Raw genomic sequence first — 72,089 nt, forward strand, 5'->3', positions numbered from 1 at the left:
TTGTATGTGTATAGGTTAAATCATTTATTTAACGTCTTTAATACTTATTAGAAGTAGTCTGGCTTTTCTCATTATTTTGTGTGTGCCTTAAGTTATATTTTTCTAGGAATCCATCCATACCAAATAATTATTCAAATTGACTAGCATAGTGCTATTCAACTAGAGCTTTATTGATGTCATCTTTTTCAATCCCGGTAGTATGAAATTTTTTATTCTTTTTTAAAAATCAGTCTCTATAGGGTTTATATATTTTATGGATCTTTTTTTTATGGATCTTTTTTATAAACAACTTTTTACTTTCTTGACCAGATTTACTAAATATTTGCTTTTATTTCACCAATTTCTGCTTTGACACTTATTATTTCCTTCTAAGTTTTGCATTTAAACACTTAGGACTGTACTAGGCATATGGTAACCACTCAATATATGTTAGTATTATTAATGTAAAGAATAGTACTAGAGACTCAGCTCAGGGTGTGTGTTATTAGAGTTTATTAGAAACTAGAACTTGGGCAGCCCCGGTGGCTCAGCAGTTTACCGCTGCCTTCAGCCCAGGGTGTGGGTCCTGGGGTCCCGGGATTGAGTCCTACATTGGGCTCCCTGCATGGGGCCTGCTTCTCCCTCTTCCTGTGTCTCTGCCTCTCTCTCTCTTTCTGTGTCTCTCATGAATAAGTAAATAAAAATCTTTTAAAAAAGAAAGAAAGAAACTAGAACTTTAGGGCACCTGGGTGGCTCAGTCAGTTTAGCATCTGCCTTCAGCTCAGGTCCTATCTCAGGGTTCTGGGATCAAGCCCCGCTTTGGATTCCCTTGCTTAGTGGGTTGTCAGATTTTCCTTCTCCCTCTCCTTCTGCTCCTCTCCTCTGCTTGTGCTCTCACTCTCTCTCAAATAAATAAAATCTTTTAAAAAAGGAAAGAAAAGAAACTAGAATTTTTACCATGTTCTACATAAAGAGACCTCAGAAAAATTTCAATCTATTTGGCTACATCAAGGCTTTTATTCTAATACATATTATGCAGATGCATTCTTTCCATGGTTCTTCATTTCTTCTGGAATCTTTGTGTTTCTACCTGGAGTCATTTTCTTTCTGTTGAAAAATCTCCTTAAGTATCCATTTACTGTGGATCTTCTAGTAATAAATACTTCCATTTATCTATAACTAAACTGTTATTTTCATCTTCATATCTGAAGCATTAGAAGTGGTTTTCTCTTAATATTTCAAAGTTTCCAATCTAGTGTCTTCTAGTTTCTATTGTTTCTGTTGAAACATTGATTAGCTGATAGTGTCATTTTTGTTCCTTCCCTCTGGAGGAAAAATTCCCTTTTCTCTTCCTGCTTATAAATATGTTTTCCTTTAGTGGCATTTGGGTGGCTCAGTTGGTTAAGCTTACTATTATCTCAGTGTCATGAGATTAAGCCCTCTATTAGGCTCCACACTCAGCTTGGGGTCTGCTTGAGATTCTTTCTTTCCCTCTGCCTTTCCCCCACTCATTCATTCATTCTCTTTCAAAATAAATAAATATTTATTTTTAAAATAATATTTTCCTTTAGGTTTTAGCAATTCAGGTTTGATGTAGCTATGTGTCTTCTTTTAATTCTTGAAGTTCTTTATACATCTTAAAACTATATATAAAGGGCTTTAGTTATTTCATAAAATTTTCCAATGATTATTTCGTTATATAATATTTATTTCCCCATTCTGTCTTTTTGTACACATACAGGTACACATATACACATACATGCATGCTGTACACATATACATATATATGTATGCATATACCCTCACCATTTCCCATGGATTTTCTAAGATAGTTTCTATATTTATATCCTTTAATCTGTTTAAGTCAAGATATATCATTAATCCCTTCTCCAATTATGCTTAATCTGCTATGAAACTAATTTCAGTTTGAATTTCTTGATTCCATTTATTGTCTTTACCTTTATAATTTCTGTCTCTTTTATCAATTCTACTTCTCAGGTAAAAATCTGCACCTTGTTATCTAATTTTTAAAATATATTCATTATATTTATTTTAAACTCCGCGTCTGACACACACCAGCATCTTTTCATCCAATGGGTCTATTTTCCACGTTGGTGGGCTTTTTGTTTACTTCTTTTTCAGTCACATGATCTTTTCTCCTAGTATGTCCGGCCAGCATTCATTGACTACCAAATGTGTGTATGAAAAATTGTAAAGATCATTCAAATTTTGGCTTATATTATCTTACTCGAGTGAAAGTATATCTGCTTCTGACAGATAATTAAGATAAAGAGAAATAACCTTAATTTAGTCAGAAAGTAGGATCATTTCAAACAGGACTTCAGACATTTTGAGGATCTTTTATTTCTGCTTCATCTTAACTCTGAGCACATAACCCTCTGTGGGTCCCAATGTAAATTATGGGCTGTTTGGTGGCCTTTTGTCCTTAGTAAGCTTTAAACTCCCATTTTGTTTCCCTATCTCCATTAGACTTCCAGAAGCTCTACTTGTCTTCTAAGCTTCTTATTTTCCACACTTCCACTTACTTTTACGGGCATTCAGTAACCATTTAGGGGATGGAAGATGTGGGGATAAAATAAGTACTAAATGTTGTCTCTGAATCTCTGTTTGTTTCTAAGATCTTGTTCCCTCAATTCTTTCCTTATTTTGAGCTCTTTAATACTTTCAATTTTCCTCCCTACATTTGACAAGCTTTTCTAGTCATCTTTGATAGAATGTCCTGCTGATACTTATTTATTGTTACCAGAAGCAAAAATTTTATTTTTTAGTCTAGATCATGAAAAATCATAGGGATTTTGGTATTCTGGAGATAATGTGATTAAAAAGAGGTATATCAAAAAAAAAAAAAAAAAAGAGGTATATCATGGGCACCTGGGTAGCTTGGTTGAGCATCCTACTGTTGGTTTTGGCTCAAGTCATGATGTCAAGATTATGATATCAAGTCTTGCATCAGGCTCGCTGCTGAGTGGGGAGCCTGCTTATGATTCTCTCTCCCTGGGATACCTGGGTGGCTCAGTGGCTGAGCACGTCCCTTCGGCCCAGGGTGTGGTCCTTGCATGGAGCCTCCTTCTCCCTCTGCCTGTGTCTCTGCCTCTCTCTCTCTCTCTGTGTGTCTCTCATGAATAAGTAAATAAAATCTTAAAAAAAAAAAAAAAGATGATTTCTCCCTCTCCCTCTGCTCCTCCTCCTACTTTCTCCTTCTGTCTTTTGAGTAAATGAATAAAATCTCTTAAAAAAGAGTTACATCAGAATTTTAATCTGATGGCCATTTTATAGAAATCTGCAAAAGTAAATTATAGTAGGGGATGATCATAAATATAATAAACAGAAGTTTTTATTAAATATTCTGGATATACTAAGTGCTTAGTGTGTTTTCCTTCTTGCCTTCAGTATTTCAGTATTTTCTATAAAATTAATTCAAATAGATTCAAAGGTTATTTTGGTCTTCAATTAAATGTAAAATAGGGAATATTGACTAAAAAAAAGGAATACTAACTGAGAAGTAGTTAAAAACTAACATTCCTGAACTATTTTTATGAACAAAAAAAGAAATAATGAAGTTATATGGGAAAGTACATAGTTTTTGTGTTTCTGCTCAGTGTCAGTGTCATACTGAAGAGTTTGAAAAAAAATCAACCCTTTAAGTAGAATGAACATTTAAATACAGATAGACAGATAGATAGATTGATTGATAGATAACAGAGAAAGGCAGTTACAGATGTAGATATATAGAGACACATATAGAAACACACATGCACACACACAAACCTGGGGATAGTAGGGGAGATTGGGGAAATCATCTGAGAGAACACAAAAGGAAGGAGCTGAGTTTTGGAGGATGAATAGGAGTTAGACGTATGAAGGATGAGAAAAAAGCTTTGCAGTTTACTGAAAAACCTGTCAAGCTCTGTTGGCAGATCCAAGTTTTCCAAATTTTAAATTTTCACTTAAAAGCTCATATTTCTCAACAATAGAGTTGCTTTCTTTGAAGTTTCATTAATTTTTAGAAAATAGGGATGCCTGGGTGGCTGAGCTGCTGAGCATCTGCCTTTGGCTCAGGGAGTGATCCCAGAGTCTCAGGATCGAGTCCCACATTGGGCTCCCTGCATGGAGCCTGCTTCTCCCTCTGCCTATGTTTCTGCCTTTCTCTGTGTCTCTCATGAATAAATAAATAGTCTTTTTTAAAAAATGAATAAATAAACCTCACTGTAGTAAAAAAAAAAAAAAAATTAGAAAATATCCCATCCCATGAAAAAAAATGGCTTGGCCAGCTTGCAAATCAAATAATTGTGCATGTGGTTTCCCTCAATATAACCATTGTGCTTCAGCATACATCAGAAATGCCTAAGATATATTCCCTATTTCACCTTACAGAACATGAAAAAGATACTCAAGGAATGAAATTTAATAGCAATTATCATTTTTACTGCCTCATCAAGGACATTTTAGAGGATAACTGGCTTGTTCTATCTTTTTGGTTCTGTTTTGTTGTAATTGTGCCTGTGTGGCACTGATGGTACCATGCGTAACTGTGGGACCAGCATCTTGATCCAGAGCACAGCTCCACGGGGTGTCCCCATCTTTGATTTTGTCCCCTCAGTGCAAATGTCAGAGTAGCTGTATTATGAAGACTTGAGAACTGCTGAAGTTAGGTCTTAGAATGTGGAAAGAATCCTCTCTCTCCTCTTCCTCCTTTTCCTGTTTTCCTCCTCCTTCATCAGTCTGCTCTCTCTGAGTCTTACAGACACCTTTCTTATGAGTAGGAAGCGATGGATGCTAACCCAGCTCTAGATTGGGGAAGATTCTTGGCTCACAACTGGTTCTGGCTCCTTCTGCCAGTTGTCTGCTCTGCATTGACTCATCCAACCCTCACACTGTCAAAACAAACAAAATAAGAGAATGTCAGTGCTAAAATTTTTCCAGGGATTAATATTTCTTGTGCAGAGATGAAAAACTTAAGAATCTTTTCAAAAACTTCCTTGTACAGTTTTCACTTCGTATCACAGCAACTTTGAGAAGCAAGTAAATACATACATTTATTATCATCTTACTAATAAAGAAATGTAGGCTCAGAAAGGCTAAAGGTCATGGCAAAAATCTAACTGCAGTTACCCCTTAGTTACCCCAGTTTTCCCCCTATGAACATCCCAGTTCTCAGGGCAGATAAACAATGTCTCTTCCTGTGGTCCCGAACTGCCATATTCAGATCCCTGTGCACTCAACAAAAGAACGTCCTTAGCCACTGTAACACTTCTGAGAGCTTGGTTTGGGCCTGAACAGCAGCCCAAGTGTGGTGAGTGTGAAAAGAGAAGACACAGGCAGGACTTTGGTATGCAATGTCCATCCCCCCTGCATTCCTCTCTCCGACTCTTTCTCCTCTCCCTCTCCCACCCCTCAAGCTGTCAGAGCCAGATCAAGTCCTTGGCGTGATCTGCTCCCAGAGTTCTCTGAGGATGGCAACTAAGTAGGCTAGAGACCAGGAACCCCTGTACTATGTCAGTCACCTCTCCAGTGGAGACAGCAGAGAGGCCTGAATACCAATGAATCCTCCTAACGAGATGCTCCTCGATGTGGAGACACTTTAATGAGCCTGCCCAGATTTGTGGCCTGTCACCAGGGCAGAGGGAGAGAGAATAATTAGATGCCCTTGTCACTGGGCCAGGGAGAAATAATGCACATGGTCCGAGGGCAGCTGGCTCAACAAGACCATAAACCTTTCATTGGAAATCAATTTCTACTTTGTGATCACCTGGTCCCCGGGAGTCAGGGTGATTGGCAGGTGCTGGGGGTGGAGATCAGATGGAAAAGAGGAAGAGAGGTCTGTGTGCAGCTGCAGAGATGGGCAACAGCTGCTGCATCTCCCGGAGCAGAACCTCCAGCTTGCCTCAGTGGCTCTCCCTTCAGATACCAGATACGAAATGGCTCTCAGGCTTTGGTGAATGGATCCCTTTGCCTTCAATACCTGGATTCTCCTGGCAGGGGCGGGAGTCAAATTAGGTTTTCCAGTTTCAATAAAAATTCTAAGCAAAAATATTCTCTCTGACTCTGTGAAAATGGGTCCCAACGACTCCAGAACAGCCTAAATCCTTGTCAGGGTTTCAGTGACTCTCTCAGCTAATGCAGACTGTATTCAGAGAAGGTGGAAGAAAATGTCCCAATCCCTGAGATCGGTTATTAACCTTTATTCAGAGGAAACTAATTTTTCAGTATATGCAACAGCAACAAAGCAGGAGTTCACAAAATCAGCATCTCCCTTCCTATGTAACAAGTCTGGTTTTCATACTCTAGAAGTACAGCTTGTTTCAGAAAAAATCGAATTGAAGGCACATCAGGGAGCCTGACGAGGATAACAAGGACCACGGTTGGAGCCAGAGGCAATCCCGTGACTTCTCTGGACTTGTTTCCTTGATGTTGAAATGAGGGGACAGAGTTTCTGACCTCCGGGGGTGTTTCTAATTTTAGTCCATCAGTCATTGAAGCTCCCTGTTTTTCTTCCTCTAACATCCCTGAACTGCTCTGATCGCCACTTTGATCAGTAGCAGTTTAGAAGGTGGATAGGGCCGGACAAGAGGGGACATTTAATTCCTCTCTTGGCTCCTGGAATGACTGTGACCTCAGGCTCAGTGAGAAAGGGGATTTGTAGATTATGATAAGGTTTGGGATTTTCAGTCAATGCCCATTATTCTATGTCCTTTATTTTAAATATAATCTTTGTTTCTTTTAGGCTTTGGGAGGTTGTGGAAACCTCTGTGAACAAAGAAATAATAATTCCTTTCACGGGACAGATACGGTGAAATGAAATAGTTCTTTCTTATCTGTCTTATTTCTATGCCCCAATTTTTAGAGGGAACCTGTGTGCCCACAGAGAGCTTTTTCCCTGAAAAACACTTTTTAATCTTGTGTTTCTGAACTACAGATGGATTTGTGCTGTTCTTAGCACCCTCCTCCTCGATTATCTTTGTAACAAAATGAAAGAGCTAGATGAGAATGGGAGACCCATTTTTGGAGCTATTGACTAAATAGGGGCTTTCCTAAATTATTTTTAGTTGAGAACTTAATAATATTCACTGAATGTGGAAGAAAGCAGTGTGAGGCTTCTTTCCCTTCTGACAAGAGGATAGTAAAGTTTGGTCTGTTTCTGGTGGAATATAAGGATGCAGGAGTCAACTGGGCCCTGGAGGGTTGAGTGAACCCCAAATTAGGGGTGTTAGGTGGGGTGGCAGTCATCCTGGCAGGCAGGCAGTAAATTAAGCATGCGCTGGATCAACAGATCAAGGGAAAATGTCAAGTGAGAAATCAGGTAGATGTGCAGGTGTAGCAGTGATAGCTGGAACAAGCAGGGGTCAGAAAATGCAGCCTATAGGATAAGTCTCTTCTAATTACCTACAGGTAATTCAGCCAAGAAAACCATGAAGAGTTATACGTATCAGAGCACCAGTATCCTGAAGTTACATTTTACCCCAGTTCAGTTGCTTTAGCTTAGCAGAAAGCTGTTCTTGATGGCTTCTTGATCATTCTATCTCCCGATGCCTACCTGGTACAAAACAAAAATAAGATTCTTAATTAAAAAAAAAAAAAGATTCTTAATTTAAAAAACTGATAAGTGAAAAAGGAGTATTAATGCTTGTTAACATTATTAGTGTTGATGCTTCATATTCCAGGTTCTGATTCTCTCCATTTCCCTGTTCTGTTCTTTGCCTGAGACTGTATGTTGAGGCTGACATGATGATGCTGTCCCCTCCGGGGACTACATTCTTGTTCTTCCGCTTATAACTAAACCTGGTTCTGGCTAAATCTCCATCCTGTTGTCTGATCTGTTTGAAGGTGGGAATAATTTCTCTGCCTTTTTTTTTTTCTCCCTGAACTTTTCTTCCCCCCCCACCCCCGAACTTTTCTAAGAGGAAGAGATGCTGATCTGATTGGTCAAAGACCAGGGAACGTTTACTGGAGTATGCAGGGTCACTGGGCATGTACGAAAGGGATGTTCTCTTTTCTTCTCTAATGAATTTTCTCACGTTCTTTGTTCTTTCCTCTCTCATTTTTTTACCTTATTTTGTTCTACAGAGATTTATTGAGATATTTATTTGTTCCACAGGTATTTGTCTATGTGCCAAGCACCATGCTAAGACATGCGAGATATGTAATTGAAAATTAAACAAAACAAACAAAAAACAAACACAAAACAGATCTGATCCTGCCTGCTGTGGTCTGAATGTTCGTGTCTCCTCAAAATCTGTATGTTAAATCCTAATCCCAACAAATGATATGAAGAGATGGGGTCTCTAGAAGGTGATTAAGTCATGAAGGTGAAGCCTCTCATGAATGAGATTAATGTCCTTACAAAAGAAGCCTCAGAGCTCCCTTGCCCCTTCTACCATGTGAGGATGTAATGAGAAGTCTGTGACCCTCACCACCATGCTGGAACTCTGATCTAAGATTTCTAGTCTTCAGAATTGTGAAAAATAAATGTTTGTTGTTTGTAAGCAACCCGGACTAAGACACTGTCCTCATAGGGATGTTAGTCCAGTGGGGGAAATATACATCAAGTTATTAAAAGTAAATTTATAATTTCTTTTAAACTAAAAATTGCTCATGGAAATGATCCATGAAAAAGAGAAGGAGGAAAGGCACAGGAGAAGGGATAATCATTCAAGAAACAAAATTTTTAAGACAAATAAAAAGATTGATAAGGCTAGCGATACAGCATAGTGATTAAGAAAATGAACTCTGGAATAAGATATCTTGGTTTTAAATTACAACTCTAGTGCTTATCAACTTTATAGTCTTGGATAATTATTTAACCTCCCTGTGACAAATTCATAAAAAAAAATAGAAATTTACTATAGTATCTTAACAAAGTTGTGAATATTTAGGGCTTAGAATGGTGATAAGGCCATAGCAAAAACTCAAGAAGTTTGCTATTTTTAAAATAAAAAATTTTTAGAATAGTTTTTCATTTGTAAAAAAGATATGAAGATAATACAGAGTTCTTATATAACCCTCCCCGTTTCCTTTATTATTAATATCTTAAATCAGTATCAAAGGTTACAATTAATAGACCAATATTGGTTCATTATTATTATTAATAATAATTAATTAAGAATAATTTCTCTGCCCTTTTTTTTTAAATTACTTTTTTTTTTTTTAATTTTTATTTATGATAGGCACACAGTGAGAGAGAGAGAGGCAGAGACACAGGCAGAGGGAGAAGCAGGCTCCATGCACCGGGAGCCCGATGTGGGACTCGATCCCGGGTCCCCAGGATCGCGCCCTGGGCCAAAGGCAGGCGCCCAACCGCTGCGCCACCCAGGGATCCCCTGCCCTTTTTTTTCCATGCTTTAATCCATGCTTTATTCTGATATCTTTAGTTTTTGCCTAATGCCCTTTTTCTGCACCACATCACATTTAGCTGTCACTAGTCATCTCATTAGACTTCTCTTGGTTGTGATAATTTGTCTGACTTTCCTTGCTCTTGATGGCCTTTACAGTTTTGAGGAGTGCTAGCTAGGAATTTTGTAGAATGTTCCTTTACTGGATTTTTTCTGACTTTTTTCTGATAGACTGGAGTTATAGGTGTTAAGGAGGAAAACCACAGAAGTAAGGTGTCTCTACATACTATCACCTTGACTCTTCTTTGTAGCTATTGCCCCTGATTACTTAGCTGAACGACAGCCTGTCCGTTTCCTCTGCTGAAGGTGCCTACCCCCCCTTCTATACTGTACTCTTTGGAACAAAGTCACTACGAGCAGCTCAAATTTAAAGATTGAGAAATTATATTCTATCTCATTGAGAACAAAGTATCTTCATAAAATATTTGGAATTCTTCTGCATGGCATAGTCCGCTCCTCTTCCCTCCTTATTTATTTATTCAGTCATTTATTTGTATCAGTATGGACTCAAGATTTTATACTTCCTAATATAATCTATATATATAATATAATCCTTTAGCCACTGGTAACTCTTTCAGTTAACTCACATGTCCCTTTGATATGTGTGTGTGTGTATTCATGTGTGTAGCACTTTCTTACTTTGTTCTTAAAGTACAATAATATGCTTCAAGTTCTTCTTTTATATTTCTTGTATTATACAACCCACTATTTTTACAAGAAGTCCTGGTTTCTTTTATTGCGGAAGAGTATTAGGAACCAAGATATAGGTTCTTGGTTGCTTCTTGCTACTGGAATATCATTGCTGGTAGGCCTTCTTGGCTGATAGAACAAGGAAACATCTAAATGTATAACAACTTGTGTGTATACACATAACTATAAATACTTCTATATGCGACTAGTTCTATGTATGTTAAACTAAACATTAGTTCATATTGATGTCTCCAGTTCTAGTTCAGTACCACACAAATCAATCTAGCCTCCTCCACTTGCTTATCTCTATGTCCTACTCTAATAACGAGACAACCTTCTCGCATCTGCCAATTGCTCAAGTAAGTAGTACTAAGACAGTAGTGGTGCTCAGAACAGGAATAGCAAAGTAGATATTGAAGATTTGAATAAAATGGAGAATATAAGAGTTACTTAAGGAAAATGGATGAGTGAGCGGATCTGAGAAACAAGATTGTTAACTAGTGTTAGGGGGGGTTAGTCATAAATTTACAGTGGAACTAGTCAATCCCTTTGCCTGATTTCTTTCTTCAGCAATGCATCTGTGTCAAGATGAAGAAAGTTTGTCTCAGATTTTCCATGGCAAAGGACCGATAACTACAGCAGAGTGAAAGTTGGACCAGAAATTTGAGATTAATTTAAATTAAGTAATTGTAAAGATAGATCATTGATTTAAGATCAACTATGCGGAAATCATCTATATTTATAACAAATTAAGTACCTATAATATAGATATAGGTAATTAGAAAGTTATAAGATCAATGATACAAGGTCTTGATGAGTTTGATGAAGCAACAAAAATAAGTAGGCTGAAAGCATGAAAGTTTGTCATGAGAATGGGCAATTAGAATTCATTAGGGCAGTGAGTTATTGGTAATGACAAGGCCCTGGCCATGAGCCTGGAGGTGGGTAAATACTGACTACTGTTCAATAAAGGAAAAGATATTAGTGATGTGGCAGTTAAAGCGCTGTGAATCCAGGTGTTGAGTGGTCACGTGGACAGTGAACCCCTAAGAATAATGCCAAGAGAGGAGAGTGGAAGTGTTATATATTGAGTAACGACATCTTTTGGAAAAAAATGAATGAATTAATGAATTAGTACAGACATTTTTACACACAATCAAACATAGACTAGAATAAAAGCAACCTATGGATACATTAGAAGTCTTTATTTCTACTTAATCGGTTGTCTCATGCATTGAATTTAAGCCTAAATACTGTACCTAGTACAGACCGGCTCAGTTGGCTCACGCCCAGACTGAAATTAATACTGGATAGAAGGGAAACAATTATCCTACTAAAGGAATTACAACCATCCCCTCTCCTCTAGCCACTGCCTTTCTCAGGCAGCTGCTGTTTTGACTACATGATTATTACACTTAATATTCAAGTTTCATAGTAATTTCTGGAAGCAATTTCCATTAATAAAATGAAAATGCATACAACTTGGTGTCTCATTTACACACACATTTCCCACTGATCTTCACTTTGTTTTATATTTTTACAAAGTTAAAAAGATATTACTATCTCAAATATTCCTTGTTAACTTTTCTAGGCATGGCCAACTAATTTGCTGAATAGACTTGAACTTTATAACTTTCTTTTTATTGTTTGGAAGCAAACTTCCAATTAACAAAGGATCAGAATTTTTCCAGCTCAAAATCCTTTTAAAGTAGAAGGAATAGTGGTGATATTTTAAAGACCCGTGTGTTCCTTATAACACATGAGTTCCAGGGTGCAGTTTGCAAAATCAATCAAGGAAAATGTTGTTTTCCGCTGCAAAAATTTTTAGGAACCCACGTACAGTTCTCCTGATCTTTGTTTTACAGCCACACTGACACTATCTCACTAGACTGAAGTGTGTGGACTAGCCCCTGGTCATGGTCTAACATATGAAGTCTGAAAATAAACAACCACATTGGATTAAAGCCCCAGCCTGAGTGCCATATTCTGCTTTTATGCACTGCTATGTAGCACTAACCTGCAAGCTCCCAGAAGGAAATGGATAGAGATTGTTTTTAATCTTTGCATCTCAGGTGTATATGGTGTAGTAATTATAATAGTAGATAAAGTTAATTGACTATTTGTCAAGTGAAAGGCATTGGTTAAGCATTTAACTGTATTCATAGTTAATCTACAATATCATCTTCTATGGGAGGTATTAGAGTTGTCCTTCCTTTAGAAATACAGATTATTGAGGTATGTTGAAGTTAACAAATCTGCTCACAGATACAGTCAAAGTGTCAGCACCAGGATTTGAATATAATTGTCTGACTTCAGAAATGGAGAAGCTATCGCTGGAATGTAGAAAAAACTACATTTGTTTCTGTATCTATATCTATACCTACATTTGATTCGATGCCTGTATTTGATTATGTACCTAAATTTGCATATTTATAGGAAAAATCTGGAAAGATAAGTACCAGATGTTAACAGAGATAGCATGGGCTGGTGCTAGGCCTACAAGCCTGAAAACTGCTAATCTTTCTGGTCTACATTTAAGGGTAATCAAAAGCCAACTAAAGATTTGAAAGAATTGAAGAAAAATAAAGACACAATGACACTTGCGGTGTCCTTTCCTCAGCCTCTTGGCTTAGGGACAATCCTCTTGGCAGGAGAAAACAATTTCTTGAGGCCTGTGACTTGGTTGATTCACAGAGGATTCAGGTCTATCTCTTAGCGGTGAGCCCATCCCAATTCTGACAAGTTAATTTCTCAGATTTTTTTATTCCACACTGCCTCAAAGGAATCAGTTTATTGCATCTAGCTGATCCCTCCAATATTGAGAGGATCTCTTGGGGCCCTGTTTTGATCAATATTTTCACTCTGGTCTTTTATAAGGCAATAAAAGAGAATTGTGTTTGGCTGAGAATACAACATGCATCAGGCACTGAATTTTATGAAGAGTCTGACCCCAGCTTAAAACAGGGAGTTAATGGATTCCCCTATTAAGGGAGATAAGGAGGTCTGTGTTTCCTCCTGAAATAACAGAAGTGATCCCCAAGCTTGAGTGAATCTCACATTGTAATGAGATTCTCAGTGGAAGGGATCTCTCAAGACCATCTGCTTTCTCTGTCCCTTTATGTCTACTGTGTTTTAGCATGAAACCCTTCTTTGGTCCCATGGAACACAGCCCTCTCCCTTCTGGACAATGTTCTCTTCACTATCAGAATACCCCCCATATTCCTGAAGGGTAGTTTGCATGTCTTTCTCAGAGGTACCTGGTCTGACCATGAGACACCTGCATTCCCTGGTCACCTTCCAATTCCACTGCTCCCTCTACTCCTCCCCAGGAGTGGTCCTGGGTGCAGGTACTCACCTAGTAGAGAACAGCAGTGGCCTCCATTTCTTGCCACTTCTAACCTACTAGTAATGCCTGAGCCAAATGACTTTTCTAATCTCCGATGCTGCTCTGTGAATTAAAAAAAAAAAAATCCCTATAATTACAATAACTAAGAAATATAGGCAATGCTCACTAGAAGATAAGGATATTTTTTTTCTTGCATAATTTCATTTGATGCTCACACAATCCCGAGAAGTAGGTACTACCATGGTTTCCATTTAAAGGTGAAGAAACTAAGGATCAGAAAGGTAAATGTCTTGCTTAAAGTCCTATCTGAAGGTAGACTGGATAGAAATCTAGGCAATCTGGCAAAGTCTGCCCTCTGAATTGCATCTCTGAGTTCATGATATGGATCTCAGTGTAGTGGTATGGATGGGTCCCATGGCATTTACTGTTAAAAAAAGACTACATTTGTTTCTATATCTATACCTATACCTATATCTATATCTACATGATCTATATCTATCTATACCTATATTTTATTTGATGCCTCTATTTAATTATGTACCTATATTTGTATATTTATAGGAAAAATCTGGAAAGATAAATACCAAACATTAACAGACCTAGCATGGGGTCATGCTAGAAAATTGTACAATCAATGATGTGATGAAACTAGATCATTTTTCAGGACTCCATTTTAGTTAAAGTAAGCAAAAATGGAATTTTATTGGCTTAAGAAACTAAAAATCCCAGAGATAAAGTTAACTAAGCAGATTTTGACCAAAGACTAATCAAAACCATCCCCCTTATTCCTCTGTATCTCTTGTTCTGCTGTGCTCTGTGTTAACCTTATTCTTCCTGAGACAGAAAAGCCAGCAGGACCAGGCTCACATGGTCCCTCAAAACTCCTATTTCAAGTCAGTAGAAGAAAGACTTCTGTTTTCCTGTGTCCTATAGTCTATCTCCTAAGAGACTTCCCTACTTGGTTCACATGCTCATACTAAGCCTTTCACCGTATCCTGGGGAGGGAGCACTTTCTTTGGCCAAACAGGGGCTGCCTGACAAAGCTCGGCCACAGGCAGGACTAGGTATTTGTCTTTTAGTTACATGCAAAAGGGATTTAGGATATCTCAATGGAAAGGATACTATACTAATTTGCTTGGACCGCCATATGAAATACCGCAGACTGGGTGGCTTAGACAACAAACATTAATTTTCTTCTAAAGTTTTCCCTTGAAAGCTGGAAGCCCAAGATCAAAGTGCCAGCAGTGCTGGGTTCCCTTGAGGCCTCTCTCTGTGGCTTACACGTGGTCCCTGTTTTGCTGTCTCTTCACATGTTCTTTCCTCTGTGCACACACGCCCCTCATATCTCTTCAGGCACCCAAATTTCCTCTCCTTATCAGGACACCAGTTAGATTGGATTAGAGCCTATCCTAATAACATCATTTTAACTTATTCACAGACACATTCTGCAGTACTAGAGGTTAGAGCTTCAACATGTGAATTTTATTGAATACAATTCAACCCAAAACAGAAACTAAAGGTAGAAATATCACATGATACTTTTACTAGACACACTTCTGCCACCTTCCTACAAATGCACTTCTACACTCTGCCCAGTAGCCTATCCTACCTCCTTACGTAACTAATCCTGTACCTTGTTTGTTGATTGTTATCCTTCTCTCCTTAGTTCCCACTCACATTTTATCTGTGCTTTCAAACATGACTCAAATACCATCCTCCCCAAAGTCCCTCCCCTTCTTCATCCATGTATTCAATAAATAGGTCTTGCTTCTTATGTGCCAGACACTAGAAGTTCTGGACTCTCATGGGAAGAGGATCTAGTAAGGAACCAAAGTGGCTCAGTCCCTGCCTTCACTAAACTCTATTCCAATAGTTAGAGATAATAGAAAAACAAGGAAACAAAAATAATAATACTAGCTGGAATAAATGATAGGAATATGATAAGATAGAGGTACTCTTCAAGGGGGTATTCCTTTACAAAGCATGAAATTCTTTGAAGCGAATGTCTGAGGTTATATTTGAACTTAGATATAATGGATGAGAAAGGTCAAATTCTATAAAAATCTAGCAGAGCAGTGGTAAATGCAAAAGCCCAAGATGTGAAAGTGTTGATGTGTCTGAGGAGTCACAAACCTAGGGAGGCTGGAGTATGGTAAGGGAGGGGAGAACAGTAGGAGGTAAGTTGAGAGAGATAACGAGGCCACACCATTTAGGGCCATAGAGCTCATGTCGGGACAAGGAATGTGTTCACTCGAAAGATACTGAGAGATTTAATAGTAATGCAGTGTAGTTTGATCTGTGTCTTAATGGTCTGTCTCTGGATGCTTTGTGGAGAATGGATCCTTGGCAAGGACATCCTCTCCATGGGAGACAAGTGGGGGTGATGCTGCAGCACTTCAGGAGACAGATGATTGCTTGGACTAGGGCATAGCAAAGTAAATATAAAAAATAGACTGAGGTTGTCTTTGGAGCAGAAACTAAGATTTATGGACTGAATATGGGCTTCAAGGCAGAAAAAGAAAACAAAACCAGGGATGTGTTTGACCTCAGCAAACAGGAAGAAGATGGTGCCATTTACTGAAAGAAGAAAAATGTGAGGCACAGTTGGAAGGAATATTTTATGGACAAGAGGGAGCCTTCCATCCATACACCTTAGAAATCTTCCCTTCTAATCTCTTACGAAGATGACTATCCTGACACCTACATAGCAATTGAACTGCAAGGTAATCAGGATGCTATTGAGCCATTATTGGGGTGTGGTTTCTGTTTGTTTTATTTTGTTCTTAAGTAGCTTGTTAATTACTTTGGTTCCCTGCAAGGTGAATGGATCAGACGTATTTGCTGCAGGTGTGGGAGACAAGTCTGGAGTCTGTGATTGGAGAGGGTGAATCTAGAAGTAGGAACAGCAGAGTGGGATTCATATACTGTAGGATGCAGTTTGAGGGCACAGGAAACTGAGGGAGAACAAATTAATGGTTCTCAGAAAGAGGGCAGGCTCTGGCACTCACCCTACAGAACTGACTTAGGGATCGGAATGGCCATGGTGCCTGAAAGACAGACTCCTGGACTCCATTGCTTCATCTTGGTTACTGAAACTAAACTTCAGTAAGGCACAAGCTGCATATTTTGTTTTGTTTTTCTGTAAATTTCTAAAGATTGTTCAATTGTAACAATAGTAAGGAATGGCTGGAATGGGAAAAAGAGACACTGGGCTCACAAGAAGTGAGACCTCTGTGGAAGGAGGGGAGCTGTAAACGTCTGAGGGTAAGGGCATCTGTGTACCCTCCATTCTCATTTCTCCAACTTGTTTCTGTGTTATAATTATTAGTAAATGTGTGTGTTCACACACACACATATATATATATGTACATATGTGTATAGATGCGTGTATGTAAATATGTGTATATATACATACACATACACACTATTGTATATGCAAGGATGTGAGCTCTAGGCAGTCATAATAGACTGTCCCTTGCTAGTAATAAGCAGCAAAATTTGAAGACATAAAGCAAATCCAATTGAAATTTGTCAAATGGCAATTCTTGTTTCATTAACTGGGTATTGATGTTCTAAGAAACAACAGAGGTCTGTTTTTCAACTTGGGATTGTTTTCAGGAAACAAAGTCAGAAGCTTTCCTTAGTCTTTCCATGATATGTTTTGGGACTACTGTTAAATAGAGAACAGGCATTGAATTTAGAAAGATCCCAGCACATATTAATTTACAAAAATCTATTGGATTTGTATATACTAGTAGCAGAAAATTGGAAAGTTAAATTTAAAAAGTTCACTTAGAGTTGAAAGTTCAAAATTCATTAAAAGTTAAAAATGAAAAATTCAGGGGGCACCTGGGTGACTCAGTTAAGTAGCAGGTCATGGTGTTGGGGTCATGGGATCAAGTCCCATGTAGGGCTCCATGATAAGCAGAGGCTGCTTGAGATTCTCTCCCTCTCTCTGCCTGTCCGTTTGTTCCCACTTATCCTTCTCTCTAAAATAAAACAAATCTATAAAAAAGTTTAAAAATTAATCTTTAAAAATCTTTTAAGAGTCTTAAAAAAATTAACAATTCATTTAAAGTTAAAAATTCATTAGACATTTATTTAATACTAAAAGTGAAATACACAAACGTAACAAATATCATATGTGCCACAGACATTTAAATTTGTAGGCTGTGCCCGATGAACATGAAAGAAGAACAAAGGGAATGGAGAGATATACCATATTCATGGTTTAGAAGCAGAACAGTACTCAAGTTGATCTTAAGGGCTAACTGACTGCAAGCTTACACACTTCTTACCTGCTGACCTCAGTCCCCAGAACTAATCGACTTTCCTTGAGGTTTTACAGACCATTGGCCTTGAGGCATGAAGGACCCGAAATTTCCAGCAGATACGGTCTGGCCATGTTGGAAAACAGCTGCCACTGAATCCAGCAAGTCTGTTCGGCTCATGTTGACATATGATTAACTGCCTGAACACCAGCCTCTTTGGCATGTTGCCCCTGCATTTCCTATGCTTTCCCCTTTAAAATCCTCCAGCTTCACCTGGATGGGGAAGATGGTTTTGGGAAGTTAGTCTACAATCTTCCCAGGTTGCTGGCTTCTTTTCACCATCCTTTGTCTTTCAGAGTATTGATTTTCCAGCTGTGAGCAGCTGAACCAACGTTTGGAACCAGTTCTCTGTCTGGTGCAGAAGTTCCATATTGTTAAAACATCAGCTTTCCTCAAATTGATCTAAATGTTCAACACCTATATATAGTAGGTTGCCATTTATCTCAAAAGAGGGTGTGAATATCTAAATGTATTTTTCTTATATTAAAACTTAGAAAGATCAACTGTACTTTTTAAATTTCTACATCTAAGGAGATAAGAGAACAGATTGAAAGGAGCAGAGATAGAAGCTAGAAGCTAGACTTCTCTAATTATACCTATTTTTTAAACATGTGCTTTTGAAATAATGTAAATATTTTATATGCTTGTATGACAAATTTAAACTTAAAATGCAACTCCAAGCCTTCAAAACCAAAATAAGTTGTTGAAATACGAACCTGAATTTGGATCTAATTATGGCATAGCCACAATATGACAAACTATTAAAGTGACTTTTTTTTAAAAAAAAAGATTTTATTTATTTATTCATGATAGGGAGAGAGAGAGGGGGGCAGAGACACAGGCAGAGGGAGAAGCAGGCTCCATGCAGGGAGCCCGATGTGGGACTCGATCCCGGGTCTCCAGGATCATGCCCTGGGCCAAAGGCAGGCGCCAAACTGCTGAGCCACCCAGGGATCCCTTAAAGTGACTTTAAAACCGAATACTTTGGGATCCCTGGGTGGCGCAGCGGTTTGGCACCTGCCTTTGGCCCAGGGCGCGATCCTGAAGACCCGAGATCGAATCCCACGTCGGGCTCCCGGTGCATGGAGCCTGCTTCTCCCTCGGCCAATGTCTCTGCCTCTCTCTCTCTCTCTGTGACTATCATAAATAAATAAAAATTGAAAAAAAAATATTAAAAAAAAAAAACGAATACTTTGATTCCATATCTCTAGCCAGATACACTGTAAGTACAAAGGCAACTAAGAAAATATCTTAAGCCTTACTCAGTGATCATATATGGTTGATGATCTTTCCTTTAGACCATTTCTCACCCTATCAACAACCCCACCCTTGCCTCCCTTACACACAAAAAGAAATAATGCAAAGAAAGGAAGTGGATGACGCTCAGTGCAAAGAGAATTCTGCTTCTGGCAAAACCCCACGGTGGGCATGCCACAGTACATCACTTGTGCATGGAGGTGGTGAGCCGAGCGGACGGCCCTTCACTGATGCTTTGATTCCCTTACAGTTGCAAACCCTCTGTGCTCTCACATTGATCCTTTTCCAAATGCTTAGGACAACATACCTTGGGTATGTAATGATGAATGATAGTACTACTAATGATAATAATAATAGCAACTACATCAACAATAATGATTGAGGTCACTCAGGAGGAAGAATAATAGCAGTTGTTTCTGGAAAGAATGGCAATGGATCAAAATTTGTGTTTTCAAACCAATTCATCAAATCCCTAACAATTCCTTTCTTCAAATGTGAAACATGAATCACTTAGCTCTCCTGGAATTATGCTAGCAAATAAAGAGGCATATACATATATATTTTTTAATGATTTAAAAAATTAATGAATCTTTTTTCATTTTTTATTGAAGTATGCCTGATATACACAGTGTTACATTTATTTTAGATGTATAAAATTTAATACATTTCAATAAAAACTTACTAAAAAGCAATAAATTATAATTAATAGATTAATTTTAATTTTGTTATCTTGTTAGTAAAATTTAATTTAAAAATTAGTCATGGCTTTAGTGTGGATCATCTACGTTTTGAATACTGGAGAGAAATCTTCTGACAAGCCAAATGATCAAGTTCAATTTGCATTGTCTTACTATTTTATCACCTATTAATATCTTACAAGGAACAAATCCACAGATGTAATGATCCAATACGCTACACTTATTATCCAGCCCCCAGTGGGAAGCCCTGTGAATCCTGGAATCACTGTTTATTTGACTCCAGTTGTTTCATGGCTTTGGAAAAACGAATTGCTATCAATAATGCGCAGCACTTTATGTCCAGGATGTCTTTGGTTTAGGTGCTATTTGTTCGAGGAAGCAGCTTTCTGCTCTGACTTTTCCCACAATATGACGAACTATTAAAGTGACTTTAAAATTGAATACTTTGATTCCATATCTCTAGCCAGATATACTATTGGGTGTTGCAGGGTGTCCTTAGGAGGCTCTTTCTGTCCCCGCTTGCCAGCCCATTCTCATTCTCCTCTCCCATTCCCGCTCTCTGAGGTTGGAAAACACCTATGACCTTCTTTCCCATTCTGATGCCTTCGTTCCCTCGGTGCTCCCCACAAAGCACACAATCTCCAAGGATATATGCAGACCGACCTTAACAAGCTCCACTCGGCGTCTAATGGATCAGAAATCCCTCTTGTTGGCTGCTTCCCAGGGCAGAGGATAGGGATAGACTTCTCAGCAGGTCTCTCTTTGATCTAAACATTTTCGCAGTACTTTGGTATTCATTCATTCAGAGGTCTATCCTACCAATACGTAATGTGTGACTACTACTTTCCAATCATTATTCTAGATGCTCAGTTAATTATTTGGGAACTAACTAAAAGGAAAATAATAAAACTTAACAAATTCTTTTGTTTAAAAGTAACTAATGGAACTTAGGATATTTCCATACATAATCTTGTTTCTTACTCCAATGGCCCTTGGCTGTAAGCAGTATTGTTATCATCCCCATTTAAAAGAGAAGAAAACTAGGGTCTACATTTAGAGCGGCAGCATCCAGTGAATGGAGATATAGGACTGTGACTGGGAAAGCCATTAACCCTATGTTGTGCTGTCTAGAGGCTGCAGAGAGACCTCAACATATGTCTTCTTGGGCAGCCCGGGGGGAGTTCAGTGGTCTAGCGCTGCCTTCAGCCCAGGTCATGGTCCTGGAGACCCGGGATCGAGTCCCACGTCGGGCTCCCTGCATGGAACCTGCTTCTCCCTCTGCCTGTGTCTCTGCCTCTCTCTCTCTGTGTCTCTCATGAATAAATAAATGAATTTTTTTTAAATGCTTAAGAAAATATGTCTTCCCACTAGGACTGTTTCCAGCTAGTTAAAATATGAGTATTTTTTTATAGAGTCAATCAGTTATTAAGAAGTTTTTGAAAAATCCTTCCAAGAGTGTTTGTTTCTTTTTCCCTCTCCAGTCTCCTGCCTGTGCCCTACTTCTCCCATAATATCAGCGACCTCTTCCTACAGAGCAGGGAGGGAAGCTGGAGAGACCTCAATAGCCCAGTAAGGACACTTTGTTGATTACTCCTGTCAGCCTCTTCCTTCTCCCCAGGGGTTCCATATCCATCCTCTTGAACATCCTAGCATCCCCCTAACCAGGGAAGCCACGTTGACTAACACTGACGGAAGGGATAGAAACACAAATGAGGAGGTGCTGCCCATGTGGGAGAAGAGACTAAACCCTGAAACCCAGCTGACAGATGATCATAAGCCAGAGATCCTGGAGTCTCATTTGAGCAAGGGATTTGGCAAATGGGCAGGAGGGGAGAGGGAACCCTAGAATTCTAAACAGTCCTTCATTTGGGAAAATAAGAGTACTCTCTGAGGTATCCAAACAGACAGAAGCGTTAAAGCAAAAAGGAAAACACATAGTCTCATACCCCCTACTTGACGCCTCACTAGCTATGGGATAAGAATGTGTGGGGTCCCCTCGGCAGCTGTCCTGGAGGGTGGAGTCAAGGATATTGAGGTAAACCCACACTTCTGGCATGGAGAGGTGCTCCGTCTGACCTGCTACAGCCTTTAAAAAAGCTCTTCACTGGACTCTGCCACCTCTTCTCTCTGCCAAACAATCAGGTTGCTAAGCTGCAAGCATGGGGCTTCTCAGTCACTGGATAAGAGAATGGCTCAGCCAGGGCTCTGTAATGTTGCTCATGGCTTCCCTTACTCTGATTCTTCCCACTGCCACTTGGCCACACTGACCTTTCTTAGGCCAAATCCATCTAACACCAAGTGCACTGGAGAACATTATTTCGCCTGTGCTCATCCTAACCTTTATCCTGAAGACACCTGGACTGTAGGTACTTCCCTTGCCCTTAGTCTGCACATCTTTTGAGAAAACTCCTTTGCATAAAAACCATGCAGGGGTTGGGGAATGGGTCTTAGGGGCTTCAGGCATGGAGAAGTTCTGAATGCCAGCCTCACATCTGCCTGCTGGAACCATGGCCATTCACTTTGGAAAGATCAGAGCCCAATCAAGTAATCAATTAATTAATTAATTAATTAAAATAATACTTAAAAAATAAAATATTGGGACACCCAGGTGGCTCAGCAGTTGAGTGTCTGCCTTTGGCTCAGAGGATGATCCCAGAGTCCCGGGATCAAGTCCCATATTGGGCTTCCAGCACGGGGCCTGCTTCTCCCTCTATGTCTCTGCTTCTCTCTGTGTCTCTCATAAATAAATAAATAAAATCTTTAAAAAAATAAAATAAAATATTTGGGGAATTCTGGTAATTTTGAGCTTTGTTGCAGATAACTCCTAAATGGGTATCCAGCTTGGACCTCTGTCCTGAGCCTATTTAAAGATGAACTTTTGGGGATCCCTGGGTGGCGCAGCGGTTTGGCACCTGCCTTTGGCCCAGGGCGCGATCCTGGAGACCCGGAATTGAATCCCACATCGGGCTCCTGGTGCATGGAGCCTGCTTCTCCCTCTGCCTGTGTCTCTGCCTCTCTCTCTCTCTCTCTGTGTGACTATCATAAATAAATAAAAATTAAAAAAAAAAGATGAACTTTCTGAAACTATTCTTTCTCCATCCAGGAGACTGTGTAATTAGGAACATATCTAGGATCCATATGGAACCTGGGTTCAATTAACAAAGAAAAGGCTGCCTCCAATAAGGAGCTGGTTTAAATCTGTAAATCAGCAAATTAATCTTTTCCAAAGTGGGAATTGATGAGTAGGTCAGAATTTCTTGTTCAGAATGATTATGTTCCCCAAACACATACAGTGAGTATCAGTCAGGTTGTGCTTCTTGTACACACAAGCTTGACCGTTCTTATCATCTTGATGCCCTTGTTATAATCTCCCAGAGAGTTTTGGCTTTTTTTGTTGTTGTTGTTGTTTATTTAAAGACTCTCGTGTATGCCAGTGTCTTTATTTGGTTTCTTTATACTGGCCCCATTCTTTTTCCTCCTGCTCCTCCAACCTCTGAGAATGGAGAGGTTCAGGGTCCCCGCAGTTGAGACAGAAGAATGAAAAACCAGAAGGGTCAGCACCAGAGTTGAAGAGCCATGAGTTCTTCCAAGCTAAGGTTTGTGATCAAAAGGAGCAAGGAAATAATTATGAGTTTGGGTTTGTATTTTTGGAAGGATTAGCACAGGAAATTGGGACTATTGTCCAGTAGAAAAACTGGATAGAAACATTGGGCAGGGGGAGAGAGGAGGGATGAGGAAAGATTAGGGACACCAAGGGAAAGGAAAGGAGAAGAAAAGAGAAAGAAGAGGAGAGGAGAGGAGAAGGGAAGAGAAAGGAAGGAGAAGGGAGGGAAGGGAAGAAGAGGGGAAGGAAGGGCAGTAGAGAGGAAGGGCGGGGAGCAGAGGGGAGGGGAGGGGAGGAGAGGAGAGAAGAGATGGAGGCAAGGTGGTGGTAGGAAAGACGTGAGAGACTTATAGGAACTGTCCACTGAACCAAGCAGCAGACACGTGCTGGGGTCAGTGTGCTGCAAGGTCACTGGACAGAAAGCACTGGCCCAGAAGATCTTAGGGAGGAGGACAAAGACTTAGGTAACTCAGTCCCAGAGGGCCTTTTGTCGTGTCCTCTGCTTCAGTTCTACAGTGGAAAACAGTCAGTTCCAGGACATGGAGGAAGCCCCCACCAGCCAGGAGTGTGCATGGCTGCAAGGAGGGCATCTAGGAGGAAGCTCTCGCTAGCATCATTTACTCACAGACATTGCATTATCCATTCCTTTCTTTCCACAAATATATCAGCTCTGAAGGGCAGAGTCTGTAGCTTCCTGGGCTTGGTGTGGCCTCACTTAGCAGGCAGGAAAATGATTAGTCTACACTAAAAACAATAAATGAGATTGAGGCAATTATGCTGGGATTAACTCTAAAAACACTACTGCTTTATGGGATGCCTGGGTGGTTCAGCAGTTGAGCATCTGCCTCCGGCTCAGGGCGTGACCCGGGGGGTCCTGGATCGAGTTCCATATAGGGCTCCCCGCATGGAACCTGCTGCTCCCTCTGCCAGTGTCTCTGCCTCTCTCTGTGTCTCTCATGAATAAATAAATAAAATCTTTAAAAAATAAAATAAAAACCCTACTGCTTTCAGACACCTGGGTAGGTCATTTGATTAAGTGTCTGACTCTTCATTTCAGCTCAGGTCATGATTTCAGGGTCATGAGATTGAGCCCCACATCAGGCTCAGGGCTCAGTCTGGAGTCTGCTTGAGGATTCTCTCTCTCCCTCTGCCGCTCGGCCCTTGATTACTAAATTAATTAATTTTTAAAAATTAAATAACATGTTAATTTAAAGAATAAAATAAAATTTTAAAAACCTAGTGCTTTGGTCATCTGGATATTTTTGGTTATTTCCTGGACAATTGCTCAGTCTTCCTCTTAACATGCCATGGAAATCTTGTGTTTATTGACAATTATTTCATAATTGTTTTAGCAATTTTTTTTTGCTTCACCTCAAAAATAAATATTTGCCTTAAATGAGTAGAGAGCAAGAATTTCAGATGCTATAGTAGGAAAACAAATGGTTTTACTTAGTGAAGCTTTTGGAAGAAAATGATTTTTTTTTTTCTAAATTATCCGAGTCTTTTAGACACAATTACACACCCTTTTATAGAAATCTTGGTGTGATTAACCCCAAACACATGTTTTGGAAGTGTTTTATATGCACACAATGCAGATTGTTCACAGCAAGAGAAACTGAAGTGAATGACTTCATCGCTGTCTCCTCGGTGAATGGAGAAGGTGGCGGCCGGGTGACAAGGCGGGAGTGTGTGCCCCTTTCTGGGTCCTCAGAGGGCTTCACTATCCCATAGTCACAAAGGGCTTCTCAGAGAAGAACGTCTTCACCTGAAAGTTAAGAGTATCTCCAATGAGCATCGTGATGTACAGGCCCCTCCGAGCACCCAGCCACAGAGAGGCTGGACACTCCCTTGTGTAAAGTGTGACCTTTCTACTTCTATTGTCCATTACACTGATTTATTCTGGTTTGTGAAAAATTACTCTTATCTTATAAAACACATTTCAGCCCTGAGCACAAGGCTTTGAGGCCTCATTTACATATGAAGCTGCCTAGAGCTCTGAGGATCCCTGAGTCTTAAAAGGATCCATCAGAAGGGGAGTGAATGAGTGAAACCCTTAGGGTGGTTGTTCCCTAATCAAGCATCAGTGCGAGTGGGGAAGAGCAAGGGCGAGGGAGGCTGCAGGAAAGGAGAGAAGAGGAAGTCATCCAAGCCAGTAGCAGGAAGGCTGCTGGGAGCGGGGAGCAGCCCTGGCCTCTGGGGCTCACAGCAGAGCGCGGGGGTAGGGTGGGGGGGGTGGGGGCAGAGGAAACAGGGAGCATGCCGATGTCTTGCAAGAGGACAAAGGCAGCGACTAAGGGACAAAGGGTGCCAAGGGGTAACTAGGAGGGCTCTGACCTGGTTGGGGGAAGAAAACCAGCTTGGTGTGGCGCGCTTCCGTCCGGCTGGGATGTGGACTTTAGGAGAATGAGGGCGAAGTCACATCTTGGAAATGTAGTCAGTGGCCAGTGCTGGGATCTGGGAAGTCTTTTCCCTAGTGACAGAAGCTGGAGTACAAGGAGCTTCGAGGAAATAGTGGGCATTTATTGACTCGGGGGAGAAGTCAGGGCTCGGGCAGCAGCCAGGTCCTCGGGGGAGGCCACAGATAGTGGGGTTACTCACTCCCATCATGGGCTCAAGTGGGTGGTCAGAGGAGGAAGCGTGGCTGGAGGCTGGGCTGCAAACAGCACAGGTTCCTTCTCTGCAGCAGAGGAGGTGGAGGAAGTAAAAGCAAGAAGAAAACAAAAGGCAGCTGCAGTGGAGAGAAAGCTGGAAAGGAAGAAGGAACCAGAGCAATGAAGAAAAAATAGGAAACTAGAGAGAAAGGGAAAGAGCCAAAGGATAGGTGACACCAACTTTGGGAAGGAGCCACCACTTTCAGCTGATTTTTCAGCTTTTTCCATAAACTTGGCAAGAATCACAAGAAACCAAGGAGAGAGACTGTGGGGAGGACCCTGTCGAGTGTCCGTCAGTTGCAATGTCTCAGCTGCAGGCAAGTGGCCCTCTCCGCACCTGACTTTCACTCACCTGGCGCTCACCTGGCGCCCACCTGGCGTTCACCGATGGGAGAGGCGAAAGCAGCCGGGCTCGATCCTTCACAACTCAGACGTCTGGTCCTCTCAAGCCCTCCTCCTGTTATGGGCTTGGCTCTGGGATTCCTCAGCTCTCTGACCCCATTTCCCTGCTTTTACAGGTCAGGTCCCAAGGTGATACAGCTCGGTGCACCGTCCGGTGCTACCGAACACAGCCGTGGGCCTTCTTTTGCTGGGCTGAGCACTGTTTTGCACCCATTCACTCTGGCAAAACCTTGCCACCCGGATGCATGCTTGTCCTCAGCCGACCACTGACCCCACAGCACGGCTGGGCTTTGGCCGCGTCCAAACTCCTGGAGCCTTTGCTCAGATAGGCCTGCTTTCACACCAAGCCCTTGGATCCCTGAAGAGGCAGGAAAAAAATCTTATCTACTTGTTTTTGTTGTAACCTCTCAGCTTACTCTTTCAAAAGAATGCCATTAAAAAAATAAACAAAATACTATTATCTAACATACAGACATTTGCCATGTGCTGTGCTCTATTCATATATTCCCTTTTCTGATATCTCGTTCTGCTTTTCAGTATTTGTCATGTTTTAGCTAAGTATTATTTTGTGTAAAGGGAACTTTTAATCTAGAAGACCCTCTTTGCTTGCTGAGATTTGTTCATGGAAACATGTTGGGCTGATTCAGACCTGAAGGGGTCATTGTTCTTTTCCCCAGTGAAGACTCTGGGACTCCGGGAGCCCATGTACCTTGGCCACGGTCACTGAGCGGAGCGAAGCAGGATTACAATTGAAACCCAGGTTCTTTCCTCCAAAGCCAGCAAATCTGAACGGTGCTGCCATAAAGAAAACAAAACATAACACAGAACAAAAACAACCAAAAAAAAAAAAAACCCACCATTTGGAAAAATAGATTAAAAATATTTTTCTTTCTGCTGCAAGTAACTTAGAGCCAGAATTCAAATTTAAAATACCAAGGGTTTTTGTTTGTTTGTTTGCTTGTTGTTTGCTAAAAGCCATTGAAACATTTTCAGGAAAAGACAAAGGTGAGAATTGCCAATGGAAGGAACAGGAAGCTGAGGGGAGTAGTGAGTAGGAAAGAAAGGTGTGTTTGGGGGTGAAAAGTGACCTGAGAGGAGATGTGGATGTGGGGGGGGAGGGGCCTCCCAGAGCCTTCTTGAGGGAGGGTGTCACCTGTACCTTGGGCTGGGCCCAGCAGCTGCCAGAGCGAATCCTGCAACTGGGGTCAGACCGAGGCAGGAGCTCTGAGGGCGGCCAGTGGACGTCACCGAGGCAGTGAGTGTGGGGTAACTGCAGGAAGGCCGCCTCTCAAACCGAAGGACATCTCGAGGCCTTGCCCCTGAGCAAGCAATGCTGTCTGAATAATGCCTCGACGAAGGAGTGCGCTGGTCAAAGCTGCGCAAATTCCCAGTCGTAGAGGGCATTGGACATAACAGCATGAGCGCATTAAGGTGTCAAAGGTGGAGGCAGGAACTGTGGGATTCTTTGAAACACTTCTTTGATTTTTATGATTTAAAACAATCATTGTCAAAGCAAGAAAAACTTCTTTCTCTGTAAAACCATAGAATTCCTAAGCAGGATTTAAAACCCCAATCCAAATTAATTGTGTTCTGACCCTTCCTCTCAGGCTAATATCATTTTGGTAGAAATAAATTCCTTTCTATTTAAGCTGCTTTTTTCCCTCAATACTTAATAAGATGCAAATGCGTGTAATTAATTTGGTTATTTGCATAATAAATGTTCCTGTAAAGTGTCTTTGCCACACGATCCTCTGTTTCTTTTAATTATGTTTTTCAAAATTAGAGAGGAAAAAATGAATGCTAGTAAGCATTCAGAAAAATTAAAGTTTCTATTCCTGTTTGTTTATATAAATTCAGTTAGGGATTAGCTGCCTTCAGCAACGGATCAACACTTCCAACGCACCACCACTGGCTGCAGGAATAGGTCCGAGAGTTCCGCTCCTGAGCTCAGGAAAAGCCTCTTGGCTAAGAGGGATCATGGGGGCAGAGGTCATAGCTGTCCCTTGGCCACCCCTGTCCCAGAGGAATCTGGACGGTGAGGGGAGGCCGAGGACGAGAGCGAGGCAGGGCCCCGTGAGCTGTGCTCAGGCCCCAGCCCTGGGTCTCCACCCAGAGCATCAGCAGGACGCCCAGCTCCAGCCTCAGCACCCCTCCTCCTCCGCAGGAAGCACTCCTTCCCATCCTTGGACGCAGTGCACTGCTCTCAGGATTTAGCCTCACCTGAGGCAGAGAGTTTTCACTGTATTAAAATATGTTCCTTCACCATAAAAACAGGATGTAGACACTATAAAAGATAAATGACACACAGACAAGCAAACAGTAGAAATATAAATCAGCCATACTCCTACCATTCAGGGAAAATACTTCTTAACACTTTGAAATTATTAGCATTTTTTAAGTTTCCTGGGGAATAAAAGTCCTGTGGTCAAATAATTTTGTGAAATCCATATGCTGAAGATCCCTGCAGTAAAGAAACCGGATTTCCCTCGATCCAAAACTTAGCTGACTCGTGTGAAAGTTTTAATGAAACCTATTCTATGAGATATACTTTGAGAAATTCTGAGGCAGATCCTGCTTATTTCTTGCAGCTGACCCCAAATGCTGCCCCTGGCAGGTTGGGGTCCTGACAGCCCCTGTGGAGGCGGAGAACATCCTTCCTGAAGGGCTCGCACTGCTGTGGCTACGCTGCCTGGTCTCTGGGTCTGTCTTCCTGATTACTGCCTCTTGGCTTCACGACATCAATGTCCTTGCCAATGTCTGGGCACAGTTTTCTTAGAGGAGAAGGATCACCCTTTTAAATGTGATGTAAGGGGCAGCCCGGGTGGCTCAGCGGTTAGTGCCGCCTTCAGCCCAGGGCATGACCTTGGGGCCCTGGGATCCAGTCCCACGTCGGGCTCCCTGCAGGGAGCCTACTTCTCCCTCTGCCTGTGTCTCTTCCTCTCTCTCTCTCTCTCTCTCTCTCTGGGTCTCTCATGAATAAATAAATAAAATCTTTAAAAAATTAAATAAATGTGATGTAAGATGCAAGGAGACTGTCTGAATTTTATTTAAATTTTCTTACAAACCTGAGATACACACCTGAAAGAGACACCTTGGAGCTCTGGTCAGCTAATTTATCAAGCCACCTAATAACTTTCAACCAGATAGCATAGTTCACCTGCTGTCTTCGCAAGGAAATTGTTCAGGGCTTTATAATATGGAACTGGGTTCGCTTGTAGGAAGTCCCCATATGGGACTTTGGTGTATGATTCAAGAAACGTAGGGAATCTCTCTCTCAAAATCATCTCTTCTCCTGATGCTCTTAGAGAGTTCTCATGACATGCTATTATAATTGCATTTGGCTCGGAAATGCAGTCGTACACAAAGCTCTTCTTGTTCAACTCACCTCTCTCTCCTCCACATGAGATCCCTAAGGAAAATAAATGCATAGGTTAAACTACCAAAGGAGACGAAAGTAATATTTTATTATTAATTGAGACTTTGTTTTCAAGCCTCAAAATAGAAGTCCAGTAAACTAGGTTGTACCCAATGGGGAATTCTTCATGAGTAGACAGCATAGAAGCAGCTAGATCTTAGAACAAATGCTGCTGGGTTCCATACCCGCGCAGTTGGTCTTTAGAGCTCACGACCACCACGACCCAGAGAATCTCCACTATGGCCAGAGGAAATGGAGTCACAAGACAGGTTTGCAATGTCCAGTGCAAAACAGGTCAAACTTGGTTATTACTAAAAAAAAAAAAAAAAAAGACAATGGGCCCAGAATGGAATCACTTATGCTGAGCCCCACATCACCAAAACTGAGACAACTCAATTCTAGTTTCAGCTCTCCCAGAAAGGAAATTTTAAACCACAGTCAGGAATTGCCTAATCAGCAGAAGTGAAGTAATCGGCCTGATAGGCCTCCTCCACCCGGCTAAAGGAAAGTGACCTCACCATAACCAATCCAAATAAGTTCCTTGTTCTCACTCCTTTCTGCCTATTAAAAAAAAAAAAAAAAAAAAAAAAAAAGTCTTTCATATTGTATAGCTCCCTACAGCTCTTTTTGTAGGAGTGTTGATGATACTGATCCTGGAGTCCCGGGATCAGCGTCTTTTGCCCTCCATCTTGTTGCTGTTTACTCAATGATCTCTCTTGGGATTATGTGTTCCAGGCCCCGTGGAGGTTAATATACATATCTAAGAAATACCCTCCAAGGTGGGGGCAGGAGGGGCTTGCTTTGGCCTCCCCTGAATCTGTTAGAGATAACACAGTCTTTTCCCTTCTTGAAGTACAGGTAGTTCCAAAAGATCTAATTAAAGGCTAGCTGACCATGAGGTGCATGCAAGCCCTTTGAGGTATGTGAGAACCATTTGATTTCACTGCAATGCCCATCTGCACTTCTCCTTGCTCTATAGTCATGGGACTAAGTCATGAGACTATGTAGCTCTATGTAGCTGTAGATTGTCCTCCGACGTATCCTCCCATTAGTAATTTATCCTGAATAAACTATGTGAATTATATGGAGCAACCTGCTTCATTTTCTAATCTCTAATTCTCTAATGCTGTCAGTTTGGGAGATACTTAAGTTCCTTCCCCACCTTCTAACACCTTTCTATGTGCTGGATTGGATGCCACCCAATTCATGAATTGTTGAATAAAACCAATAGGATCTTTAAACTTTACTCATTTGAGTTTTGTGTTTTTAATAGTTTAGTGGAAGCTAAACTAAAGTGGAAGTGGGATCTAAAGAAGACTCTGACAGCTTTAGGGGAACAAGAAACCACAGCATGGGTACCCGTGAACCTTTTGAGTTCTCTGCCTTTCTTACCATTTCTGAGGGCAATGGGTAAGTTCCTCTTGGGTTTGAGCTCTGCTCTCTTTGTGTTGAGCTCCTGATCTAATTGGCTTTCCAGTCAGAGCTTAGCAGGTCAGCTTCAGCTGGCAGATAATTCTACCTAGAACCCAAGTCCTATTGGTTGGGATCTGCTGGATTAGTTGATAGTTCCTGTTTGTTAATCTGCAGTTCCTATTTGTTGGAGTCTGTTGGATTATAGTTCATAGCACCACTTTGGGAACTGCTGGTGGTACTCAGCTAAAGCCTTCTCTTGGCCAGCCCACAGTACCATGTCTTTGGTTATTGCTGGTATCCATACTTGTTTCCTTGATTATTGCTGGTTTCTATTAATGTGTACATGAAGACGTGAACAGACATTTCTCCAAAGAAGACATACAAATGGCCGATAGACACATGAAAAAATGCTCAACATCACTCATCAGGGAAATACAGATCAAAACCACAATGAGGAGGTGCCTGGGTGGCTTAGTGGTTGAGTGTCTGCCTTTGGCTGTAGTCCTGATCCCAGGGTCCTGGGATCGAGTCTCGCATCTGGCTTCTCATAGGGAATCTGCTTCTCCCTTTGCCTATGTCTTTGCCTCTCCCTCTCATGAATAAATAAATAAAATCTTAAAAAAAAATCCACAATGACATATCACCTTACACTAGTGAGAATGGCTAAAATGAACAAGTCAGGAAACAACAAATGTTGGTGAGGATGCAGAGAACGGGGACCCTCTTACACTGCTGGTGGGAATGCAAGCCTGGAAAAACAGTATGGAATGTTCCACAAAAAGTTAAAAATAGAGCTACTCTATTACCCAGCAATCGCACTACAAGGTATATACCCAAAAGATATAAATGTAGTGATCTGAAGGGATACTTGCACCCCAATGTTTATAGCAGCAATGTCCACAATAGCCAACTTATGGAAAGAGCCCAAATATCTATCAACAGATGAATGGACAAAGATGTGTGTGTGCGTGTGTGTGTGTGTGTGTCTATACACACAATGGAATATCACTCAGCCATCAAAAAATGAAATCTTGTCATTTGCAACAATGTGAATGGAACTAGAGGGTATTATGTTAAGCAAAATAAGTTAATTGGAGAAAGATAATTATCACACAATTTCACTTGTATGTGGAATTTAAGAAAACAGAGGGTTGCTAGAGGGGAGGGAGGTGGGAGGTTGGGGTAACAGGGTGATGGGCATTAAGGAGGGCACGTGATGTAATGAACACTAGGTGTTGTATACAACTGATGAATCGCTGAACTCTACCTCTGAAACTAATAATATACTATATGTTAATTAATTTAATTTAAATAAAAAATGTGCATATGAGATAAAGAAATGATACATTCATTGTTAATGAGAATCTCAGAATCTAAAGCCACAAAATTTGTGGGCACAGGTTGAACACTTAAAAGACATTAGAGCACTTACCACCTAGCTCTGACTATTGTGTTAGAATAAGTTGATTATGGAATGGATTAAATCAACACTAGGTCACACATCAACCTCAAGAAATTTCTGTGCAATGAAGAACACGGTAAAACACTACATAGTCCCCAACTCAGTGGTATTCTCTCTTAGATATTAATTTGTCTTTGAGAGACCTAAGGCTTACTAAATAAACAAATAAATAATCCTCAAGTCCCCAAAAATTCAACATTCCACCTTCCAATGCAACAGCGTATTTTTGTATCAAAGAATTTTGGTCCTAGAAACTGTAGATATCTACCAAGATAGCAAAATCTTACTCAGACAACCTAGAATTAGAATGGCCATTATAAGGAATGTTCCAACCTGTTAAGATCAATTCATTTAAGAAGTGCACTTGAAAGAAAGAGTTCCCAAATCAAACCTAAAATAAGTATCCCAATCCCAAATGGGATGCCTATTTTAGTTGGTAGGCATAAGGCTTAGGATTTCAAAGTGCCTTTATTGAAAGATTTATTGCAAAAAGCTAAAAAAAAAAAAAAAGAAAAAGAAAAAGAAAGCTACAAAGCAAAAGACAGGACTGATGTGACTCCTACCTCCCCCCCCCCCCCCCCCCGTTGTCCTTTACCTGAGTACTTACAGTCTGTCACTCCTCTATCTCAATCGCTCTTCCTCTCTGAGGAGACTAGAAGACCACACACAAAGCCTCGAAAAGTTAGTGGCATCACAGATCTCTCCTCATCTGCCTTCAAAGGAATCCCCCAAATGGGCCCCTTAAAGGTCGGACACGACTTCAGGAGGTTCTCCACAAACTGCTACCAGTTATTCCCTTAAACAACCAAAGGGAAACTAACATTAAATTTAATGGAAAATCTTGCTAAATTCTTAGATATTGGAGCTACACTCTTAACTTTACCTCCCAACTCTGAGTCTGCAGATGGGACCCTAGAGACACAGGCAGAAGCCGGTGAACAGTAAGAATGCGTACCACAGTCCCTCTTCTGGATCTCTGCCTACAATTCCCATTTGAGAGAAGGAGGTAAAATTTCACCTGCCCCTTCCTTTCCAAATCCAGACCCACTGGTTATTGAGCCTTTCTCTCTCAGCCTTTCTCAAAATAGGCCAGGCAGAAAAGTAATTGCACCCCATTTATATCTCGGGCCCTACCATTTTCAGTTCTCAGGAGAATTGTCTAAATCTTTATTTAAGTTATTTGGAGACTGGCTCTGGATCTTGGGAGAGTAATACCTTTTGCACCCTCTTTGGGAAGGCTTTGGGTCCATGGGGGTGTTCAGTACTACCAGGAACATTTACCATTTGTCCTGGCTGAAACCTAACAAGATAAGATATTTGAAAAGATTTTTTAAAGTAGCTTTAGGGTCAGAAGTTGGCCAAATTGGTGGCTGATAGAGCCTGATAAGACTTTTGTTTTTAGGTTTTCTCTTTTTTTTTTTTTTTTTTTTTAAGGCCTTCTCTTCTAAGCTAAAATGAAACAATGTACCAAAAAGGAAAGAAAAGCATTCCAAAGACAAAGTCTAAATCTAGAATATAGGAATCTTTTGATTTCCATCTTAAAGACCTTCTGATATAATGAAGCAAATTAAAGATAACATAGTTGGATAGGTAGCCAACCCCTTTGCTTAGGTCACCACCCAATTCTTTGAGGAATTAAACACAATGGCCTGTGCCTTACAAACTGAGCCTTTACAAGAGCAAAATACAACTCTGGAAGGAACTCAGAGCCCATCTATCTTTTTTTTACTAATCCTCAAAGTTCCCCTTTTCATTTCAAAAAGATTATAGAGATTGTAAGATTTCTGGCTTTAGGAAATAAAAGTCCTTCTTGGGGGAACTTGTATTCTTTCCCCATGTCTTTGAAATGTGATTGTCCTATCTAGTATCCATGAATCTGATAATTCTTATCAGAGGGAATGAAGCAGGAAGGAAGGCTATTTGAAAACTAGGCCTATGAAAAAATTTAAAAGCCTTCCCCACAAATCTCAGTAAAAGTTGAAGTCATCTGAGCAGGTAAACTTAACATATTCCATATGCCAAAAACACAATTTGGATCCAACTTTTTTTTTTTAACTGAATGAGTTTTGCGTTATCATACCTGTCTTATGGCTAAGATTTTAAAATAAAATCTATAAGATCTCTATTTGTGTCTCTTTGCTTATGTGTATATATGAATGTTGGAGATGTGTGATATTTTTCTATCTCCAGATGGTATTACCAAAATTAATTTGTAAATGAGCTCTATTTAATTGGCTTAAAAATAAGTGCTTATCAAATAAAGTATACCTAAAACTCTAAAAAATATAGAAACTAACCCAAATGTTTTTCAAACTTATGCAATAATCTAAAGTAATCTTTGGTAAATAAATTCTAGTTAAGTTTCTTTTTTTTTTTTTTTTTTGGTTAAAATAAGCATGTTTGGAGTAATCAGCATTAAATATAGACCTACATCTTTTTTATTCTACTTGTGTTTGCTAGTCAAGTAAGTTCATGTTACCTCTGCCACAAAATTTGTCAGCAAGAAAAATAACTTGACATGATGACTAATTTGGTTTACTGTCTTGTGAAATTTTCAAGAGTAGTATAAATGTGTTAAAAACAAGGGATCTAGATAGTGTAAGTGGGATAAGAATTCTTAGTAAAGTTTTTTAGCCATGATTATGTTTTATGGTATGTCTACTTAAATAGTTTTCTAAATCTTTTTTGGTAACTTGAGACTTTAGAGTTCTGCTAAGTTAGTTAAATGATAACTCACTGACTATATAGAGCATTTCCAAATAACATAAATTAGTGAAACATGAATTATTGAGCATAGGTTTACTTGTCTTCAACCTCATACAACAGGAACAAAATATATTTGGGTCTGGTAGTAAACATTTTGTGCCACAACGAAAAATTGTACTATGAGACAGTGTGTTTTCAAAATTCTAAAATGTATTCATAAATTTGACAATCTAAAGAATGTTTATGTAACAAAGTTCATAATTGCATGATTCTTAGTTTTCAATAGAAATTGAGGTTTCTAGGAGGTAAGAATTTTAATTAATAAATATAATTAAAACTACTACAAATAATGGAAACACCTCTGTATACATGAAAATAGGATGTTTTTAGTTAAGCAAAGATATGAGTTACACAGATGCATTTCTGTTAAAGGAAATAAAGTAAATTTGTCATAAGTAAAACTGGCTATGTCAGAGTGGGAAAGAGATAAAGGACAAAATGGCACAAAAGATTGAGAAGAGAGAGAAACAGAGGATTTTACCTTGTATATAATCAATCTGGCTACAATTGAGTTGCTATTATAAGAGTTTTAAAAATAAGTGTTTTTTTAAGATTTTATTTATTTATTCATATGAGACGGGGAGAGGGAGAGAGAGAGGGAGAGAGAGAGAGAGACTCAAGCAGGCTCCATCCAGGGAGCCTGAGGCAGGACTCGATCTGGGGTCTCCAGGATCACACCCCGGGCTGACGGCAGTGCTAAACCACTGAGCCCCCCGGGCTGCCCAGTTTTCTTGGTGTTAAAAAATACTAAGTTTTTTTTTTTACAACTATGTAATACTTTTATATTTTGACTTTAATGTTTTCTATAATCACTTTGGTTAAATACATAATGATTATTGCACAATAATCTGTGATTTTTTTCTCAAGTGTTTTAAGTTTTTATTTAAATTCCAGTTAGTTACCACAGTTAATTAGTTTCAGAGGCACAATTTAATGATTCATCACTTACATACAACACTGATTCACAGAGTCTGATCGAAAGAGGGAAATCGTTAAGAACAGGACAACAGGTGCTAAATGGAGTTGCTCATGCTAAAAACCTAATGTCACAAAACTGACTTAATTACAGTTTCACCTCTCGCAGAAATAGAATAGTCAACCAATCAGGAATTGCCTAATGGGCACTAGTTAGGTAATGTAGTAGTCCCTTCCATCCTTAAAGAAAAGTGGCCTTGACATAACCAATCTGCTTTTTTGTTTGTTTGTTTAATATAACTTCCTTGTTCTGGCTCCCTTCTGCCTGCAAGTCTTTCCTATTGCACAGCCCCTAGGGATCCTTTCTGTCTATTATACTGGCTGCTACCTGATTCACTGATTATTGAATAAGCCAGGAAGATCTTTAAAATTCACTCAGTTGAATTTCATTTGTTTGTTTGTTTATTTAATTACACTTTTTTTAAAAATAAGAAGAAGTGAGACATTCAGAGAGAAAAACTATCTGGCCTCTGGGTACTCACCACTACACCCGCACGACTAAGTAAGAAAGAACAGGGGCCATGCCCTCGTGTGCTTCCTCTGAAAACTAACCCTGGGCAGTGTAGCTAAGCCTTGACCCAGAACTTGGAATTTCCTGTCCTTGATTCCAACTGTCCAGTTATCATGTTGCCTAACAGATGCCCCAAATTTGCCAATGTGAACCAGCACCTATTTCCTTGTGCTCTTGGATTATGCTAATAGACTGGCTTCTGTCTACACAATGCCTTCATCCTCAGCTTGGAAGACTTGAAAGCTGGAGACATTTTGACAGCTGGGGTCTGAAACCATCTGAAGGCTTCCTTGCTCACATTCAATGACGTTGGTTGTCGTGTGGGACCCCAGATGGGATAATTGGCCAGGTCACTTTTATGTGGCCTCTTCATGTGGCTTCTTGGTTCCTTCACATCATAGTGTCTGGTTTCCAAGCACAAACATTCCAGGGGAACCAGGATAAAGCTGTATCACTTTTATGTGCTAGTCTTGGAAGTCAAATTGTGTCACTTTCACTGCACTCCATTGGTCAAGGTGGTCACCAAGACCCAGTCACATTTGAGGGAGGAAAAGGAGCATCATCATTCCATGGTTAGGATGCCAAGATCTCCTGGTAAGGAGAGCATGTGAGATAGAAGATGTAGTAGCCATTGTTGCCACACTGACTCATCCGTAGGGAGTAATTAGTGTATGTGTGTGGGGGTGGGTGAGAGAGATGTTGAAGCAAGATGGGAGGGAAGAGAGAAGCAAGTCTTGCATTTGTCCTGCACATTAACCAATACTGGCACATGTGCATAAAACCCACTGTTGGTTTCCATCTCTAGTATAGAACAAAAGCCTCAAGTATTTATTGAACTATAATTTGCCATTGATGTCAACTTTCGGCTCTTCATTGTCTATTGTTATATTACAAAGCAGATAGGAGGGCTGAGAGTCAGACAGGAAAGTGGTTCTTTGGTGAAAGTCTTTGGAATATACTTGATCTATATGTCCCCACAGGGTGAATGTTGAGGAGATTAGAGATAAAAACAGGTGAACAAAGAGCTTGAAGAGGAAGAAGAAAATGCTAATCACACATTGCTTGCTTCACAGTTTAACTTCAGCCAATCCTTCTAAGAAGTAAGAGTCAGCTTGGGCAGAAGTTTTTACCTTTTCTGTAGAATCATTTAATCAACATCCTGACTTAGAGAACTTCTTTATGCAGAATCAAATAGAAATATATAAACAGAAGTAAATGACAGGTATGTTCTCTAAGACTTGGAATTCCAGGTTGGAACAGAGATGTGAGATAAGGTAGGTAGTTTACCACCATATCACTGCAAGAAAACTATACTAAAATGTAGGTTGTGTGTAATTCTGGGAAGTTATATATTTACATACAGAAATATCAGTTAAGCCTCTTTAGTTGTAGGTGAGAGAAAGATACTTTGACAAATAAAAAATAGATTTATTTGGAATAAGATTGAACATTAAAAAAAAAATAAGTTGAAAACAAGGATCATCAGGTTAAAGAACTATAGTAGCTCTGGGAAACTGAGTCCCAGGAACCAATGACAGTCTCACCACTGTCAATGTAATTTGAATTAATGAACTCTAACCTTTTACAGTGTTTGGGTCATTAATCATATCGCATAGGAACACCACCTGAATAATGAGCCAGCGTGGGTCACACTAATGTAACTTGGCTAGGACAGAGGTTCTACTTATAGTCCCATGGATCTTATTGAACACAGGAAGACTTGAATGGTTCTGATATGCAACGTTTAGAAACATCTAGAACCTTGATGCTCAAATTTCGATCCATGTACCAGCAGCGTCAGCACTTCTTAGAGCTTGTTAGAAATGTGGAATTTAGATTCTATGTTAGAAATACCGGATTAGAATCTGCACAATAACATTTGAGAAGTACTGAATCAAACCAATGTTTATCGATCTAGGGGGCATTGCAATCACTGTGGAGATTTTCAATATGCAGCTGCTGAAGCTTGCTCTAGACCTACCAAACAGAGCTCCCCGTGGTAGCGCCAGGACGCTGGTGCCAACTGCACAGGTCATCACTGATGAAGACATTGAGGCTCAGGGAGATGACATACCTTCTCTCATCAAACAGACCTAGTTCTGTTTGTTTTCCTGTTATGTAGTTTTTGAGCTGTGTCTCTTAGAGTCTCCTGAGCTTGAAGGAAGAGACTGTTGAGCAGGATGATTCCTGAGAGAACAGTGGAAGCTATAGCATTTGTTCAGACACATCTGATGGGTTCTATGGTGGGCTGGATGCTCACCACTTACACTTGTTGTGCTGAATTAATATATTTATATATTCTGTGTTTTAATATCTGTTTCTTTTTTGACTCTGGAGGATGTAAAAGAATGAGGCTGGAGATGCAAATATTTCCATTTAGACAGTTGATACAGCCACATTAGTCTATGACAAGGATGACAAAAGTAAGGCCATTGTAATGACTAACCATACCATAAGATGCATAACTTCGGATTTTGGTATGGTTAGAAATTAGAAATCTTTTTTTCACTTATTATTTATAAAGTTGAACATGAAAATGGGATGCTGTGTTAGGTGGGGGAACAGCTGAGGTGGAGAGTTGCTAGTTAGTTTTGAACAAACCAAAATGAATGAGATTTGGACTCTGTAAGGGAAAATGCACAAAGAAGGAGAGATAGAAGAGGAAGGAGATATGGAGACTGCCTGTCACCAAGAGTGTTTTGGACAAAGCAGGCAAGAGCGACTGTGTTTGCCTGGCTAATGACAGTGTGTGAGTGACCAAGCAGCAGAGTACTTGAGGATGGGAGTCTTTATACAAATACCAAATCTAACTCTACCCAATACTACTAATAATTTTATTATTCCCACTACGTTTAGAAGAGATAATCTAAAAATGTTTCTATAATCAAGAAAGCAGAGTTACTTAAATTTGCAATTATCTAGTTAGTGATTTTTATATAATGCATATAGATTGTTCTGAGTTACCAAATTCACACGATCTGAAATAGAACACTGTATGCAGATGTGATTATATAGTAAGCTTTAAACTGCCCTTTAAATGAGATTTAAAAATAAATATATCAATAAAATGATGTTGCAGCTAGGTGTGGACCATCAGCTTTAAAAACAATTGGTTCAGGATGCCTGGGTGGCTCGGTGATTGTGTCTGCCTTCAGCTCAGGGTGTGATCCTGGAGTCCTGGGGTGGGTCCCACATCAGGTTCCTTTCACGGAGCTTGCTTCTCCCTCTGCTTGTGTCTCTGCCTCTCTCTATGTCTCTCATGAATAAATACATAAAATCTTAAAAGAAAATGGTTTCTTTACATAAATCTACCTCTTATTTCTCACAAATCAATTTGAAACAAGGAAGCCATTATTACCCACATAACCCTACAAGCTGGAGTGAAAGGTATGTTAAAACAATGCATACTTTTATTCGAGGGTTAGAGGGGACGTCAGCCTCCCTAAGGGCATCTTGAGCTCTGCAAAACATTCTCAGGAGGACAGCTACGCAGCCAACCTCTCTCCCTGGCGAGCTCACCCCCACCGTGGCATCTAGACCGTCCATGTGCCAACACAATATGCAGATCCCCACCTCCAGCCCAGACCTCTCTTGGGAGCAACAGACTGTTACCATGACAGCTTCACTGCAATGGCCCACTGGGATCCAAAAACAAATGTTCCAAATGCTATTCTTCTCTCATCAACCTGTTCTTACATAGTCTTTGTTATCTCAGTAAATGTTTCCGTTATCCAACCAGTTCCTTGAGGCAGACATGTAGAATTTCTTGCTCACCACTCCCTTCGTCTTATCACGCACTTTAAGTGTATCTCCAAGGCTTGCCCATTTTATTTTCAAACTATATGTCTTCTAGGGGAAAAAAAGGATAGATACTCTCAGAACAGTCTTGAATTCAACTTGATTCAACAAACAGAATTTGAAAGACTACAGGGTGCCTGGGTGGCCCAGTCAGTTAAGCATCTTCCTTTGGCTCAGATCATGATCCAGAAGTCCTGGGACTGAGTCCCATCTCTGGCTCCCTGCTCCTTGGGTAGTCTGCTTCTCCCTGTGTCCCTTCCTTGCTCATGCTTTTGCTCTTTCTTTCTCAAATAAAGAAATAAAAATCCTTTACAAAATAAAAGAATGCAGGGATGCCTGGATGGCTCAGCAGTTGAGCATCTGCCTTCGGCTCAGGGCGTGATCCTGGAGTTCTGGAATCAAGTCCCGCATCCGGTTCCCTACAGGGAGCCTGCTTCTCCCTCTGCCTTTCTGTCTCTCTCTCTCTCTCTCTCTCTCTCTCTCGTGTGTGTGTGTGTGTGTGTGTGTGTGTGTGTGATGAATAAATAAAATCTTAAAAAAATACATAATGTCATTTTAATTTTGTATAAAGGATAGAAGAGAAAAGACTATTTTGAGGAAGAACACTCTACCCTGACTGAACAAGACTAACTGGGAAGTCATTGGATTTCTTCTCTGTTTGCCCCAGGGTGTGGGACATGTAATGAAGTGAGGCTGGGCATTAACAATCCTTTTTGTCTTTTGGGTTTGAAACCTCATGAGACAGAAATCTAGTTTTCTATTTTACAAATAAAAGTGGAAGATGTGCAGAGAGTGGGGCATGTTGTGCAAGAGCTAATCGGAGGAGATGAGCATGTACCTGGAGGCTGCTGACAGCCCAGATCACCATGAAAAGTAACTTCTTAAAGGTCTATAGGAAGTTGCTCCTAAGGCTCTGCACCAAGCTCTTGAACCTCACATCACTCCGTTCAGGAGCTGCATATGCACTCTCGGGAAGCATCCACCTGCAAGATAACATTGCAGGTGAACATGCACCTTATCCTACCATGCACACCGGACACTAGCTGGTGGCGTTTCAAGACTCTGAGAAATAAACATTGAACAAGGATATTGTACATCTTTTAAAAAATCTAATCTAAGTTGTATATCAGCTTCCTTATAATTAATAATCAGAGAAGAATTATTCTTCCACTTTAAATGATTACTTATGCTTGTAGAAAAAAGAAATTTTTGTGGGGAGTGTGTGCTACATACTCTGAAGCTCTACCTTCCAGTTCAAAGGGAATACTATCCCCTGGTAACAGCCCCTCACTTTGCAGATTCGACACCTCCAAGAATATCCATAGACTTCTTTGCTCTGCTTCAGCAAAACTGGGAAGTGGCCGTGGGTCTTCTGTGTTTCCTGTGTGCCAGGGCGCTGTAGAGGCCATGCTGTGTGCTTTCCTCACTGCATGCCATTCTGCAATTTCAGATCCTGTAGGATATTTCTCTAGGGTTGTGCCAGGGTGGGCTAGGGATAGGGTGCAGGGAGCAGCTGGGTTTGTAGAAAGATGGATGTCTGGGGTCAAAAGTCCTGATAAAATGTCCCAGGGCAGGCTTCCGATCAAAGAGAAGAAAAGCTGAAGCCATGATCAATCTCTCTTCTCCTGCAGGCCCATGTCCCTCATCCAGGCCAGAGGCCAGGAAAGGCTCTACCTCTGGGGAGGTAGGCATAGGGGAGTCCTGGCCAGGGGGCTGGACTCAAGTTCAGGGCAACCTTCCAGCTGTCCCTGAAGGGAGGTATGAAAGAGGGATAGGGCCAAATAGTAGCTTGGGCAGGAAATAGTGTCAAGATTTCCTTTTTAGTATTGGGAAGCAAAGGTCCAGAAAGGCTGGGTTTGCTTTGGTCACAGATAGATCCTGGAATCCAGGCTGCTGATATTCCTGAAAACTCTATCTCCTACATCAGGAACTGCTCATAGACCATGGCCTGCCTCCCTCCAGGATGATCACCTCACCCTCCTCTATGTCATTATACATTTCAAAGTATATTTTCATCAGTTTTTAAGTGGGAAGGCAACACCTGCCTTCCTGCTCCTCCCTGACTCTCTTTCAATTACTTTCAAGAAGCAAAGACAGAATGTTCATGGCTATGAAAGACTGAGATTTGGCTTGCCTGACTTGAATAGTCTTGGTAACATCAGAACTGCTTAGAGCCTAGGTTTCTTTATTATTTAAATTAAATATAATATTCTTCTGGCAACCCTGGAGTTCTGAGGATCAAATAAACTAAAAAAAAAAAAATGGTCATACTGTTAAAAGTAGTATTTGAATTTACATTTGCATCAATTTCTTTTAGAGGAAGTGGTGGTTGTAGCTGATGTGAGCGCTATGCGGGGGCTCAGAGATTTGAGCCCAGCAATGCTACTTACCAGCTGATTTGGACTTTAGATTCTTTATCTTAAAAATGTATAGGTCAAGATGGCCAACAGACACATGAAAAGATGTTCAACATGATTCATCATTAGGAAAATACAAATCAAAACTACAATGAGATATCACCTCACACCTGTCAGAATGGCTAAAATCAACACCATGAGAAACAACAGGTGTTGATGAGGCTTCAGAGAAAGGGGAGCCTCTTAACAACAGGTGGGACTGAAAACTGGTACGTTTTTCTCTGGAAAACAGTATGGAGTTTCCTCAGAAAGTTAGAAATAGAACTACCTTATGATCCAGCAACTACTAGGTATTTATCCCCAAAATACAAAAATACTAATTTGAAGGGTTACATGGACCCTGATATTTTCGCAGCATCATCTTCAATCGCCAAATTATGGAAAGAGCCCAAATGTCCATTGACTGATGAATGGAAATGGAATATGACTCAGCCATAAAAAGAATGTAAACTTGCCATTTGCAATGACTTGGCGAGAGCTAGAGAGTATTATGCTAAGAGAAATAAATCCATCAGAAAAAGACCAAAACTATATGATTTCACTCATGTGAAATTTAAGAAATAAAACCAATAAAAATGTGGGAGAAAGAGGTTTCCACCTCTTCCACCAAGAAACAGACTCTTAACTATAAAGAACAAACTGATGGTTACTGGAGAGGAGGTAGAGGAGAGGAGTGGATTAAATAGGTGATGGGTATTGAGCAGGACCTTTATTGTGATGAGCACCAGGTGTAGTATGGGAGCGTCGAATCACTATATCCTACACTTGAAACTAATATTACACTCTGTTAACTAACTGGAATTTAAATAAAACTTTTAAAAATGGGTAGATCACAAACAGCTCCTGCAGTGTCCATTCAGGCATTATTTCTCTTATTCACTAAGCATATGTTGAGCATGGATTCTGTACCAGCTACTGTTCTAGGCACTGGGGCTCAGCATTGAGTGCTTAAAGCCACTGACCTTATGTCATTTATTTTCAGTGGGGAGGAGACAGATAGTAAATACATAAGTGTACTAGTCTCCTTGGGATGCCATAACAAAATACTATGGAGGGGCAGCCTGGGTGGCTCAGTGGTTTAAACACCTGCCTTCGGGCCAGGGCGTGATCCTGAGGTCCTGGGATCGAGTCCCATGTCAGGCTCCCTGCATGGAGCTTGCTTCTCCCTCTGCCTGTGTCTCTGCCTCTCTGTCTGTCTGTCTCTCTCTCTCTCCCATGAATAAATAAATAATCTTAAAAAAATACTATGGAGTGGGAGGCTTAAACAGCAGACATTTACTTCTCACAGATCTGGAGATTAGAAGTCTAAGCTCCTGGCAAGAGCTCTCTTCTTAGCTTATAGACAGCTACTTTCTCACTATGTCCTCACCAAGGCCTTTACTTGGTGCATGTGTGCAGGGAAAGGGAGAGATCCCTGTCTCTCTTACTTTTCTTATAAATCCATCAATCCTATTGATTAGGATCCCATGCTTATGACGACCTCATTTAACCTTAAATGCACTGAAAAACCTTATTTCCAACTGTAGACTATTAGAGCTTCAATCTATGAATGTTGAAGGGACACAATTCAGTTTATAGTAGTAAGCAATTCAGTGAATAAAATAATTTGAGATAATGACAAGTGTTATAAAAATTACCAAAAAAATATATAAAGCAAGTGAGAGAATATGAAGCACCTTCTAAGTGCCATTATTTAATAGGGCATATCTCAGTCAAAGTCCAACTGGTGGGTCAGCCTTGCAATAACAGGGAAGAGGACTCCAGGCAGAGGAACAGCAAGTCCAGGTTCCTGAGACTGGACACAGCTTGGCAAGTACAAACGCATCAAGAGGGTCAGAACAGCTAAAACGGAGTGAGGGAGTTAGGAGGTGGGTCAAGAGCAGGTCATAGAGAATCCCACGCTGTATTCTATGGGGAATGCCTTTGAAGCTTATAAGTAGTGAAGTGCTATGACCTGACCTATACTTTACAAAGATCATTCTACCATTGAGTGATATATTTTTTTTTTCTTCTGGAGGAGGAGAAGAGGGGTGGCAAAGGTTGATGGGGCCAAGGTCTCATCTAGGTCAGAGATAATGGTTGATCAGCTTGAGTTGGTGGTAGTAAAGATGGAGGGGAAATGGATGGATTCGTGACGGACTGTAGAAAAACTGTGAAGAAAATCTGTAATGAACTAAATGTGGGATATGAAATAAAATGAAGAATCAAGTCTGACTTAGAATTTTGGTCTTAGATGCTTCTAGCCCTTTCTGGCTCAGTTCTTTTAGAGAGATGAGGAAGAGCAGGGAAGGATAGATTTCGTGGGGTCAGTTCTGTTTGGGTACGTTCAGTTTTATACGTCTGCCACATATATACCTGGAGATAAAGAGGTCATAAGTCCTGTCTGCTACCTCTTTCCTGTCCACAAACTCCTTCTCACCCAGCGCCTTCCTACAGGCCACCTCTACTAGCACCATCATGCCAACTGTGATCCTACCTTTGCCCTCCATGACTGCCATCCCAACAACCCAGAACCCCACCCCCTGCCCTCCAAGCCATCTCATATCAATACTGCCTCTCCCTTTCTCCCACTGCTTTCATAAGATGATCCACTTCTTACCACCTCCCCTCTATCAATGTCATAACCTCAAACATGACTTCTTTCCACTATGATCTCCATCTTACCAATCCTGTAAGCCCTCTACTACCTACACTCATATCAACCTGCCTGCCATGTCGTCTCCTCCACAACACCAAGATGCTAAATCAGATTCCAACCCCCTTATTCCATACCTTCATTACTCCAACTCTAAAGGCCACCTTTTCCCCTAAATGGCCTTCATTACACAAATTCTACATGCCACAGATTATCATCCCACCACTCCATCACATCAATTCTGACTCCCACCCCTCCCATGACTTCCAACACATCAGAAATCCCCCATTTCTTTTTTAAAAATATTTATTTATTTATTCATGAAAGACACAGAGGGGGAGAGAGAGGCAGAGACACAGGCAGAGGGAGAAGCAGGCTCCATGCAGGGAGCCCAATGGGGGACTTGATCCCTGGATCCTGGGGTCACGCTCTGGGACAAAGATAGGCACCAAACTGCTGAGCCACCCAGGGATCCCCAGCAATCCCCCATCTCTTATGGAGTCCACCTCTATCATACCCACTCTGATTCACACCTCCTAATCCATGTTTAGAATGATAGCAGTGGTATAATGCAGGAGTAGAGAAATGGTGTTTGTGGGATGGAGGACAGGAGGAGAAGCAATGGGCAACAGTGCTGTTATTATGGAGCTGGTGGAGGGGATGAGGTAGTAGGTGGTTTGGTTGGATTTATAGAAGAGAGTAGATGAATGTCAGTGTTGGTATGATGGGAGTGGTAGAAGGGTGAGATTAGTACATGGATGTGGAGCACCTGGCTGGCCCAGGTGGTAGAGCATGTGACTTTTGATCACAGGGTCATAAGTTCAAGCCCCACACTGGGTGTAGAGATGACTTTACAAAAATCCAGTATGTTGGATATTGGAAGGAAGAGGAAAGGAAGTGGTTTAATATGATAGAGGAGGTAGAGATGAGATGATTGGACCTAGATTTGGTGATGGAGGTAGAGGGTAAGAAATGAAAGCCTGGTTTGGTGTGATGGATGTGGTAGAAAGAAGGAGAGGGGATACAAGATTGGTATCATCATGTACCTCTAGATAGAATTTCTATGTATGATCCTCCCCCCCCCCCCCCGCCCCAGGGAGGAGGTAGGAGTCAGGGTTGCTGTGATAATGGAGGTAGAGGAAAGGAGGTGAGAATCTGGTTAGGCATGATGGCCATGGTAGAGGGGAAGAAATAGGAAGCAGGCTGCTATGATGGAGGTTGTGGAGGGGAGAAGATGTGAATCAGTTTTGTGTGGTGGATTCGGTGGAGATGAGGCAGTAGGAGGTAGCTTTGGAATATTGGAGGTGGAGGAAAAGAGAATGTAGAGATGTGGTGGTGTGGTAATGGTCATGCAGAAGAGGTAGTGGGAATTAGTCTTGGTCTGATGGAGGGAAGCATATGAAATTAAGAGTTGAGTGCTTCCAGTGATGAAGGTGCAGCAATGAGAGGTGTGTTGGTAGGACGGAAGTGGTGGAGGGGAGGAGGGGAGTATTCATGGATGGTGCTACTCAAGGGAAGGAAATGGGAGTCTAAGTTGGTGTGATGGCACTGCTGGGATGAAGGCAGGAAGCTGTGGTATTGTGATTGCAGTTATGAAGGGGAAGATGTGAATACAGGGTTGTAATAGATGTAGTGAGAGGTGGGCTGGCCTGTTAAAGGTGGTGAAGTGGCAGAGGTGAGGGAGTAGTTGGCATGATGGAGGTGTTGCATGGAAAGAGGTCAGAATCATGGTAGATGGAGGTGTTGGAGGGGAGGAGGTGATTTTGATGTGATGGTTTGGAGGAACAGAGGAGATGGTGGGTCAGTTGGTGGTGATAGTGGGAGAGATTGGATATGGGAGATGGGGCTGTGTTGATGGCGGTTTTGGAAGTGAGGCAGTGTTTGTCAGGGTCGGGGTGATTGAGGTGGTTGAGACGTGGAGACATGGAGACGTGGAGATGGAAGCCTTGTGTGTTTGGAGGTGGTGAAAAGAAAGGGCGGGAGGCAGTGTCGGGGTGACGGAGGTAATGGAGAAGGAAAGTTTGAGTCTTCAGGTGACAAATTCCCTTCTTTTCTTAAAACTCCACTTTGATTTTACTGGCTTGTTTCTAAAGCTATGCACATTATTCTTTAAAATTATATTCTCTCATAGATAATTTTGTATTTTATATCTGCCTGCTACAATCTTAACCACCTAATTTCTTTCCCCAGGAAAATCACACTACACGGGGAGTTAATAGATGTAGGTCTTAGGGCTGATTTGATCACAGATACCAATTGAGATATAATCGGAAGAATTAGATCTATCTCTACCAACCACACTAAACATCATGTGATATCCTTAAAATAATTTAGAATAGAATCATACTAATAACATCATGAACTGTCACACCCCACACTTAGCACATCGTAGCTTAAAAATCATTTTCCCCTGCATCATTATACTTTTGGAATTATAACAACCAGTGTCAGGTTGTCATCTTGGAGTTAGTTCCATGACATCAAACTAAAGTCCCATAAATTTTGTTCTTAGGTTTGTAGCTGTACCTGCAACATTTTATCTGTTCTTAAAGCATGAAGAAGAGCAGACAGGAGCAAAAATGTCAACTGCTTTAGTAAGAAAAACAAAATCCCTCTCAGAAGCCCATTTACATTTCAGAACCGCATCATATGTTCACACTTAGGGACCAGAGAAGTAGAATTCTAGGAGACGTAAGTAACTGTTCAAGTTGGTAGTTTTATGTACACGTTTTTTTCTTTTTAAATAGCAACGCATGTCTCTCACTTGACTTCCATATACATTCTAGTTTTGTGTTGTTTTTGTTACTTCTCTATACAATTTCTATGGTAATAATTAACATCCCTGGAGTGGAGTTAATGGAGAGGAAGAAGTCTGCTGGCAGTGGAAGGGATAACACTCAGGTAAGGCAAGGGACCTGGCTCCCTCCTGGGAGGTGCTAGAGTCTGAGCTCATGTCAGTGAGCAGTTCTAGTGACTGGGTGCTGATTAAGGGACTAGTCTCCTGGCATTCGGAGAGGGGAGCTCCCCTGTAGTAGCTTGGGCCCATTGGACTCAGATGAGGTCAATAAGCGCAGCCTAAATTCACACACTTGGCTGAGACTCGGCACAGTCCTCCAAGTTTCTGAAGGAAATTGGTCTTTGTTTCACTTGTGGAGGAAAATGCCTCATCAAGGAGAGTGGACGGTCTCTCAGTGATTCTGAAAGGTGATCTTCAGCCTGGCACAGGCTAAATGGGATGAGGATGTCAAGGAAAGAGGAGAACAGTGAGTCTCTCACCTTCTGAAGTTTCCTACTAGTCTTGGTTAGATAGCAGATGTGGCTGGATGAGACTGGAGAAAGCTGTGGAGCAGGGCTGCACAATTTCTCTGACAGCTGCCTGTCTGTGAGATGGACATCCAGGCACTTCCCTCCAGCTGGCCTCATGAAAGGAACACTTCAGGGCCCAGGAGCTTTTATGAAACTGTACCAGGTACAGTCAGGCAATCACCCAGCCATCTGTGAGATGACCTCTGCCCTTCCCTCTTTCTGGGAAGGTGAGAAGTGGGCGTAGGAACTAGAAAAGGAAGAAATAGAACTGGTAATCTGAAGCCCTGGACAGTGCTTTGCAGCATGACACCGGGGAACGATGTAATTGTTGGAAAGATGGCCCCACTCCGGTTACAGCAGACAAGGTTTCCTGTTGATATCTTGTTTTCCTATATTCAGTCTTCACCTCCATCCACCTATCCTAAACATGGTTCTGGAGTCTTCTTAGAAAACCTTCTAACAGTCTGCCCCATGATTTCCCCACTTGGGGACAAGATTAGCTTACTCTGAGCTCTTGTGGAGAGTTACTCTGCTGGAGACCCCAGACTCTCAGTGGATAATTGAAGATAGGGCACTTCTAGGGATTTGGTTGGCTATTGATAGAAATTTAGGCAAGGTGAGTAAAGAACGTCCTGAAACCATTTTACCCCTGTTCAGATCCTTCCTGTCAGTTAGAAGATGAGGAGCAAGTATCAATTTTTCACCTTTGGCTCCCTGCCCACGCAGAGATTCCGGGCACCTCGATGCAGCCAGCATGGCGGCGGGGGGGTAAATTATGCACTAGCAGACTGATGACATTGCAGGTGGGACTGCATGGTCACCCTCCATGGAAACTGCCTTCCTTCCACTCTCCTCTTCACTCATTTCTCACCTGGGACATTTGCCTCTTGTCCTCAGCTTTCTGGAGTTTCCTAGTCTACTGCTACCCAGATTCCTATGGAGGTGGATATGATTAAGATTAGATAAATCTTAACCTGGACAGGTTTTCTCGTGGTCTCTCAGAAAAAAATCAACCAAAGGATACGGGCTCAGAATGTACACTGAGTCACCGTGGAGGGATGCAGGTCTGCACATCTTCCAGGCACTTGTGGCTATGAGAGAGACAACTACTCTTAAGCCTATGAAAGACCACATGACATCATTGAACATTTTGGTAAATTCAGTCTCAAAACAATTTAAACATCTTTTGTGAATCACATCATTTCATGAAATAGCTTTATGAAGGTAAGTTGGGCACGTGGGGTGAGACTGCTTTTTCCTAGAGTGACCCCCTTATTGAATAAAACTCCAAACAAATGCCAAGGAATGGAAGCTCCATCGATGTAAGATGTTCTTTTGTGAAGAGTGAAGGATTTCTGTCCCAGAGACTCAGTCACACCGTGAATGTGCTGCATACAAGTGCACTGGGGGTGGGCCTCGGGCCGGGGAACAAGCAGGCAGGGACTAGTGCTGGCCTGGAGGGGCTGTGCTCCTCTATGGGGGGGGTGGGGGGTCTGGAATTGTTAATGCTTTTATTATGCATTCTTGTAGAGGTTTTAATCTTGAATATCACTAAAATTGCTTTTATCTTCATCCCCATTTTTTTGAGGGTATTATGTGCGTTTCACAAAAAAATTCTCTCCTTTCCATTTTTTTCTCTCCTCGTCTCTCTTTTCTCCTCATCCTTCCTCTCTCCAACACTATCTCTTCTTTCTCCCCCTTCACTCACCTCTCTCCCTTCCACCCTTCCCCTCTTTCCTCCTCCTGTTTCCCCTGCCTTCAGTTTCTGGCTATCCCACTTTCTTGCCCACACTCTACCAATTTCTGTAAACATATAAGAAAGAGGCCATGATGGTTCCTTTTCCTCATGCTACATCTCTGTATTTGAGACAAGTGAGAAAAACTAAAAGCATTTGAAATGCTTCAAGGGTAAGAGAAGGTTAGGGAAGAGTGTCAATGGGTTTATTCTATTAAGACCATTGGGGATTCTCTGTGCTGGCAGATTTATTTCTTTGTGAAATGATAACTGATAATACCTGAAGGGGCAAAAGAGTGCTTTAGATCATGTCTATTACCGACAGCAAACAATATCTCAGGGAGTGTCAGGGAAAGAAACCTCATGGCTGTATCACACACTTTCCAGTTTGCCATTTCATCCTTGTCACTTTTATGCTCATTTGGGGACTAGAAAGGACTATAAGGGCTTATATAAAGTTATTTTTTTCATGCTTTATAACAACACGTGCTGCTGCTGCTGCTGCAGCTACTTTAACCTTCCATACCCTCTGCTCTTGCCAAATTTATGGAATCTCTGGTACTTGACTCTCTAACTGCACCCAAGTCAGCATCATCTTCATGAGGAAATAAGGACTACCCCAGAACTAGCACAAGCTACTGGCTCACTCTCGTTCCCTGCTCATCACAGTTTCAAGACCCCAAAGTCACAACCGGTACATTCAGCATTGATTTCTTTCCCATCAGTTCACTCCACACCATAGTCCACACCCATTAGAGTCAAGTTCCAGTAGTCTGCAGTTCACTGAAGGGACACAGAGGCACAGGGAAGTCACATGATGAAATGTTAACCCAAAGAAGTCCCCAGATTGATGCGGATGTTATGGAGTTATGTGGTCCAGTAAACAACTGGCTTAAACACAGATTATTACTGAATCTGAGAATTGCAATTTTACACACCATAGGATCTCAATCACAAAACTCTTCAAGTTTTAAGGCAAAGAAGAAAAAACAAGTAAGCAAACAGACCAAAACCTCACCACAAGTTTCTCCCACAGATATTGTGGCAGAGAAGCCTTTTTGTTAATGCTCCATGAACCTTGCCCAGCATCTGTGGCCCCCATCCACTGCCACCATTGCTGCATGCTGCACCCCAGCCACCACCACTGTTGTACACCATGCACTAGTGGCCACCATGCTTGGGGGATTGGGCCTAGGACCTGCAGCTAGGCATGAACATTGTTAACACTCCCACTCTGCTCCCTGGCCCTCCTACAATCATACCACCTTAGAGCCAGCTCGCCTGGGTCTCACTAATACCACAGAAAGCAAGTACAGCCCACAATAGGCAGAAAATTAGTGCAGACATCCAGACTGAAATAAAAAGTGACTCATACACAATAGCAGGATGCAAGCCACACATGTAGGAAACTTCTCTGAAGTGCTAGGTTCTGGTGAACAGGGGACACTGGCTTTCTTCATAAAGCCAGAAGACATGGCTGATTTTGATAACACACATGAAAAGACACTGAGAAATAGACCAAACGAGCAGACAGAGGAATATATGTCAAATAAAGGAATAGGACAAAATCACAACAGGAGATCTAAATGAAACAGAAATAAGTAAAACACCTGACAGAGAATTTAAAGTAATTATTATAAAGATACTCACTGGATTTCAGAAAAGGGTGGAGGACATCAGTGAGGCCTTTGGCAAAGAGATAAAAAATAACATGTCAGAGATAAAGAACTCAATAAACAAAACTACAAATACAATAGAAGGAATAAATAGTAGTCTACTGGAAGCAGGCATGTATAAGTGACCTGGAGGAAAAGCAATCCAGCTGAACAGATAAGAGACAAATACTGTGTAAGGAGAATAAGCATAGAGAAAGTGACATCATCAAATGTAATAACATTCATATTATAGGGATCTCAGAAGCACTATAGAGAGAAAGAGGGACAGAAAATGTATTTGGTAAGATAATAGCTGAAAACTTCCCCGATGGGGGAAGGTAAATGAATTCAGATCCAGAATGTACAGAGGTCCTCCAATAAATTCAACCCAAGGAGGTCCACACCTAGACACATGGTAATTAAAATGGCAAAAAATAATGAAAAGAAAAAATTTTAAATGTTGCAAGAAGAAAAGAAGACAGTTATATACAAAGGACACCTCATAAGGCTATCAGCTGATATTTTCAACAGAAACGTTACATGTCAGAAGACAGTGGCACAATATATTCAAAGTCCTGAAAGGGAAAATCTCCAGCCAAGAATACTCTACAACCGAGGCTATCATTCAGAACAGAAGGAGAGATAAGGAGATTCCCAGACAGAAGTTAAAGGAATTCATGACACTAAACCAGCAATATGAGAAATGTTAAGGGGAACTCTGCGGCAGAGTGGGGGGAAAAACAGAAATAAGAGAAAGAAAAATAGGAAGCACAGAAGCAAAAATAGCTAACTAACTAAGCATACCTGGAAAAATCAGTCAAAAGAAGCACAAAATAACATGATGTAAAATATGATACCTAAATCAGAAACATTGGGGGGGAGGGGAGAGGTTCACAATTAAGTGACCGTTGGCTTAGTACAGACTGCTGTATGCAGATATTACATATAAACCAAATGGTAACTACCAATTAAAAAACAGTCATAGAGGGACTCCCGGGTGGCTCAGCAGGTGAATGTCTGCCCTCAGTCCAGGGTGTGATTCCGGGGTCCTGGGATCGAGTCCTACATTGGGCTCCCTGCAGGGAGCCTGCTTCTCTCTCTGCCTGTGTCTCTGCCTCTGTCTCTGTGTCTCTCATGAATACATAAATAAAATCTTTGGGAAAAAAACAGTAATAGATATGCAAAAAATAAAGAGCATAGGACGAATTCAAATATTTCACTAAAGAAAGCTAACTAATAATGAAAGAAGAAAGCAAGAGAAGGAACAGAGAGGAACTACAAAAAGCAACCTAAAGAATTGGGAGAGGAAAGCAAAATTAAACTTTTGAGATTACACCAAAATAAAAAGCTTCTACACAGTGAAGGAAATAATCAACCAAACTAAAAGACAACCTGCTGAAGGGGAGAAGATATTTGCAAATTGCAGACCTGATAAAGGAAGGGTTAGTATCCAAAACATATAAAGAACCTAAACAGCTTAACATTCCATAAAAATAATCCAATTTAAAAAATGGGCAGAAGACATGAACAGATGTTTCTCCATAAAGATATCCACAGACAGACACATAAAAAGATGTTCAACTTCACTCATCATCTAGAAAATGCAAATCAAAAATACAGTGAGATACCACCTCACACTTGTCAGATAGATCAAAATCAAAGCACAAGGAATAGCAAATGTTATAGAGGATATGGAGAAATAGGAACTCTCGTGCACTATTGGTGGGAATACAAACTGGTACAGCCACTGTGGAGAACAGTATGGAGCTTCCTCAAAAAGTTAAAAATGGAACAACCGTATGATCTAGTAATCATACTACTGGATATTCACACAAAAAATGCAAACATGCTAATTCTAAGTGATATATGCATTCTTACGTTTATAGCAGCATTATTTACAATAGCTAAGCTATGGAAGCAGCCCAGGGGTTTGTCAATAGATAAATGGATAAAGAACGAGTGATATATATATATCAATGGAATATTATTCAGCCATAAAGTGAATGAAATCTTGCCATTTGCAACATCATAGATTGAGCTGGAGACTATGACATTCATCAAAATAAGCCAGTAAGAGGAAGACAAATACCATAGGATTTCACTCACATGTGGAATTTAGCAAACAAAGCAAAGAACAAAGGGGAAAAAAGGAGAGATGGACGAACCAAGAACCAGACAATTATAGAGAACAAACTGGTGGTTACCAAAGGGGAAGGGGTGGGGGGGATGTGGTAAATAGGTGGTGAGGGGCACCCCTGGTGGCTCAGCGGTTTAGTGCATCCTTCAGCCCAGGGCCTGATCCTGGAGACCCGGATGGAGTCCCACATCAGGCTCCCTGCATGGAGCCTGCTTCTCCCTCTGCTTGTGTCTGTGCCTCCCTCTGTGTGTGTGTGTGTGTGTGTGTGTGTGTGTGTGTGTGTGTCTCATTAATAAATAAATAAAATAATAAATAAATAAATAAATAAATAAATAAATAAATAAATAAAATTTAAGGATTGCTCTTGTCATAATGAGTGCTGAGTGACGTATAGAGTCTTTGAATACACGGAACACCTGATACTAATATTGCAATCTATGTTAACTATATTAAAGTTAAAAACTAAAATATATGAAAGAGGTTGCAGGGAGGGTAGAATGAGAGGACATGCACACAAACATACACCTCCTTGGAAGAACTAGAAAGAAATGTTAGCTGAACTAGGAATTGCACTTATCCTCATCACTCTCATGGAAGAGCCCCTGTGGAACATTGGACTGTTCCAGTTGGCCATAGCCTGCAGGGTCACGCACACCATGAAGAAAGTGTCTCAGGATGTGACTCCATTTTTGGCTGCTGCTGTAATTTTGTTTTTTACCTCAGGATAACTCTTCTTCAAGGACCAGTGGAAGATCCGTGGACAACGGCCTCCTGTACCAGTTGCCGCAAATGCCCAGTGCTCTCTCTGCTGCGGGTCAACTTAGTTACGGAAACAAACAAACAAAAACAAACATTAGAAAGTGAATCAAATTGAAAGCTCAAGTATGTAAATGAGGAAAAAGGACTTTTTCAGCTGAGAGAGCTGTGGCTTTTACCCTATACCTGCCTCTATTTAATGAATTTTCCTTTGGGTCCTTTTCCAAGACGCCATTCCAGGCCATGAAAGTGGCTATACTTTTAAAATCTGATTCTTTGAGACGAGATGTTGTAATGCTGCCAACGCAATGACACCAGGCCACGTACTGCTGCTCTAGCATGCCTCGGGCCTTGTACCTTCAGGCCTTCACCTTCAAGTTTTACTGCCTCTGTATTGCCTTACCCTGAACCCCCACCCTTTTCACCTACCAAAGTGTAACCATTCCTTGACTTCCGAGGTCATCCCGTCTCCCCTAAAAATTGTCCCTGACTATCCCTCACCTAGATGCCAAAGAATATTGCTTGCTTTGTGCCATACCACAGCATCCTCAACTGCCTCAAATGGAAGGCCTCACTCATCATTGTGATTGTAAATTGTGAAATTCTGAGGGGCTGGATGTTTCCCTGTCCATTTCTGCTAATCTTCCCCGGGCTCAGATTCCTGCCTTCCCCACAGTAGGTACTCAATAAATCAATGCAGAGCACCGATTCGGTAGCCACTGTCCCTTATAAGGGCATCTTGTCCTTTCCCACAGAGCTAACACGATGGACGTCTACCAACCTTCGATGCCTGTCAGTCTGTTAGGTTTCACCACGTTGTCTTCTCTGGGAGCTGAGACGGCCACGTCAACAGAATCGCTCTGGCATCTGCTGTTCTGCGCAGTCCTGCTGCGTCTCTAATGCCAGGAGGTTTGTGAAAGCACTAGAGTGGGTTGCACACCAGGCAAGCAGCTTGTGCATCCTATCTTTCTTGCCCGGGAAGAATTATCTTCTAACAGAAAGACCCAAATTGGGTATCTGTACAATTTTTAAATGTTTCTTAACAAGGTTGAGGCCATGTCTATGTCTCTACTCTTTCCTCCTTTTTCTCTTTCTCATCCATTTCTATGCCTCCTTTTCCAGATATCTATTTCTTTTCCTTTTATTAAGTATTTAGTTTTTATGTATTCTTTTAAAATTTTTGATGTTTAATTCTATTTAGTTAACGTATAGTATAATATTAGTTTCAAGTGCACAAGGGACACAATACTTCCATGCATTGCTGGTGCTCACCACAAGTGCACTCCTTAATTCCCATCACCTATTAGCCCATCTCTCACCCTTTCTCTCTCTCTTTCCCCTTTGATTGTTGGTTTTATTTCTTAAATCCCACAAATGAGTGAAATCGTTTGGTATTTGTCTTTCTCTTACTGGCTTATTTTGATTAGCATAAAGCTCTTTCTAGACTTTAACACTTCTTTAAATGTGTGCTAGAATTCACTCATGAAGCCATCTGGTCCTGAACTTTTTTGGGGGGGTAATTTTTTTATTACTGACTCAACAGCTTTGCTGGGAATTGGTCTATTCAAATTTTCTTTTTCTTTATGTTTCAGTTTTGATAGGTTATATATTTCTAGGAATTAATCCATACACAAAAGTAAATTCAAAAACTAGAAATTTCATTCTTCAGCATGTGTCTATCCAGTTCGACACCATTTGTTGAAAAGACTATCTTTTTCCCACTGGATATTCTTTCCTGCTTAGTCAAAGATTAAATGACCATATAGTTGTGGATTAATTTCTGGGATGTCTATTTTGTTCTTTTGGTCTATGTGTCTGTTTTTCATGGCAGTACCATAGTGTTTTCATCACAGGTTTTGTAATATACTTGAATAGTTTTGTAATATATTTTTAATATATTGCAATGTAACTTGAAATCTAGAAATGTGAAGCTTCCTACTTTGTTTTTCTTTTTCAAGGTTGCTTTGGCTATTTAGAGTCTTTTGTGGTTCCATACAAAGTCTAGGATTGTTTGTTTTAGCTTTGTGAGAAATACTCATGTGGCATTTTCATAGGGATTATATTAAATGTGTAGGTTGCTTTGAGTAGTAAAGACACTTAATATTCCTCCAATACATGAGCATGGAATATTTTCCATATCTTTGTATCATCTTCAATTTCTTTCATCATTGTTTTCAGAGTATGGGTCTTAAAACTGTTTCCTTAGGTTTATTCTTAAGTATCTTATTATTTTTGTTTAATTATAAATTGTATTGTTATTAATTTCTTTTTTAAAAAGATTTTATTTATTTACTCATGAGAGACACAGACAGAGGCAAAGACACAGGCAGAGGGAGAAGCAGACTCCACGCAGGGAGCCTGACGTGGGACTCGATCCTGGGTCTCTAGGATCACATCCTGGGCTGAAAGCAGTGATAAACTGCTGAGCCACCCGGACTTCCCTTGCTATTAATTTCTTAATTTCTCTTTTTGCTACTTTATTACTGACGTACAGGAATACAACAGAATTCTATACATCAATTATGCATCCTGTGACTTTATTGAATTCGTTTAATAGTTCTAACTTTTTTTGTTCATTTTTGGAGTTTTCTGGGTTTTTCTGTATATAGTGCCATGTTATCCATTTCTTCTAGGTTGTCCTATTGGCATGTAGTTTTTCATAATGTTCTCTTATAATCCTTTATATTTCTATGGTGTTAGTTATTTCTCCTCTCTCACTTGTAATTTTAATTACTTGAGTCCTTTATCTTTTTTCCTGATATATCCAGCTAGAAGTTTATCAATTTTATTGATTTTTTCAATAATAAGCTGCTGGTTTCATTGATCTGTTCTATGGGGTGTGTGTGTTCTGTGTGCTTTTTGGCTTTTTTATTTTGTTTAGTTTTTATATCGTTTATTTCTGCTATACTCTATTATTTCCTTCCTTCTGCTTGTTTTAGCTTTCATTTATTACTCTTTTCCTAGCTCTTTTAAATGAAAGGTTAGGTTGTTTATTTGAAATTTTTCTTGCTTCCTGATGTAGGCTTTTATTGCTATATTGTTCCCTCTTAGGAGCAATTTTGCTGCATCCCAAAGGTTTTGGACTGTTGTGTTTTCATTTTCACTTGTTTCAAGTATTTTTAAAATTTATTCTTTTATTTCCCGGTTGATTCATTCATTGTTTAATAGCATCTTATTTAACCTCCAGGTATTTGTTGTAGTGTATGGATTTTTTTCTTGCGGTTGACTTTTAGCTCCTTTTAACATTGTGGTCAGAAAAGATGCATAGTGTGACTTTCATCTCCTTGAATTTCTTGGAGCTGGTTTTGTGGCCTAATATCTGATCTATTCTGGAGGATATCCCATATGCAATTGAAAAAAATGTGTATTCTGTTGTCTTAAGGTGGAATATTCTGAATTAGTTAAATCCATCTGTTCCAGTGTGTCTCTCCAAGTCATTGTTAGCTTGTTGATTTACTGTTTAAATGATCTGTCCATTCATGTAAATGAGGTGATGATATAATACCCTACTATTATTGTATTATTGTAAATTCATTTCTTTATGTTTTGTTATGAACTGTTTTACGTATTTGGGTGCTCTCATTTGGGATACATAAATATTTATAATTGCTGTATCTTCTTGTTGGATTGTCCCCTTTATTATTATATAGTGCTCTTCTTTGTCTTCTATTATAGTCCTTGTTATAAAGTCTATTTGGTCTAATATAAGTAGTGGCATTCTGGCTTTCTTTTGACACCCATTTGCATGAGAGATATTTCTCCATCCCCTTACTTTCAATCTGCAGGTGTCTTTTGGTCTAAAATGAGTCTTGTAGGCAGCATATAGATGGATCTTGATTTTTTTTTTAATCCATTCTGTCACCTTATGTCTTTTGATTGGAGCATTTAACACATTTATATTCAAAGCAATTATTGATAGAAATGTACTTATTTCCATTTAGTTGTTTCATAGTTTTTTTATTGCTCTCTAATCCTTTCTTCTTTTGGTTTACTTCCATTTTTCTGGCTTTCTTTACTTAGATATCCTTCTCTTTATTTTTTGCATACCTATATTACTGTTTTTATTTGCGATTACCTTTAGGTTTGTAATTAACATCTGCATATAACAGTGTATATTAAATTGATGATCATCAGGGGTGCCTGGGTGGCTCAGTTGGTTAAGCATCTGCCTGCCTTTGGCTCAGGTCATGATCTCAGGGTCCTGGGATTGAGCCCATCATAAGCTTCTCTGCTCAGCAGGAAGTCTGCTTCTCCCTCTCCTTCTGCTCCTCTCCCCATTCATGCTCACTCTCTCTTTCTCTCCCAAATAAATAAATGAACTAATTTTAAAAATTGATGATCATCAACCAATTCCTTACTCCTCCCCTTGTTTAAGTTATATCTTGTCATATTTTACATCCTTTTATTTTGTGAGTTCTTGGCTGATATTTTACAAAAATATTCATTTTTACTGCTTCTGTGTTTCCTATCTTCATACTGTCATTTTTGTTCTTTCTTTTCCACTCAAAGAGTCCTCTTTAGTATTTCTTGCAGGACTGGTTTAGTAGTCATGAACTCTTGATTTTTGTTATTCTGGGAAACACTTTATCTCTCCTATTATGAATAATAGTCTTGCTGGATGGTAATTTTGGCTGCAGACTTTTCCCATTCAGCACTTTGAATATATCATACCACTCCCTTCTGACTTGGAATGTCTCTGAAAACAAAAAACAAAAAACAAAAACAAAAACAAAAGAAAACACCATAATAGCCTTATGTAACTTTCTTATTTTGTCCTCTGCTTTTGAAATTTTTTGTTCTTTATCACTATATTTTGCCATTTTTTAAAAATTTATATTTATTTATGATAGTCACACAGAGAGAGAGAGACACAGGCAGAGGGAGAAGCAGGCTCCATGCACCAGGAGCCTGACGTGGGATTCGATCCCGGGTCTTCAGGATTGCGCCCTGGGCCAAAGGCAGGCGCCAAACCGCTGTGCCACCCAGGGATCCCATATTTTGCCATTTTTATTGTAATGTGTCTTGGTGTGAATCTGCTTTTATTCATTTTGTTGGTAGTCCTCTGTGCTTCTTGCATCTGGATATCTGTTTCCTTTCCCAGGTAAGGAAAACTTTCAGCTATTATTTCTTCAAATAAATTTTCTGCTCCTTTTTCTCTCTCTTCTTCTGGAACTTCTATAATGTGAATGTTATTATGTTTGGTGGAATTACTGAATCCTTAAGTCTATTCTTGTTTTGCATAATTCTTTTTGTCTCTTTTGTTCAACTTAATTGCTTTCCATTATTCAGTTTTCCAAGTCATTAATTTGTCCCTCTGCTTCTTTCAGCCTGCTATGTAATCCATCATGCATATTTCTTATGATGTTTGTTCTCTGTATCTCTGCTATGTTATTCCTTATCCCCCTGTTAAGATTCTCACTCATGTCCTTTACTCTTTTCTCAAGTCCAGTGAGAATCTTTATGACCATTACTTTAAATTCTCTATCAGGCATGCTACTTATAACTGTTTCATTTAGTTCTCTGGCAGTAGTCTTGTTCTGTTCTTTCATTTGGGACAAATTCCTCTGTCTTCTTATTTTGTCTAAGTCTATGCCTATTTCTCTGTATTAGGAAAGTCAGCTACTTATATTCTTAGGGAAATAACTTTATGAACAAAAACTCCAAGGTTGGAGATGTTGTTGACAGGGGTTTGGCCTAGTCTTCTGAAGGAGGTACCCACTGCCCTGGGACTGAGGGGAAGGTGACTGGGAAGGACAATTTCCCCAGAGTATGGTAGGGTGGGACTTAGTAGAAGAAAGTTAGGTAGTAGTGTTGGCACTGTGCTGGTTGCCATAGGTATCTCTGTGTTAATACTAAGGAGCAGGGGGAGGGATAAGGTTCTGATCAGTTCCTTTGTTCCTAGAGGTGTTTCTCTGGGAATACTGCCTCTCTGGGACATGCTCCAAGAAGAGCAAATAACCTCTCTACTGTGTGCCCTAGGCACTCTTTCAATTGCTATTTCCACACTGTATGTCTGCAACCTGTTTGCCCTGCCTTCTCTCCAAGATTAGCACCAATGCCTCTGCAGTCTCCTGGAGCCTAGCCCATTGACTTTTAAAACTCTAGGCTTTAAGACCTTTCTGGTTACAAGAAATCTCAAAATTTGGCCCCTCTTGCTTTCCAAGATAATTGCTATGAGGATTCATCTTCCCTCTGTGCTAATCTGTCTCTTCACCCGTCTCCGTGACCACAGCTCCCTCCCCACTGCATCAGTCATGATCCTTTTCTCTCTTAAATGATGTCTCCCCACTTCCTACCTTCTTCAATGTGGCCTCTTCTCTACCTTTTAGTTGTGGAGTTTGTCTGCTACTCTTCAGGTCTATTTCTGATGTATTTATGATGGTTTGATAGTTATCTAGTTGTATTCATGGGTCAAGGCAAGCCTGCAGTCTTCCTACTCTGCCACTATCTTCCCTGGTCCCTCCATATCTATTTCTTAGAGGTAGCAGAAGGTTCTTAGTGGGTAAGCTGCTTCATTTTTTATAATTCTGTGGTCCCTAAACAAGCAGGTATTGTCAAGGGCTCTTTTTAGAAAAATATGGTTATTTCATAGCAGAAATTCCCTGCAGAGAGGACCAGAGTCCTCCTGCTTGATTAGGAGGGGCCACTCAGCCCTGAGAGGCAACATTTAGTCACCTAGCATTTGAAGAGATGCTGTTTACTCCTCCCAATCCTCAAATTTCAAAGACAGGGACTGTTGGCAGGGGTATGTATAGAGAATTAACTTTACCAAAGAGGGGTCTGGCCTTTGTTCTCAGCCAGTGGGAGGGGATCTCAGGCCCCTGGATTGTCCTGCTTGATAGGACATTGTGTTTATCCAAAGGCTTTGGCCACTGACAGTCTAGTGATGTGATTTGTGATGGTAATGTTCACACAGCATGATTATGATTTGGACACATGGCATTTCTGTCCCCTTTCAGAGAATCTAGAGACTAATGGTGTCAACCTGACCTCTGGGAGGACAAAAGACTAAAGGTCAGCCACATAGGCAGCATGTGGCTGAGCCCCAACAAAACTCTGAACACAAAGGCTCTGGTGACTTTCCCTGGTCAGCACCATTCTGTGCATATTGTTATGCACCATGGCCAGATGATGCTTGGCTTGCTAGCAAAGACTCCACAGAGAAAGAAATATTGAAACTGCTCCTGTACAACACCCTATGTGGCTCTTCCCTTGTCTGCTTAAAATTTAAACCCTAACCCTGTAATAAAATATGTCTCTGAAGAGTGCCTGTGTGGCTCAGTCAGTGAAGTGTCTAATTCTTGATTTTGGCATGATCTCAGTGTTGTGAGATCAAGCCCCACATTGGGCTCTACACTCAGTGAGGAGTCTGCTTAAGATTTTCTTTCTCCCTCTTCCTCTTCCTCCAGTTTAAAAAAAAATAATAATAAAGAAATCTTTAAAAATATTAATCTGACTCTGTGAGTATAGCAATTTTCACTGAGTTCCATGAGTCCTTCTAGAAATTATCAAAATTGAGGGTGGTTTGGGGAAGCTCTCAAACTTGCAATCCATGTCAGAAGTGTAAGTAGTCTTCTGGGGACTATCCCGTCAGAATGAAGCTTGACTAACCTTGGGTTGTTGTGCTCAAGATTGTGAATCCGAGAAACCACCAAGATGCTGACACCCATGCAAACACATTAGGGTTCATTTACAAGCTTGGGTCCAAGTATACCTGACACAGAGGAGCAGGGACTTGGACCCGGAGGTGGGTTTCAGCTTAGTTTTAAGGGCTGGTCTAGGGAACCTCCAGAAGGGGTGGAGGAATTTTTCAAGTTCTGTTTACATTCTGATATAGGGCTTTCAAGGGCTTTGAGCTCTGTTCTTATTCTAATATGGGGCTTCCTGCCACTGGCTTGGGCTCTGTTCTTATTCTAATATGGGGCTTTCTGGGGCATTAAGCTGTAAGCTGTTTTCTTCCTGTAACTGAAGTAATGTAAAGTTCAGCTCTTATTCCCAGGGGTCTGGGATGGTTGGACTTGTGCTAACGCTGAACTTAAAGTGGAATGGCCTTAATTTTCTCGGTCTCCACAGGGTAGGGTCCATACACAAGAGTAAAAATTGGATAGGATACAAGGGCATCTGCACTGAAGAATCTGTGAGAATGTGAACTTAGGTCCAGTGGTCTCATGGTGTCATTTCAGGGGTGGGGACTGGATTGAAGGTAGGTGGACCAAACAGGAGCAAATCACAGTGACATTTAAAGAGGAAAAATAAATAAATTAGAGGTCTAGAAGAAGTGATGCACGGGCACACACACATAGTCACATATGCATATACATTTACACAGAGAAACATACCTGTGTACACATCCACATACAAACATCCACATATTCATACCAGACCCTTGATGGAGCAGAGAGGTGAGTTACCCATTTACTCCTATTCTGGGCATACAAAATCATGTTTTCAGATTCCTCAAATCTTTATGAAGACCCCTCTTCACATAGAGGACAAAATTTAAATCCAGGGCAGGAGAGTATGAGGACATTAGGAGGGCAGAGGTAACACAGGGCATTACAGGCCTGGCAGGGAGGCTGGGAGAGCTGTGTTTAGCTTTTGTCACAGCCCCATGAACATGAGTCCCTGTCAACTGCAGCCTTAACCACATATTCATTGGAATTCCAGCCACAGAGGCTTCTCAGCAGCCAATGAGGAGGAGGCTGTTCTGACCAGATGAAGTCACTTCTATGGTCAAGGATCCAAAAGAACATTAAAATACAGCAATAATTTAGAACAGCAGCCAAAACAGAGTGCATTTCCCCCCAAAGATGCCAAGAAGACAAAGGTGTTTGCTTTGCTAATCTTGAGTTTTGCTCAGAAACATTTAACTAACAAATGAGGGAAACCACAATGGTAATATGTTATTTTATTTTAAAGCTTTCCTCTAGGGGGATGGGTCACTAGAAGTCCAGGACCCCTGGGAGACCAGTTCTGTCTGATGAGGGGAGCGTGGAAGAGTTGAGTGGAGTGTGAACTGATTGCAAGATGATGGAGTCTAATGAAGAGCATGCCCAGGCTCTACACTGCCCTCAGCTCCTACTGTCCACAGACCTGCTTCTGCCTGAAGTCCCCAGCATGGCTTTCAATGCCTCCTCTAGCAACCAAAAGCTAGCTCTCCACCCTCAGCACTCACCACTGTTCTCAGACATGCTTTTTTCAGCAGCTCTGGCTCCTCCTGGTGTTGAGACTGTTCTTTCCATCTCTCCTTCCTGGATGTTCAGGCCTCAGAGTCCATGCCAGCCCTCCCTGACACAGCACCTTGCTGGCCCAGCCCCATGCAGTGACAGCTCCTCTCACCTCCTTCCCTGATGGATCTCTGTTTCCTCCTGGCAGGCTACTCACTGCTTTACGTTGCATCTTCATCCAAGTCCTTGAAAAACAGTGCTAAAGGAAAATCTTATATGCTACCAATGTAGCATATGCATTGGTGTATTGCAGCATATTGCAATGAATGCAATCTCAGATAAACAGGAATAATGAACAAAAGTGCGGTGAGACAGAGAAGCAGCATGAGCAGATGTGGTATTTAGCCAGCTACTGCTTGGTAGCACATTTCATTAACGCAGATTTCTGCAAGTCAGGACAGTTGAGTGAAAAAAGAAAGGAACCTAAATGCTGGCCTTCTCTGGTTCTCTGTCCCTCGCTGGTCAATGCTCACTTCAGGGAGTATTAGCAGCTCACCCGTTTGTAGTGCATCACCCTGCTTTTGAGACCACACAGGAGAAACCAAACCCTCTGAAGCCAGTTGTGCTGTGCTTGGCCTCCTTGTCTGCGGGATCAGCTGCAGCCTGGCCCCGGGATCACAGGAAAGCATAGATCATTGCTAGGGGAACTCTGGTCAGAATGCCAGGGATTGCTTGGACCTGCGGGATGGATACAAAAAGATTTGTCAGCTATTGGTTGACACTTACTCATATCTTCTGTACCTTGTTTGCAATTAGGCTACAGATAAGCAATTAGAACTGCACAATCTTAACTCAGACTTATTTTGTGTCCCTAACAAGTTCCTCCAACTCCCAGTACCAAAAAAAAGAAAGAAAAAGAAAGAAGAAAGAAAGAAAGAAAGAAAAGAAAGAAAGAAAGAAGGAAGGAAGGAAGGAAGGAAGGAAGGAAGGAAGGAAGGAAGGAAGGAAGGAAGGAAAGAAGGAAGGAAGGAAGGAAGGAAGGAAGGAAGGAAGGAAGGAAGGAGGAAGGAAGGAAGGAAGGAAGGAAGGAAGGAAGGAAGGAAGGAAGGAAAAAGAAAGAAAGAAAGAAAGAAAGAAAGAAAGAAAGAAAGAAAGAAAGAAAGAAAGAAAGAAAGAAAGAAAGAAAGAAAGAAAGAAAGAAAGAAAGAAAATATGCAAAATTAAGTGCAAGGCACTCGGTTAGAAATTGTGCACACAGTATTTACTGCCATCTTCGTAACAACCTTATGAGAGTGGTATTACTCTCAATATTTCCATTTTATGAATGAGCTATATGCCCAAGGTCATGCCACTGGGTTTTTATTACCCAAGGATAGAATCTCTGTCTCTGTCCTTCTCTCTCTCTCTCACACACACACACACACACACACACACACACACACCCTTGCAAGAGCTGGCAATTCTTTTGAACTAAAATATAAACCATTGCTAAATCATTGCAAATTTTAGAACCTGCCTTTTGCTTTAATAGGTTCCTTAATTTCCTGAACTCTTGTGCCATCGAATGTCCAGGACTGTCTGAAAAGGGTGAGTAATTAGTGAGTAAAAGAATATCTGATTAACACGGCTGCTTACACTGGAATTAAAGGAGTAAAGGCCCTGGGATGAATTCCAAAGAGGAGGAAATGGCCTGGGGGTGTGAAGGGGATGGGGTGGGGGTGTCAGCTCACAGCCCTGAGAAGTAGGCAGTCACTTAGGGACAAGAAACCATAAAAGTCATAAAGGAGCCTTGAGTTTGAGAGGAGACAGACCAGGGTCAAGACACTTATATGAAAAATTAAGTTCCGTAGTCACCGTGTGTTAAGGACAAATCCATTTCAGTTTTTATTTCCCACCATTTGCACTTGATGCAGCCACAAAACCATAAACCCTCAGTTGGCAAGTCCTCTTTCTCAATTCATCTGAAGGGCTCCTGTCTCATTACAGACCTCCTAATGCAGTGGCTTTTAATAAATGCTGGCAACTCCCCTTCCCTTCCTGCCCCCTTAAGCCCACCCCACCCCTACTGTCTCCACTACGCATCCCCTCTGTCTGTGCCTTGGAACCTGGGAGATGAGCCCATGGATTGAGGACAAATGTCTCAGGGAAACAAGCCTCAGGGAGGAATCCCAGTTTTAGGAACTGTCTCTTTCCTGGCCCTTATTTCCAAAGCTCTGGCTTCCCACCTGGGCCAGTAAGTGAGGATCCTGTCATGGTGGTCCTACATTTTCTTTGGGCCAGCCTGAGCCAGCAGCAGTGAGACCATGAGCTGCCTGGGGTTCTCGGTCTGCAGTTAGTCTGCTAGGGTGATGAATCAATGTGGCACTGGGCAGAAGGGGAGGGCTTACACATGGCGTGGCTGGACTTATGCATATGATGCCTTGGTTGTCCTGGTGGGCTTCAGGGTTCCTGCCAGAACAGCTCTGATCCCACGGTCTCACAATCCTACTCCCCTCAGATGTATCTTGTAACATCTGGGGAGATTACTCACCCACCACATTTAGGATCATTACGCTTAGCAGGACTGAAATTTCCATTTTACACATAAGGCACATTAGTTTAGCTGCATGCATGATCCTTAATTAGAACAAATAGTCTTAGCCACACAAAAAAATAAAATTGATGATTCACTGACAAATAATAGCATCTGAAAAACAACAGATGTACTTAAAATGAAGATATACTTCATTTTTTCTCTCCCAAATCACTTCTAACTGATTGAATAATATATTATAATGATTAAGCTGCTGGTTCCCAAAATGTTTTTTAAGAGTTTATGAAGCAATTTTTCCTCTGAGCTATGCAGGGAAGATCTGAAGTGGTGGTAAAGTTGAGAAAAATGGGTAGGTAGCCTTTTAGCCTAAGGGCTTCTGGTGGTTGGAAGTGGGAGAACCTGGGAAATTCCAGGACTGGAGTGCAGGAGGTACCATGAGGCTGGACTGGGGTCCCAGGGCAGGCCCTGAACTAAATATTCATCAAGGCAGTGACCAGGCAGGGGATCTTGCTGATTTCTACTACCCTAAGCCAGAACCAGAGGCCACTGGCCTGGGGGCATTTTGAGTAGGTCTCAAGGCAGGCTCTAAACTCCATCGCAGGCCTAGAGTGGAGCAAGCGGCCCTAAGAGGCTGAGGCCAGCAAAGATCAAGTGACCAAGGCCTAGACCTTGTCAGTGAGGTCTGCTCTGAAGAAAACATGTGCTAGATGATCTCCCAGGCCCCTGAAGAGCAAAGAAGTATGGATGGTGAAGGGAGAAGGTCAGTCAATGGATGGTGGGTGAGGAGGGAGGACCTGAGGCAGAGACTCCCTTGAGGCTTTTAATTGAAATAATGCCTCTACTCCTTCCTTCCTCCACCCCCCCATCAAAATGACTTCAGGTCCTGGTCTTCTCTGGTAATATGTCATCCCTGGAAGAAAGTTGAACCTTTGGAGAGGGGGCGGGAGGGACAGTGTGGAATCAGGAATTCTGGGCTCTGCTTCTCCTTGGGGCATGGACGTGAGTGTGCTGTGAGCCAGTCAGCCACATTCTTCATGTCCTGCTATTTATTTTATCTTCAACTCTCAAGAAGCTCCGAGGTCCTTCCTACAGCCCCCCACAATCTTACCCTCCTCTCTGTATGTACTGGGAGGGATGACTCAACTTCATATTAATGGAGGCAAAGCTGAGTCTTTTTAAAACTTAAAAGTACAGTATCCTAAACCTAATGGGTTTCCCTGTGAAAGAAAGACTAGACCAGAGTAGGATTTGGGGGGAAGATGACCAAGAAGTGGGAATTTGCTAGATGTCAGGAACAGGAACGGATATTCTATCTGCAATGTCTTAAATACCAAGAGATCAGGAAATTGGTACTATTTCTAGAATTGTTACTTCCTGGTGTGTAATATTGGGCAAGTGATGTTTCTTCTCTGGGCCTGTTTGCTTCATCTGAAAACTAGAACACCACCAAGAATCAAATCCTTCATCTTAAAGTCAGTGTTGAGCTGCCCTTTTGCATGAAGCACACTCAGAAATCACCCCACCTCATCTCTGAAGACAACTGAAGGTCAGGTTGTTAGAGCATGAAGGGACCTTAGGGTCTCCTAGTGCACTGCTCCCCGAATCTAACCTTATGGAGGATCTCAAGGCATGCTCATGTGCATGCACATTCCTGGGCCAGTGCATCTATACTACGTCCTCATCTTCCAGAGTAGGGTAAGCAAGTCTGTATTTGCCAATAACTCCCCAGGTGGTTCCATATCCTGGCTCAGCCCCGGTCCGTGGACACATATTTGGGAATCACACTGATTCAGCATACATTCCTTATGATAAAGATGAGAAAATGGGAGCCCAAGAACATCATCTAACAACTACCACCCAGTCCTCCTGCCCCACTCTGCTGCCTCCCAGCAAAATCGCACTATCACTTCTACCCACCAGAAGGCTCCCTCATCAGCTCAGTGTCCAGTCAGTGCTAGTCTCCTTGTCCTCACAAATCTCCACGTAGAAGCTCCATTGATCAATAGCATTTGCTCTGAATGCTTTGATAATTGTGTGCTAATCTGGTTGTGATTCATTAAAGGTGGAAGTTGGGGCTGGCCTCTCTTTGGTGTTTGAGAAGCCCAGGATGGAGCCTGGCGTCCTTAGTTCCTCCCTTCCATTCACTGTCATCATCTTAGGCAAAGAGATCTTTTAAAAAAAATTAACCATGTCAGCCTTTTGCTCAGAACACTTTTATGGCAGTTGATCTAGGATTAGGATTAGGGTTATTAGAATTGAAAACGACAACATAGCTGACATATCCTTGTATGATCTGCTCCCCTTTACCTTATGAAGAAAGTGATTCTCTTCAACAGTGCCTTTTTACTTGATGTTCACTCTGCCTAAAGTTCTGCTTCTCTGGGTCTCTTTACCTGGCTGGGTCCTTTTCCTCACTCACGTCTGTGCTCAATGTCACCTCCTCAGAGGTTTCTTCTTGATTATAGCCCCAGTCACTAGTTTTGTATGCCACCACAGTGTTTTAGTTTGTTCATTACACTTAGCACTACTTGAAATTCTTTCTCCTCTGTCATTCCCCCCACTGACACACATACATTTGTTGCTACCCATCCCCAGTTGGTGAATTCCATGAGGGCAAGATCTTAGCTGTCATAGTCAAGCATGTGTCCCCAGAACCCAGAACTCAGAATATGGCAGGTACTCAAAAAAGAACAATAAGGAACAGGAAAAAGCAAACGAATAGATGCCTGGCTGGTTCAGTCAATTGTCTTCCTTCAGCTCAGGTCGTGATCTTGTGGTCCTGGGCTCCAGTTCCATATCTGGCTCCCTGCTCAATAGGGAGTCTTTTCCCTCTACCCCTCCCCACCTCATGCCCTCTCTCTCTCAAATAAATAAATAAAATTAAAAAAAAAAAATGTAGTGTAGGCCAGGAGCACAGATTAATTCAACCTGTCATTGAGGCTTTTGAAGTTTAGTGGGGAAGATACTCCCATAAACAATACATTGTCCAGCCCTGTAATAAGAGATTCAAAAAAAAGGGATAAAAGCTACTCTGTAGGAACATGGATGGGACATCTGCAGGGATGTTAGGGAAAGCTTCATGCAAGAGGTGCAGTTGAGCTCTTCCTCAAGGGTGAGTTGGAATTCACTTGGTGGAGAACGAAGGCAGGCGTTTCAGTCAGGGGGAAGAAAAAGTCAGAGGAGACTTTGATTTGAAGGTAAATGAAGAGTACGTGTAAAATAAGGGAAGGGCTGATAAAAGTGAAGGAAACAATGGTGGGCAGAAAGCCTGGGATGAAGAAATAGAAATAGCCTAGGTTTTGAAAGCCCTGCATTCTCTTAGTGATCCTCAAAGTGATTCTGAAGGCACTGGGGAGCCAGGAAAAAGTCCAATGCATAGACTAAATTGTTTTTGTAATTTGTTTTGTTGTTTTGTTTTCTTTAATCAGAGGAATAATTTTATTTTATGAAGATTATAATGGTAGCTATGGTGAAGGATGGAGTTGAGGAAGGTGAAATCAAAGTCAGGAGACATTGAAGAGGGTGTTACAATAGCTCAGGTAAGAAATGAAGAATGGTGGCTCACATTGGAAAAGATTGTATTGAATAAAGTGAATTGGACAAAGTTAATCATTTATCGTAAAATCTGACAGAACATGGTGTATTAGCCAGGGTTCACCAGAGAAAAGAAATAACAAGATAGACAGATAGATAACTGCTTAGCTACCTAGAGATAGGTAGATAGATATAAGGAGACTAATGATAAGCATTGGCTCCTGCATTCACGCAGGCTGAGAAGTCACAGCCGGCCACGCGTCCTCTGGAGACCTAGGATTGCTGGCGCTCTAGTTCCAGTGTGAACACTACGGCCTGAGGACCAGGAGGGACAATCGTTTCAGTTTCAGTCTGAAAGCATGAGAAGACCGATGCCCCAGCTTATGCAATTAGACAGAGGCTGAATTCTCTCTTCCTACACCTTTTGTTTCATTCGGGCCCTTGGTGAATTAGATGATGCCCACCCATATCGTGGAAGGCAATGTGCCTTACTCAGCCCACTGATCCTAATACTAATCCTATCTGGAAACACCCTCACAGACACACAGAAAAAGAATGTTTAACTAAATATCTGGGCACCCCATGACCCAGTCAAGTGGACACATACAATTAACCATAGTTGGTGACTTGTTTCACCCATTTGTTAATTCTTAAATCTAAGCATAATCTCTACTAAGCTCCTAAAGTCCACATTTTTGGTTGAAGTTGAATCTATTGCAGGTCAAATGCTCGTCCTTTGGTTTATTTCTCACTTGAGCTGGACACACCTATTAAAAACGAAAACGAACAAAAAACTCACGACATCAAAATTTGTATACATTTGAAGAAGGTATTAAGTTAGCTCAGAATTCTTATTTCTAAGCCCAGTTTTAAAATTTTCAGAGCCAAGAGCATTTGAGAATATGTGGAACTGCTTCTTGACAGCAAAAGGTATGTTTTTAAAACCTTGAAGTACAAAAAGGAGGAAGTGACTGAATTCAGAGATACCAAAAGTGACAACCTCTGTCTCATCCATATTTTTTTGCACCCTGTTTGTGGAATCGCCAAGTGCTTTGGCTTCCTTACCTTCTAGTACTGTCTTTTTAATCTAAATCAGGGCATGTTGACAGAAATAGAGAAGAGAAGATATAATAATATTTACTGATGCTCAGTATGTACAAAACACAACCTTACAAGGTTAATGTTAGCATCAGTCCGATTCTTGAGGTGAGGAAACCAAGGCTCAGAGCTATTATGTCACATGTACCAGCTAATACATGAGTCATGTACATGAGTTAGGCTGGGTGTAGAGAATTGTGTAGGCCAAATTTGGAATTTAAAAGAACTATTCAGGGGATCCCTGGGTGGCTTAGCAGTTTAGCACCTGCCTTCGGCCCAGGGCGTGATCCTGGAGTCCCAGGATCGAGTCCCACGTCGGGCTCCCTGCATGGAGCCTGCTTCTCCCTCTGTATGTGTCTCTGCCTCTCTCTGTGTGTCTCTCATTAATAAATAAATAAAATCTGTAAA

At 41.1% G+C, this 72,089-nt stretch overlaps 1 long non-coding RNA gene across 1 annotated transcript; it reads right to left on the bottom strand.

The window, feature by feature from the left end:
- Positions 1-24,763: 24,763 nt before the first annotated feature.
- Positions 24,764-56,263, bottom strand: LOC140625734 (uncharacterized). The gene is made up of 8 exons (XR_012025066.1): positions 56,131-56,263; positions 55,312-55,412; positions 52,452-52,487; positions 29,754-29,777; positions 28,589-28,652; positions 27,078-27,163; positions 25,650-26,726; positions 24,764-25,080 (listed from the first exon to the last, which is right to left on the bottom strand). It is a non-coding gene; the product is annotated as an uncharacterized lncRNA (long non-coding RNA).
- Between the last annotated feature and the right edge of the window lie 15,826 nt (positions 56,264-72,089).

The sequence above is a fragment of the Canis lupus genome, chromosome 3 (assembly GCF_048164855.1).
Source record: "Canis lupus baileyi chromosome 3, mCanLup2.hap1, whole genome shotgun sequence".
Lineage (NCBI taxonomy): Eukaryota > Metazoa > Chordata > Mammalia > Carnivora > Canidae > Canis > Canis lupus.